Source organism: Helianthus annuus, chromosome 15 (assembly GCF_002127325.2).
Source record: "Helianthus annuus cultivar XRQ/B chromosome 15, HanXRQr2.0-SUNRISE, whole genome shotgun sequence".
NCBI classification, from domain to species: domain Eukaryota; kingdom Viridiplantae; phylum Streptophyta; class Magnoliopsida; order Asterales; family Asteraceae; genus Helianthus; species Helianthus annuus.
Window position 1 is genome coordinate 130,425,666 of NC_035447.2, and position 72,089 is coordinate 130,497,754.

General features: G+C 36.3%; 3 protein-coding genes and 1 long non-coding RNA gene across 27 annotated transcripts; 2 read left to right on the forward strand and 2 right to left on the reverse strand.

Moving 5' to 3' along the window:
* The first annotated feature begins 8,837 nt into the window (after positions 1-8,837).
* On the forward strand, positions 8,838-9,811 carry LOC110912429. Its single transcript, XR_002577929.2, has 4 exons — positions 8,838-9,060; positions 9,146-9,211; positions 9,362-9,408; positions 9,556-9,811. It is a non-coding gene; the product is annotated as an uncharacterized LOC110912429 (long non-coding RNA).
* Positions 9,812-22,590: 12,779 nt separating this feature from the next.
* Positions 22,591-25,495, reverse strand: LOC110912430 (glycosyltransferase BC10). Of its 2 annotated transcripts, none has more exons than XM_022157117.2 (2): positions 24,211-25,495; positions 22,591-22,976 (listed from the first exon to the last, which is right to left on the reverse strand). In XM_022157117.2, the coding sequence occupies exon 1, from the start codon at positions 25,359-25,361 to the stop codon at positions 24,222-24,224; it is 1,140 nt and encodes a 379-aa protein (XP_022012809.1). In that variant the 5' UTR covers positions 25,362-25,495; the 3' UTR covers positions 22,591-22,976; positions 24,211-24,221. The 2 variants fall into 2 exon arrangements, with proteins under 2 accessions (XP_022012809.1, XP_022012810.1); XM_022157118.2 differs by having other exon boundaries at positions 22,591-22,960; positions 24,211-25,494.
* Positions 25,496-46,988: 21,493 nt separating this feature from the next.
* On the forward strand, positions 46,989-54,859 carry LOC110912431 (snRNA-activating protein complex subunit). Of its 21 annotated transcripts, none has more exons than XM_035984233.1 (13): positions 46,995-47,190; positions 47,411-47,560; positions 51,343-51,382; positions 51,452-51,641; positions 51,879-51,934; positions 52,321-52,428; positions 52,505-52,691; positions 52,765-52,856; positions 52,927-53,014; positions 53,106-53,210; positions 53,761-53,886; positions 53,971-54,231; positions 54,296-54,859. In XM_035984233.1, exons 4-13 carry the CDS (start codon positions 51,510-51,512, stop codon positions 54,575-54,577), a joined length of 1,437 nt encoding a protein of 478 aa, XP_035840126.1. In that variant the 5' UTR covers positions 46,995-47,190; positions 47,411-47,560; positions 51,343-51,382; positions 51,452-51,509; the 3' UTR covers positions 54,578-54,859. The 21 variants fall into 21 exon arrangements, with proteins under 21 accessions (XP_022012825.1, XP_035840126.1, XP_022012811.1 ...); XM_022157119.2 differs by having other exon boundaries at positions 46,997-47,190; positions 52,321-52,440; XM_035984234.1 differs by having other exon boundaries at positions 46,997-47,190; positions 53,109-53,210.
* A 1,098-nt stretch (positions 54,860-55,957) lies between these two features.
* Positions 55,958-60,151, reverse strand: LOC110912433 (L-ascorbate oxidase homolog). 3 transcript variants are annotated; one of them, XM_022157136.2, is made up of 8 exons: positions 59,859-59,994; positions 59,463-59,565; positions 59,101-59,267; positions 58,883-58,992; positions 57,705-57,975; positions 56,957-57,399; positions 56,490-56,855; positions 55,958-56,399 (listed from the first exon to the last, which is right to left on the reverse strand). In XM_022157136.2, the coding sequence occupies exons 3-8, from the start codon at positions 59,242-59,244 to the stop codon at positions 56,117-56,119; spliced, it is 1,617 nt and encodes a 538-aa protein (XP_022012828.1). In that variant the 5' UTR covers positions 59,245-59,267; positions 59,463-59,565; positions 59,859-59,994; the 3' UTR covers positions 55,958-56,116. The 3 variants fall into 3 exon arrangements, with proteins under 3 accessions (XP_022012828.1, XP_022012829.1, XP_022012827.1); XM_022157137.2 differs by having other exon boundaries at positions 59,463-59,542; positions 59,859-59,993; XM_022157135.2 differs by lacking the exon at positions 59,463-59,565 and having other exon boundaries at positions 59,859-60,151.
* Positions 60,152-72,089: the final 11,938 nt, after the last annotated feature.

Consider the following 72,089-nt stretch of genomic DNA (forward strand, 5'->3'; position numbering starts at 1 on the left):
GGCCTTGAGCGACTGGGCCTTGGAACGAATGACCCTTCGTGCGAATGGGGGAGTCCCTTCGCACGAAGAGGCTGGTTTAGTTGCTCGAAGATCCAAGTTTGCCGTTTTCACGTATTTTAGCTGGTTTTAAGTGTTTTAAGCGTACAAGTGCAATGTATAAGTATAATGTATAAATAAATGCATGTATGAACTAAGATTGTAAGTATATCAAGCATGAGTTTGCGTATAAGAGTTTGCATGTATAATGAGTATGTCACGAATGTATAACAAGTATGTATAAACAATGTATAAAAGATCGAATTTTATTATGATTCAAGTCTCGGGTTACAATGTTTGAAAATGAAAGACGAATACAAGAGAATTACAAGTTTCCATAAATAGAAATACAAACAAACTTTCTAAATAAGGAAAGTTCCAAAATGCGAAGCGTTACACAACCTTTGTTTTTAAGATGGTATACAATTACGTGACCTTTGCATATATGTCTTTTTATTTACTTCTATCATATTTTATTGAGTTAACTACACAGATAGTCCTTGTGGTTTATTGAAAGTAACGTCTTTGAATACTAACTTATTTTTTTTAACAAGTTCAGGTTCTATGGCTTCGATTTGTTAACACCTTTGAGTATTAAGGCTAACTTCTATTAGTTTTTCTGTTAAATAAGCATAAAATGACTGAAATACCCTTATATAACTTGCTGCTAGTACTCAAAGATGTTACTTTCAATAAACCACAAGGACTATCAGTATAAGTAACTCTAAAAAATATAAAAACTCATTATATTTGTATAAAAACATATTATAAAACATGCTACATAAAAATATTTAATAATTATATTCTTAAAATTAATATATATTATCAAATGTCTATTAGAATTATGTTGTCAAAAAATGACCCTTACTTCAAATATAATTTAATTGTATTTATGTTTAGATAAGTTATCCATGCTTTTGTAACTTCTTTATAAAAAAGTTTTTCCAATTTTGTAATTATTCTATGCAAAATAGATTTATATTTATCAAATAATGTTGCGTTTAGTTTATGTTACAACAGGTTATAAACTATAGTTTGTAACCGTTTACGTAAAAAGAATATGTTTAACATACATTTGACATTAAATATAAAAGTTACTTTTTAATGATTAAATTAATAATGTTTAACATAGGATACACAAACTTATTTAACCATTATTTAAAAAGTAATGTTTTTCAAATATTAGTGACTATTCATTTGTAACTTTTTATGTAAAAAAATGTTTATACGATTAAAGTTATTCAATAATATTTAACATTTATTACACAAACTGTTTAATCAAAAAATAAACGTCAATATTTTTTAATATCAATTACTTATTCATTAATTTTTCCAAAAAAATAATTTTGTTTTTGATCTTATTTATTTATGTCAAATTATCATTAAACTCGTTTATGTTTCAACGTTTCTGCAGACCCTTTAACTTTGAAAAGTACAATTGTTGTCCTTTACGTTTGCACATAATTACAGCCGGTGTCCCTTTGACCTAACCCAGTTAAATTTTATTATTTAAAGACTATTTTGCCCTCATGTGAGTGGCACATGACTGCATTTAACAAGAAAATTTAACTGGTTTAGGTCAACAGGACACCGGCTGTAATCATGTGCAAACGTAAAGGACAACCATTGTACTATTTAAAGTTAAAGGACAGCGTCTGCAGAAACGTTAAAACATAAAGGACGTAAAGTGAAATTTTCTCCAAATAATAATATTAAATAATAACTTAACTAAATCTATTTATATTTCACAGATGATTTACATAATGTTTATCTTCATTGTTTAAAAAGTGTTTACAATGTATTTATTAGACATTTACAGTCTCGAACACATAAAATTTTTACGGTATGTATGTAACTAAAATAGGATTCCAATACGTCTTATTCATTTCCTATTTTAATCAAGGTTGTATTATTAATTTTGTGATTAAAATAGGATTCTAATACGTCTTAATCCTCTTATATTTTAATGAATAAATAGTACATCAAAATTATTTTTTTAAACGTCTTAACAATTATATATGTTAACCGATTACATTATATTTTATTCAACATGTGTATTACACAGGTTTATTCAACCCGTGTAATACACAGTTTTTCTAAGATATAACTTTTCTTATTTAGTATATAAAACTATATTTATTCAACCCGTGTGCTACACGGGGTTCTAAACTAGCGTAAACATATAAGAAAGATTCTTAAAGAGTGAATTTCAAGTTTTGTCCTTTATCTTTATAGTGATTTCAGGCGGTGTCTTTTATCTTTCAAATTGACGAGTCTTGTAGTTAATGTTTTAAATCTTGCACGTTATGTTCTTTAGCCCTAACCCAGTTAGATTTTTTTGTTAATAAAATCACACAAGGGTAATTTAGTCTTTTTACCATATATATAAATAAATATTTTAAATAACAATAAAACAAAAATAAATTTAACAAATTAATATTATATTACATATATAAATACAAATAATATATGTATATGTAGATTACACAAATAGATGAAATCACTTTACCTCTCTCTCTCTCTCTCTCTCTCTCTCTCTCTCTAGCTTTATCCACCAGACCATCACCACCAACAGACCCCAACCACCACACGCTCTCTTAGACATAGCATTCATCCACCGGAGCTCCCAACCCTACCACCGTAGCCAGTAGAGCTGATTCTGGGGCCGTCATGTTGCTGTTGTTGCTGCCATCACGTCACCGGAGCCATCACGACGCTGCTACTGTACAACGAAGATTTGGGATTTGGGGATTTTGTATGGATTTGGGGTTAAAGGATTTAGGGTAAAAGGTGGTAGCAACATGTGGATTTGGGGGAAAAAGGTTGATTGTGGTTACGAGATGGATGTACGATGGTGCAGCCATGGTTTTAGAGATTGAAGGTGGAGAGGGGTTGTGGTGGGTTTCAGATCGGGGGTGACAGTGGTTTTCGGTTTCAGTATGTATGATTTTTGTTACATTATAACACTAGAGTTAAGCTAAACATCTATTTTATTTATGGAGTATTAAAATTTGTACAGTTTTTAGTCTTACAGATTTTATCATTTATGCATACTCAGGGTTCTTTTCTTTCTTGAATATATCACATCATGTAGATGGAGGTGAGTGTTGGTTTTTCAGTATTATGGATGAGAGAGAGAAAGCAGATAGTTGAGTTAATGGTGGATTTTGGTTTTTTGGGTTTTTGTGTGATGAGAGATAGGTGGTGGGTGGTGGTAGTGATGGCAGCAGATGATGTGAGGTAGATGGTGGTGGTGATGGTAGAGGGTGGATGTTGGTGGTAAATGGGAGAGAGAGGTGAGAGATATATCTAAATTTTTATTTTTAATTTTTTTAATGGTTAGGTATTTAATTTATTTACACAACTAGACCTTGAAAAGTGAAATGACAATAATACCTTCATGTGCAAGTCACATGACTAGATTTAATAAAAAAACTAACTAGGTTAGGGCTAAAGGACATAACGTGCAAGATTTTAAAACATTAAGTACAAGACTCGTCAATTTGAAAGATAAAGGACACCGCCTGAAATCCACTATAAAGATAAAGGAAAAAACTTGAAATTCACTCGATTCTTAAATTTTAAATTATACTTTTTTTATTTTTTTAATCCTACATAATTTTGTTCCAAAAACCAAAATAACCGAAAAACGAACCAGTGTAAAAACCGAAAACCGACATTTCGGTTTCGGTTTTGCTCAAAAACCGAAACAAACTGTGCACGCCCCTACTTTGTATCGCACTTGAATTAATGATTACACCGCATGAAAATCTCACACATTCTCTTGATAATAATGACTTCACCCAAAATTTGCTCCAACTATATGCGATGTTGAAAAAACGAAAGATAACAATACGAGAAACAACTAATAATATGGGTTAACCAGGTTAACCTGATTATCCCTAAAGCTACCTGATTACCGATCCATAAACTATATTTAGGTTCAAGTTATTTTAGTTCGGGTTCCTTGTAACCAGGTTCCGGTTCCAGGTATAAATCCCACCCCTAACTTTGGGTGTGAGTTAAACGGGTTCAGGTACACAATTAAAATAGTGTCTGAACGGGTTCAACCCGCCTAACCCGTTTTTGACACAAATAAACTTGTTTAAGTGAGTTAACAAGTACAAGACACGTTTATGACCTGTTTATTATAACTATATAATTATTTTTTGATTTGTTTTTTAGGTATCTTACATATTGTAATTTAAGAATTTATGGGTTTTTTTAAATATGTTAAGAATTGTTCTTTTAAGTGTATAATGAATATGAATTGTAATTTTTTGGAGACTTCTATTTTCTCTTGTTATTTGTTAACCGTGTCGGGTTCGTGACATTTGTGTTGCTAAATAGGTTATATATAACCGAGTTTAATGGTCGTGTCGTGTAATCCGTTTATTAAACATGTCCGTGTTTGTGTTTGCTAGACGTGTTAATCATGCCTTTTTGTCTGACTCATCTCTTACCTGTTTAACACAATCGTGTAAGATTAAATATATTTATTTTATATTTAATCTGGTAGCCATTATAATCATTTACATTATATGGATCAAAATATATAACAATCCTATTAAATAATTAGTTGGTAATTGTTGATGGGCCTAATTACCCTTGTTAACTAATTAGGGTTTCCTCCTGGGTGCATATATAAGGAGAATAATGTGGACGTTAAAGGGTTAGACAATTACACAAACCCTAATAACTCATAACATCAATTCGCCTCCATCTCCATAGCCGATTACCCTTTATCGGTTTCTTATCATCACCATCATTAGATTGCACCCTAAGGAGGAACCAGATAAAGCTGACAATCATGCCAAACACTGCTGCTGCGACTCCATCTGGATTCTCTGCTGACCTGTGCTGATGCAATCAAAGGTATATTTTCATGTTTTCCATTATGCCTAAAACAGAACTGACCAACAGGTGGTATCAGAGCATATGTTGATTAGTCAGTTCTGTTTTCGTATCCATCAATTCTGGGATAGAAATCTGGAAAACGGATTTTTTTTTTGTAACTTTAAAACTGTAACAGCCGGTTTCGAGTCTTGAAGATCGACTCGAGATCTCTGTTTTCGGGAAAAGGATTAATTATATGTTCATTCAAAATCAACTGGATTATGTTTATGACCGAAATCTGTTTTTAAAACCTTAAAAAAATTCAGGTTTCGGGTTCCAGAATTATTATTTTATTTATTAGGGTTCTTCATGTTCTTAGTGAAATTCGAATAAATTCCCTTATTTTGGAATGAATTAAGGATTAGAAGGTGTTTTTCCTGTATTTGATTAATTTTTATCCCTCAAGATTTCGAAAAATCTGTTAATGTTATTAGATATAATTTTCGAAATTATTGGATAAATATAAAAATCTTTTAAAACAGGAAATAATATATACCAAATCCCTTAAAATTCGAATTTCAAACTTATCACACTAACCGCTGTAACAGAAGTTTCGAGATAAGTTTTAACCACCCGAGACCACAAGAACTCGACTTGAAATCATAAGTGTTCTCAAATGTTTATAACTCGAGACAACGATTTCGACTCGAGATCATAAGGTCTCGACTCGAGACCACTGAGGTTTCGACTAAGGGCTTCAGTCTTTACAACTCGAGACCATAAGGTTGCGACTCGAGACCATAAAGCTACAACTCGAGACCACAAGGTCACAACTCGAGACCATGGTTCCGACTCGAGACCTCATAAGGAGTTGAGATCTCATAATTCACAACAGTCGAGACCATAATTACGACTCGAGACACTGAGGTTGCGACTCGAGACCTTAATGAGTCGAGACCTCATAATGATAAGTCGAGACTTGACTCGAGAACTCACTCGAGATCTCATAACTGAGTCGAGATCTCACTCGAAACCTCATTATTTTAGGTTGTTTAATGTGATCTAAGATTTAGCTCGGGGCTCTGCCCCAAACCCCGTGCGGGGCACGCTGTCCCCCTGCACCCCCCAGCGAACTCACCGCGGAGTTCGATCCGCGCTAACAGGTGGTTTGCTATTAAACGATTGGTTTTTGTAATTACTTAGTTAATTAATGAGGATCAAATAATGTTTTACAAAACCAAAATGGCTTAACTTGAATGAGCTTCTGATGTATCACTTCTGGCCAAAGCTGATTTGATGCATCTACTTATCGTTCAAGTATTACGAAAGCTATATTAAGTGTGCATCATAAACATGAATGTCTTAATATCTGGCCAAAGCTGATTTAATTCCTTCATAGATGGCATACTTAACAAGTGCATAACTAAAGCGATTGTCTCAATTTCTGGCCAAAGCTGATTTGTTACAACCACTTTGCACACATGCTTAAATGATTACACTTCTAGCCAAAGCTGTTTTGTCTTCGTTTAAGTAGAACTTTAAGTAGTCTATTATTTTGATGTTAGTAATAGACATATCACAACCTCTTCACATAATGATCCTTATAATAATGATCCTCAATTAATTTTTGTGATCATTTTGTCTGCGTTATTCTTAGTACCCATAATTTTTTGCTCACTATATTTTTCTTCTATAAGTCTATATCTCATCCACTCTAATTCCTAAGCCTAAAATGTTTTGCTTTATTTAAAGTTTCTATAAGAATTAGCTCTTAAATTAAATTCTTGATTATCTCTTAAGACACGATAACCCTATTGCTCTCTTCTGATAAGGCACTACAGAAGAAAAGTAGAGCATGATGATTAGGATAAATCGAACATGATATCTCTTATGATAATCAAGAACTATCTAACATAATTGTTATCACTAAAGTTATTCCAGATTAAGTTTTTCCTAAGACTAATCTATAATCACTACAAAAAAAGTGACCATTAGAGACTAAATTATCAGGGACTAATGTATCAGTCTCAAATACATAACATCTAGGACTGATTTATCAGTTACTAATAATATTGGGGACTGATTTCTATGCGACATATTTTAGTGACTGATAATTAGTCGCTAATATATTGACACCTTATTTGAGACTAAATTCTAGTTGCGAATGTGTTTGTGCCACATGGCTTTTTGGAAGGAACCTTATTGGCTACTGAATTTTAGTCTTAAATATGTTCTTCCTATAATGAAAAATGTCATAAATGTGTTGGAGACTAATCTTCTGTCTCTAATATAGCGGGGGTATATTAGGGACTGAATATCAGTTCATAATATTTTCAAGACAAACAGAACTCAGGACTGATATTCAGTTTTGAACGCCTTTTAATATAAAAAATAATCCGCGACTAACTTTCATTGTCCAAATATGTTACACAAATTCTACTATTTGATAGTATCAAGGGATGAAAATCAGTCTTAAAAATCCTTTCAAAATCTTATTAGGAACATATATCTAGTCTCCAAAGTGTTTTGCATACGAAAGAACTAGAGACATAATTTTTAGTCTCAAATAATCGATACAAATTCTAGTATTTATAAGAAAGATGTTATGACCGAATTAGTCCTCACTATCATTGTAATAGACTTCATTGGGAATTGATATTTAGTTTCAGTTTTTTTATAAACCAATTCATGCCCGAGTTTCACTTATCGCGCTCTAACCGAATCACAAGGCTAGACAAGCCTATTATTTATATAACTGTTGTTTAATATATATATTAATAATTTATTATTTCTATATAAAATTTAATTAAAATAAATTATATACATGGTATGCCATATATAAATATTATAAGTTTAAAAACTATATGAAAATAGTTATAGATATAAATAAACTATTTATTAAAAATATTTAAATTAAGTCCTTTATTTGATATAAATAACAAATGAGCTGAGGCTGAGCTTGAAAAATTACTCATGTCGAGCTTGAGATTTAGAAATAAGATTGTAAATGACCTGAGCTCTCTCAAAGTTACACGGTCCTAGCTCAAGCCTTTACGAGCTCGGGTTTCAACCGACTCGTTTTGGACATTGGCATGGTTGATCAAATATGAACATAATATTGTAATAAAAATTTTACAAAAAGTTTTATAATATTAAATTAGAAGTATTTATTATTTTGTATATTTTACAACTTAGTATTTATACTTTTTAAAAACTTACGGGGTGTTTGGTTCGCGTAATGATTTAGAATTGGAATTGAAATTTGAATAGGGATTAGATCAAAACGGTTTGCGTCGAAATGGTTGGATCGAAAGGTCCGCCTCGAAATGGTTCGATTTGAAACGGTTTGGGTCGAAACGGTTCGCGTCGAAATGGTTCGGGTCGACGCGGTTCGATTCAAAACGGTATTGGTCGAAACAGGACATGTCAAAACGGTTCGCGTCGAAACGGTTCGCCTCGAAACGGTTTGGGTCGAAACGGTACAGGTCGAAACGATACAGGTCGAAACGGTTCAGGTCGACGCAGTTCGATTCGAAACGGTATTGGTCGAAACAGGACAGGTCAAAACGGTTCGCGTCGAAATGGTTCGGATCGAAACGGTTTGATTCGAAACGGTTTGGGTCGGAACGATACAGGTAGAAACGGTACGCGTCGAAACGGTTCGATTCGAAACGGTTTGGGTCGAAACAGTACAGGTCGAAATGGTACGCGATGAAACGGTTCGATTCGAAACGGTAACTGTCGAAATGGTTCGCGTCGATAAACATGAAGATTGGAATTGAGATTCCAATTCTTTTTATCAACCAAACACATGAAGATTGGAATTGGGATTCCAATTCCATCAAGTTATGTGAACCAAACATTTAAATGATGAAATTCAAATTCCAATTTCCCTTAAATTTCTTTAATTTTTTGCGAACCGAACCCTTAAAATTTTTAAGAAATCTTTAAGTTCCGTTCCGTTCCGTTCCCGCTCCTTATGAAATTTTATCCCTTTCATCATTCCCACCCACCCCCAAATTAATGCACCTTAACCCTAAATCTACGCCTTATTTCACCCCACCCAACCCAATTGTCTGTCTTCCTCGCCTTATTTCTTCCAAATCACAATCTTTTTGTTCAGGCTGTCTAGATCGTTGACCCACTACTACCAGATCCCTCAATGGCGACTTCTTGACATTTGTAGAAGTGATTTCTCTTTTTTCTAGTTTTTTTTGATAACACATACTAGTTTCTCTCCCATTTTCTAATTTAAGGTTTTGATTTACAGCAGATTCGATTTGGTCTTGTGGAAGGATTGTAATTTGGGAGGTTATAGTTGCATCTGCACGTCATTTTAGTATATCACAATTCACAATTTTTAGTTGTCTTTTTTTTTAATTGTTTATTATAAGATGATGGATAATATCATTATTATTATTTATATGCATAGATGGTTTTTACTTTATGATATTTCTTAATGCTCTGCTTCTTTCTGTTCATTGCATAGGTTGTTTCTGAAATAATAGTTCTAGTTGTTGCTCTTGATCTGAGGAGGTATGAAGTTAAATAAACTTATTTTATATATTATTTTTGTTGTTACTTCCTGCATCAAGAGATTTTAACAGGGGATTGCTTTTGTGGACATTGTGGCTACAACAAGTCTATGTGTCAAAATTTGACGATTCACATATGGTTTTGTAGATCATATTCTGGTTCTACGATCGATGCTTGGATGGTGTGTTAAAATGATTGGTTTTTTCATGTCAACATTTTTGGGCCAAAAGTTGGAACTCTTAGATTTCATCACAACAACCACAAACTTGCAACATGGTTCAAGATACAGCTCTAGCTTTATTAAGAAATGAATTCAAGATGTTAAAGTTTTACACATTTATTCCTTTATAATTGTAGAACTTGTTTATACTTTAAAGAAATATATACCTTTGTGTTTGTAAAATTTGTTGGTTTTATTTGTGTTTGAAAATTGTTTTAGAAATATATTAAGGATTGAAAATACACATTTTAGGAACTGAATTGTGATGGTATTAAACATTATTTTTAGTCTCCAAAACTAAAACATGATATCGGAGGCTACTTTTTACTCACAGAAAAACATATTAGGGACTAGTATTTTAGTCACTAAAGAAATGTATTAGGTATTTGTTTTTCAGTCCCTAATAATATCAAACCTAATAATACCTATTGGAGACAAAATAAACATGGTTTAAGGATTGATTTTCAGTCCTTAATGAATGCATTCGAGATTGAATAATCATAGTATTAGAGACTGATTTCCAGTCATTAAAGAGATGTATCAGGGACCGAAATGACGTGGTACCGAGAGACAAATTGAGGACTGAATTTTTATGCATCAAGGACTGACTGTTAGTCCTTGTTGGTGTCATACAATCGGGACTAATTTTTAGTTACTAAAACCACTATCTAGTACTAGGTATCCGAGACTAGCTGGGGACTGGCAAATTAGTCCTTGATAAGCATTGGGGACTGATTTTAATGTATTAAATACTGTTTTTTCAGTTACTAATACTCGTTTTTTTTTGTAGTGAATTGTGGAATAATCACAAAAACTCCTATGGCGCATGTCTTCATTTAAAATTATAAATTATAAGGTTAAGTGGTATATGTCAATACATAATGATGTACAATGCCATGACCCATAAATTAAGGGCTTATGCATGGAAATAAGTACATTTTCCAGTACATTACATACTAAGTTTTCATTTGTATAATTTGATGCATTATAAATCAGCTATAACACTCAAAAGTACCAAAGTATAACGAGTGTGTTGATAAGCAACATATGTACATAGAAATAAATGTTTGAAGCTGGAAAATAAGATGTTATTCACCTTACAACCACTAATAGTTTAAAAGAGGATTGTTCTAAGGACCATAGACAAATTACAAGTGCTAATCCCAACGTTAAGGTTCTTCAAGGGAAAATCTCACTACATAATTATGTCATTAGACTAGGCATAAGCAACGAGACTATCCATTATTCTAAAGAACAGTTGGATAAATTAATTAGATAGTAACTTCCTGATGATATTTAAGTCTGATAATTTTTTAATATTCCAATTAACACATGGTTAGTTGACTCTAGTTCCATACGTTTCCTTACCAGAACTCGACAAATAACTAACACGAGAGTTAATGACAAAAATTAAATGTTAAGGCTATAAGAGCCATAATAAGCAGTCTTCAAACAACGCTTTTCGATACCTTATATATTCTGATTAATCAGAATATAGTATCATAATTAAGCAAAGATATGAAGATTGTGAGGTTTGCATAGTCAACATAAAGTCACACTTACCGTAAACTCTCATTTTATTTGTTCTAAATATCTGGATAGAAACATTACTAAGATGAAACTAGATGATACCTTACTTTTCACAACTTTTGTCATCATGCAAATGAGAATTTGACAAAAGGAAAATGAGACTTATAAATTTCATCCATTAGAACCAAAATTCATGAGAAATCATAACATGGTTAATGAGGATGATTTTTTTCATCTAATCTCATTTTAAGTGATTTTAAATCATGACGTTAAAGCCCTAAAATATGACTTGGCTTAAGGAATAAGCATGGGTCCATCATAAGTCATTCATTGACATTCATGGAACTTATTCCAAATGGAATATTCAGACATAATTCATTTATCATTTGAAAGACTATCAACTTGTATCTAAATTTTGTCGCATATGGCCCACGGTCTTAGAAGAACTCTATTCATATATGTAGTTAATCAGATTTCTATTAAATATGTCCCTAAAGTTTCTTATGATATCTGGACATTAAAGAAATCAAATAAAGTCTAACGTATATGTGATAGGTTCCCACGTCACGTAGCTCATTGAAACTTCTCTTGTAGCATTCTAGAGATATTAAAGATCAGTGGGAGCATTAAGTGTCTTAATAATAACTTTCAATAGTTGCAAGAGGTGGGGGAGTGAAAATTTTAAATTTACACCTCTTGTACAAGACATCGCTCCATCACGACACTGTTCTGTCAAACCTTATCTCCTTAAATCTAATGCTACTCTTACAAAAGTTTCATTGTTGCCTAATTGTGGGCACACTTAGATTTCTTACCTAAACTAACATAATCCTCAACAAGAGAAACTACAACGACTAACATCATTAACTTGTTTCTCTATTAGAATTTGTTGGTCGTTACACATTGACCCTACGCATGCTGAGTTCCTAAAGATTTCTAAGGTCAGTAGGAGCAGTCAAAGTCCTTATCATGGCTTGCAAGGAATACAAGAGGCGGGGGGAAGAGTGTCATTAAATTTCACTCCGAATTTAACTCCGAGTACACCTCTTGTACACCATACTGCACCAACCCTTACAAACTTAGAACGAAAATGATAGCAACCTAACCAAGAGCTAATCCATAAAACTGAAACTTCTAATGAACCCAATAATCAACTCAGGAGGTCATCTAGGTTTAAAAGCCTACTAACTTTGATGATTACATAACCTCCCTAGTGAAGTTGAAATGGATTTTTGGAAATGTTTAATGATCCTATCTCTTAAAATAAAAACATTATCATAAATCAATCATCTGAATGGAATAAAACAGCTTTCTAGTAAAACTGATTTTATGTGTTCGTGTAACGTTTGGGATTTGATTGAATTACCTAAGAGTGTTCATAACTAAACCAAATCCTGATATAAGCGTTAAGACACTAAGAAGCATGATTGATTGTCAAAGGTTATACTTAGGAAGAGATAAATTATCAAAGATTTCTTTGAGGATCATCACTGTTCTAGTAGCTTATAATGGTTTAAAGCTACATTAGATGAACACTAAAAACAATTTTCCCTAACAAATGGCTGACACATTTACATGTTCACTAGATAACAACCTAAAGTTTCAAACTGAAGGTTAAAGAACACTTTATTTGTAAGCCAATAATATCCATGTATGGGTTAATGCAAACATCATAATGTGATGAAAAGCTAACGTAATTATTTTCATCAAGAATCAAGTGGATTAATGAACCTACCTCAAAATGAGTGGGAGCAACTAAGATAAACTTGTCTATATAGATGATATTCTTTTGACAAGTATATGTTACATAAGTCAAAGCATTGTTAACACAAACTTTGATATGATAGATCTCAGAGATGTCTCTTATGTAATAGATATCATAACGTACCGAGATAGACCCAATGGGACAATAGTTTCGTTCTATAAGTCTAACGTTAAATGGGTCCTTACATATGTAACAAAATACTGCTCTCCTTTAGAGGATAATAGGATAAATGAGATTATTTCCTTATGCTTCATTAATTAGAAGCCTTATGTAAGTTTAAGTCTATACTCGTTTAGATATTACTCACATTGCAACACACTAGATATGTCTAGATTAATGTGTAGCATCTAATGGAGTATTATAATATCTTTAAAAGAAACGAGAGACTACAATTTAAAGAAGAAGTGAGAATTAAAACCGGTTTATTACTCTAACTTTGTGATATTCAAAGATTATAAAATGTAATTTCGGGTATATCTTTATGTCAGCAGACAAAACCTGTTTCATGGAGGAGTCATAATGCACTGATATAAACAACCTAAGTTATAACGACATAATATAGTCACTAAATGTTGTTGGAAATTTATCAGTGGACTCATAAGTTTATTAACTCCATATAATTAATGTTTTGAAGAATTAGTGTGATAAAGTCAGCTACCATAACTCCTTGAACAGTAACAGTTCAAGAGGTGCTGCATTAAGTTTCGATACGTAATTAATTATTCGTTTATGAACGAATTGAGGAAACTAAGTTTTGTATCGAATACATTCATGATATGCTTAAGGATCCTATAACTGAAGGGCTATTACCCATAAGTCTTATTAAGAGAGCTCATAGACGGGTATTAATTAATAGTCGTGCGCAATTGCATATCGTACTATGAATGACTAAGTATTAGTTAATTTTCCTCATCAGTTTGATTTTGTATGTCTCTAAGAATATGTCAAGCTAGCATAATGGCATATAGACAAATATAGTTACAAATCAAACAAAGGGCTTACGCGTATTTTGATCATAATGATTAGGTTTTAAATTAAGGCTATAGTATGATTAATGGGGGTCCTGAGTCGCATAATGATTCAACGGCTGTATTTTTCTGCTATAGTACTTGTTTAAGGCTAAAATGAGTGTTAACTCCTGATCAGGCTTATCTAATACTCATAGTAAATGATTACTCGGCTAAGTGGGAGAATGTAAGATTAAATATATTTATTTTATATTTAATCTGGTAGCCATTATAATCATTTACATTATATGGATCAAAATATATAACAATCCTATTAAATAATTAGTTGGTAATTGTTGATGGGCCTAATTACCCTTATTAACTAATTAGGGTTTCCTCCTGGGTGCATATATAAGGAGAATAATGTGGAGGTTAAAGGGTTAGACAATTACACAAACCCTAATAACTCATAACATAAATTCGCCTCCATCTCCATAGCCGATTACCCTTTATCGGTTTCTTATCATCACCATCATTAGATTGCACCCTAAGGAGGAACCAGATAAAGCTGACAATCATGTCAAACACTGTTGCTGCGACTCCATCTGGATTCTCTGCTGACCTGTGCTGATGCAATCAAAGGTATGTTTTCATGTTTTCCATTATGCCTAAAACAGAACTGACCAACAAATCGTTGATACCTTTTATAGACGTCACTCGTCTCAGTTGTAACCCGTTGATACCTTCGTAATACAACCGTTACAAGATTCTTTTATAGTTAAAGGTGTTTGCACGTTGATATCTTCCTAATACAACCGTTTGCAAGATTCTTTTATAGTTAAAGGTGTTTGTATTCTTGAGTTTTTATTGATCCTAGACATTGTTTTATAATTAAACGTGTTTGTATTCTTGGGTTTTCATCAATGTTGTAAAAATCGCGACTAGGCGGCGACTAGTCAGCGATTAATCGGTAGTCGGCCAGTAACTGAGTAAATTTTCATTAATCAGTTCATTAATCGCTAGTCGGGCCTAGTCGGCTAGCCAAAAATCGGCGATTCCGGCCAAATTCCGGCAAAAAACCTGTATATTCCGGCCAAAACCTCTAAATTCCGGCCAGTTTCCAACCAAACCATGTGAATTACAACAATTATTCTTGTATACTTAAAAAATGAGTTGAGTAAGAGTTAAAACCTAGCTACTTAAAATATATACCTATAAAAATGTGTATAGAGTAAACTGCTAAAATCATCCCTGAGGTTTGACTCAAATTGCTAGATTAGTCCAAAATCAACTTTTTTTGCTAAAACAGTCCCTGAGCCTAGTTTCTGTTGCTATTTCAGTCCAGTAAATTAACACCGTTAGAACCTCCGTTAATGAATGGGTAAAACTGCTAAATTCGTCCCTGAGGTTTGATTCAAGTTGCTAGATCAGTCCAAAATCAAGTTTTTTTGAATTTGTTAATTATAAACTTATTTACGTATATAATTTTTCTAGACTTGCATTAATTTTTTTAATTTGTTAATTATAAACTTATGTAGATTATAAACTTATTTAGGTATATAATTTTTCTAGACTTCCATTAATTTTTTGAATTTGTTAATTATAAACTTATGTAGATTATAAACTTATTTAAGTATATAAATCATTAATATCACAAGATTATAAATTTATTTAAGGCGGGTCCAGTTATAGTTATAGTTATATTTATGTTCGTTGAATAAATCATTAATATCACAAAAGAAAAAATGGTAAATGACAGGTTCTTAATGCATCAATACTTGTACCAAATGCATTATATATTTTCTTAAATGTCTTAAAATTTAAGATAAATTACAAGTCTACCCTAAATATATAATTTAAATTTGTGTTTAGTTATAAAAATATAAACAGAATGTAGCTCTTTTGGAGAGCGCAATTTTATTTGACATGTCTTAAACACTGGTTTGACCCGAACCCGTTTTGACTCAAACCAAAATAATCCTTTTTATGAGACTTGTTCTGGCACGACATGTTGTCCGACCTCACCTGAATGATAAGTATTATTAAATAAGAAACCACTTAATTAAGTAGAAAAAATGAATAAAAGAACTTTATAATACAAATATTAAATTAAAATAATTGATAAATATTAAACATTAAATATTACGATTTAAATAAAAACAAATAAAAATTATGTTAATTTCTTAATATTTAAATTTACATATAATGTTTGTATTTTTCATAACTAAATATTGTTTAAATTAACTGTTGTCTTATTTAAATCCTTAAATAAATACTAAATATTTACATGGTAACAACAACAACATCAAAATAAAATCAGTATTTAAGGCTGGGCCGGTTAAATTACGCTCTTCAAAGAAGCTACATTTATATTTTTAAAACTAATTTTATTTAAATTAAATTAAGTATTATCTTATTTAAATACTTAAGTATATAATTAGTAAACATTTAATAATAATAATAATAATAATAATAATAATAATCAAAATAACTAACAAATAATTTTTCAAAATAACTAACAAAAGGATTTTTTTTCTCTTGTGATATTAATGATTTATATACCTAAATAAGTTTATAATCTAAATAAGTTTATAATTAACAAATTCAAAAAATTAATGCAAGTCTAGAAAAATTATATACCTAAATAAGTTTATAATCTAAATAAGTTTATAATTAACAAATTCAAAAATTTAATGCAAGTCTAGAAAAATTATATACCTAAATAAGTTTATAATTAACAAATTCAAAAACTTGATTTTGGACTGATCTAGCAACTTGAATCAAACCTCAGGGACGAATTTAGCAGTTTTACCCATTCATTAACGGAGGTTCTAACGGTGTTAATTTATTGGACTGAAATAGCAACAGAAACTAGGCTCAGGGACTGTTTTAGCAAAAAAAATTGATTTTGGACTGATCTAGCAATTTGAGTCAAACCACAGGGACCATTTTAGCAGTTTACTCAATGTGTATATGTATACATAAAACTGAAAATTACATATAAAAAACACGATCCGGTTAATCCCAAATAATCCCGAGTAGTCGCTAGTCCCCACCTCACCGGCCGAATAGCAACTAGCGAATTCTCCAACCTTGGTTTTTATTGATTCTAGGAACACAGAAAAATACTCAAAAACTATAAAAGGTATCAAAGTAAAGTAATACAATATGCCTTTCATGTTTAGGTTTAGCATATATACGTAGCAACATGGCATCCAAAACAATTTTAAGAACCAGTTAAGTCGTAAAGCCATGAGCTGACTTGAGTTGTAAACATATCAAGTACGAGCTTAAGTTTCTGTTCAGTTGACAAATTCTGAGTCAAGATCCAAAATATTTATAAAAACAAGTTAACTCATAAAGCCGTGAGCTGACTCTTGTCGCTAGTTGTAAACATATCAAGTACGACCTTAAGTTTCTGTTCAGCGGACAGATTTTAAGTCAAAATCTAATAAGAACTAAACACGAGTTAACTTGTAAAGCCATTAGCTGACTCGAGTTGTAAACTCGCTCAGCGCGTTGGTTTCTCGCACACCGACGTGTGCACACGCCCCAGCGGCCTGTCCACTCGTACAACGACTCGGGATTTCATGCCCAACGACTCGTGAACGTGCCCCAACGACTAGCAAACCTCGAAAATTATGATTCCACGAAAAATTAATGTTCGTTCCTGTCACTTTACTTATTGTGCAAAATGTATATAGAGCTTTTGCACATTTTCGTTAATCCATGAACAGGATCTGTACATCTCGATCGGAAAAGAATCAAGAGAAAAAGAAAGAATCAGAATTGATCGAAATTGTTTGATTTTCCACATTTTTTTCCAACTCTTTGAATAGGAATCCATTTTCACAAAGATCCTGACTTTCGTGTTTCTTGAATGTTCGGGTCTTCAAAAATTCTCACCAAGAGACGAAGCTTGAAAGTATAAATATTTTTCTTGTTGTTTTCATGAAAGAACCAAGAAATAAAGAGAGGCTGCTTCATACAACAATTGTATGGAAATGACTTAATGAAAACATATGTTGAAAAAGGTGGGAAATACATATTATGATAATTCTGGACAAGTTTCAGCTGAACTTGATGATAAGTAGTTTGTTAATCTTGATGAAATGATTGATAGTTATGATGGATGATCAAGAAGTTCCAAATACAAGTTTTAAGTGATCATGGAGAAGGTGGCATGGTTCCCTAGAAGACCATCAAGGAAGAAGGTGACAACCTAACCTTGATCACTATTTTTGCAATATTCTTCAAATCTCACGTTATCTCCTTGCATTTACTAGTATATACCACACATATTTATTACTAGCAAATCTAATTCTGCTCCTAAATATTCATCATTATCCATCACGAGACTCGAACCCTCAACCTCATGGATAGAGACACCATTTGACACACATGGGTATCGCTAGGCCAAAAGCACTTTGGTATATACGTACTTCACATACGTACCTCACATTTGGAGCTGAAGAATTGGACTTGTAATTCAGCCATAACCAAGTCATTTGTTTATCTATTTTATTAACAATTCAGTTTTCGGTTAATCGATTCAGTTTATTTAGTTAGTTTGTTGGTTTTCGTTTTAGTTCGATTCTGTTCATAATCAAACTAAACTTGGGCTAAAATTTTTACTTAGAAATAAATGGAATTGAAGAATAAATATATGAATACATAAAAAATGAGGTATAACTACATGAGTTGGATGTATAAATATATGAAACAGATGCATGCTACTATTGTTCTGATATGTTTTAGATTTCGTTTATGCCATGTGGATTCGTTTAACTGTTTTTATACTTATGATAGTAAATCAAACTTGTACTTCGCCAACACTTTATGTGTTGACATGTACTTTAATATGTATTGCACGAACTTGATGATGAGACATTGAAAGAAATCTAGTAGAATAACTAGAAACACACTTTAATTTAGTACTTGTTTTGTTTTTTGTTCCCTTGTTGCAATATATTGTACTTTGTTTCCAAACAATGTATTTTTCCATTTTAGAAATGAAATGAAATTTTGATTATTAAATACTTGTCGCAAATAGTTGTTATGAAGTCTCTTGTAATATCGTTTTCGTCTTACTCCGATGTTTTCACCATCGATTGGGGTGTGACACCTTACTTTAAAGTTAAACTCTGATAATCATTATACTTATTTTACCTTATTTCATCAGCATTCAAAACATTTTAATACATGTTAATTTATAAAAGGAACGAAAAAGAATACTGTGTCATTTACTATCTTGCGTAAAGGTAATCTACAAAGTCTTCTAAATCTAGGAAATGTACAAATTCATATTTGATCGCAAAATATCACACAAGACCGTAAAATATAACACAATGCCAAGGAAAAAAAAACACAATGAATCCCAAAAAAGGCACAATGACGAAAAAAGAAACACAATGCCAAATGAAAAAAAAAAAAACATAATGATCTAAACAAAAATTTTAAAATATTTTACAAGCTAAAAATTCAAAAGCGAAAACCTAAAATCTAAGATCGTAGAGTTTAACAAGACCATTCCAATACCGATAAAACGAGTTTACTCAAAGCCCGTTTGACACCCTTTCTACAACTTCCATTTTTAGGAGACTAACTATTTTATTCAAGAGTTAACTGCCATTTTCGTCCCTGTGGTTTGGTCACTTTGGCCATTTCAGTCCATTTTTAAAAAATGCGCCATTTTCGTCCCCCACGTTCTGGAAAGGTGCCATTTCAGTCCAAAAATCATAACCCAGTTAAGTTAGTTAGTAAATAAGGACTGATTGTGTAAATTTGCAACATAAAGGACCATTTAAGTAAATATTAAACACCACCACCACTAGCCCAGCCACCACTACCACTCCGCTGCCACCACCACCACCACCGCCACCACCGCCACCACAGCCCTGCCACCACCACCATTCCGCTGCCACCACAACCACCACCACCACCACCGCCACCACAGCCCTGCCACCACCACCACAGCCCTGCCACCAGAGCCCTGCCACCACCACCACAGCCCTGCCACCACCGCCACCACAGCCCTGCCACCACCACCACTCCGCTGCCACCACCACTCTCACAGATCGTAAACAACTCCCCACGCTATGTAATTGTTCAATAAGCATGCCCGACACCACGTGAAATCGGAGTTTTTATAAAAAATTCAAAGTGGAATTAATCCACAGAAGTTTGTCGATTAAGTGTCAAATTGTTGTGTTATTTAGAGTCCCTGAACCCATACGAAACTCTCACACCCTTCAAAATCCTTTACCCCTTCGAAAATACCCTCTGTTCATCGTCTTCAAGTCTCGCCGGAATACCCGTCGCCGGAGACTGTCGCCACGCCGTTGCACGCGATACCGGATCGGTTTTAATCACCCAATCGGTATGTTTATACTTGTACAATGTTTCTGCAAGTTTAATTTGAATATTATCCGGTATTGATCGAGAATTAGGCCGTTTGACTTCTGTTGACCGTTTTGGGGAAGACGATGAACAGTAGCATGGTCACCACCGCCGCCGCCGAAACCACCACCATCAACGTCATCATCGTCATCATCTGGGGAAGGTAGCCCCACCGTCGCCGGTTCTCTCTCCCGCCTCGTTATCTCTCTCTCTCTCTCCGACTTTCTCCCTCTCTCGTCTGATATGATGATGAACCGGCTGTGGTGGCGGTGGTGGCAGGGCTGTGGTGGTGGTGGCAGGGTTGTGGTGGCGGTGGTGGTGGTGGTGGCAGCGGAGTGGTGGTGGTGGCAGGGATGTGGTGGCGGTGGTGGTGGCAGCGGAGTGGTGGTGGTGGCAGGGCTAGTGGTGGTGGTGTTTAATATTTACTTAAATGGTCCTTTATGTTACAAATTTACACAATCAGTCCTTATTTACTAACTGACTTAACTGGGTTATGATTTTTGGACTGAAATGGCACCTTTCCAGAACGTGGGGGACGAAAATGCCGCATTTTTGAAAAACGGACTGAAATGGCCAAAGTGACCAAACCACAGGGACGAAAATGGCAGTTAACTCTTTATTCAACCTTATTATTACTTTCTCATGGCTTGTACGCGTTGTTTAGTAATGATTTTTGTTGACTTTCAGCTAGTTTTACATTATTGTTGACTACTTCTGTTTGGTTGACTTTCAGCTCTGATGTTGATTTTTTATGACCCCTTTTTTTAGTTTTGATTCTTCATTTACATATTTTGTGTTTAAATTTATGGTTACTTTTTTGCAATATCAAGAAATAAATATTAATTTTTTGAAAAATAAAATTAAATACTGTTAAAAAACGAAGTTCATGCTGTTGTACCATAAACAATGGAATATATAAGTTATTTTACTCTTGAAAATACATGATGTGCAACTGCTTTCTACAAGTAATTAACTAATTGGGGTGTTGTTTTGATCAGCAAAATGCAACTAATTGGAGTATATAAGAAAGTCTTTTTTTTGTGCTAGGGTTAGTGTTGGGTAATTCCTGCTCAGAACTCGAAAATTGTGTAAGACACATGAATCCTAACGTAACATGATTTTTGACGGATTTTTGACGGATTGATACGAACACAACTCGTTGAACTTAATTTTATTCTTCTTTTACATATTCATACTCTAAAATTACAAATTTACAACCAAGATACTAGAAACGTGTATATATAAATTATGTTTAAACTATAAAACTTGAAACTTGATGTACATTTCTCTTATATATTTTAGATTATGATATAAAGTACCCAGTCTGTTTAAGTTATGAGTTTTGACACATTTAAAAAAAAAGTATAAAATTAAATGGTTAAATTGTCAACTAGCGAACCCGTTGACCAACCTATTTAGTTAAACATGTTTGTGGGTTCTACTCAAAATTGACCCAAACCTGCGATGAATTTTTTGTTAGGTCATTTGTACATTCGTGTAAACTCACACCCCTACCCCCACCTGTGATGAAAAGCCTAAGACTATGGGGTGTAGAGGGGCTTAAGTTAGGGGCATTGCTCAACACGTGACGAGGGTGGGATCCACAAGCTAATACTCAAAAACTAGGGGTGTGGTGGGGCGTCGCTTAGCTGAGCGTGGCCAGCCATGTGGAATTTTTTAAAAAAACCACAAAGAAAATTAAAAAAAACACCTACATTGAACCAGCCAACCACAGCCCGCCATGTCACACCCCCCCCCCCCAACCACGCCAGACAGAATCTCCATGCCAAGCGGGCAACGCCAACCCGGGGTATAGCACCCGACGTTAAAGGGCCAAAACGCCCACACCCACCGGTCTAAGATAACAAACTTTAATTTGTTTATTAAAAATACATACATCATGCATAATTCAGAAGCTTTAATCTTGTTATTCAAACCGTTTAGTAACATCATGCATACACACCCATGTATTGTTTATTTGTAGTATTAAAATGAGACAGATAAGCAGTCTTAATAAAGAATCTCAAACATCCCTTTTGTCAACTAGGTTGATGTATATTAGATAGAGATTGTTCATATAATATAAGATAAAAATAGAACAATATGTTGAATGAGCAATCTATTAGTCTCTTAAGCGATCCTTTTTTTGGTTTTAGGCCTCAACCAAAACCGAAATGTTCGGCTATTAGTCTCTTAACCAATCGTTTTTTGCTTATAGATTGGTTAACCATTTTTATTGTATGCATTGGAGTAGTGAAAATCAATTCAAAGGCAGTTTCTGTATGCATCCACACTAGTTTTCAAGTATGATATATGTTTAATTTGGTTAAAAGAAAGTCCATCTATAGTGGAACTAATGATAAGTAACAAGACAACTTAAGTCATTATCCATTTTGTAGCATAATATACAGAGAACAAATTGGCAACTTTACCTCAAAATTTTGTCAAAGAAATGCAATACAGAACAACAACTTACATATGAACCATAGATACACCAACCAATATGCAAGTGAGTGGTGGTAGTGGAGCATGTATTACACCCTCCAAAATCCCAACCGAATCGTGTTCTGTCACCGCCTCTTCTTGTTCTTCCCAACATTTGTACTGATTTCCGACATTTGAGCTTCTTTTGGCATAAATTCCGCCTACACACCAACTTAATAGCCTTCCAGCAGCACTCAGGCCAGATTACTGGACACGCGTGAGACTGTGAGTACAAGAGGATATAGTTGGCATCTCGATTGTAACATAAATAGGTGGGAAATAATGAATTAAACTACTTTTGGATAAAAAGTATGTTAAATGTTTCATGGAAACTATCATGCATCTAAATGAAAAACTGGCGATATGAAATATATAACAACGCCCTTTAAACAACATAAGCACTAAATGATATATTTAACATCCAGTTTTTTTACTACAACTAATTATCTTAATCTGATTAATTAATATCGCCTAACCACTTTCAAAGTGCATAACCAAACATCCGCTAACCACCAATCCATTGTTGGAGAGACAATATTAATTTTTAAGAACTTTTTTTCAAATTGCATAAGCATAACCAATTGTTCATAGTTTCTGTCAAGACTCGGTTCTGAATGAAAAACAACCATTGAATATGTGTTCTAAACGGCAGACTGAATGACAGCCCCCTACCCTTTTTACCCTTTGTCTGATTCATCATGATCAAGATCATCAGTTTATCATTAGTAATATTCCAAGATAGATACTTAAGCAAACGCAGACTTACACACGGATACTTTTATTTGTTAACGGGGACCAACAGTTGGCCTTTCTAATTGACCCGTCATTTTTAAAATTCGTATTAACCGATATAATTTATGATAGTCAATGACTAAAACCTAACAGTGATACTAAACAAAAACAAGAAGACAAATGAGTCATACGATAGGTTATGGAACAAACACATACAACAAGCACACACCTAAAAATGTCACTTTCTGTCACCAAAGATACCAAGGTAAACAATAAAACATAACACAACCTACATGTTTGATCACCTACCTCACATAAAATCTACACTTGTAGAGTCTAATCTCAAACTTCAAAGTTTTTAACCACGGCAATATAAAAAGTCGTACATACAAACATACGCAGTGAAATCGCACTCATAGCAAGCTATTGATAGGGTTCGTGGAGGGTACAATTGCCATTATCCCAGAAGATAGAGAGACTGCTCCCACTGAGAACCCCCCCCCCCCCAATTCGTGGAGGGTACAATTGCCATTATCCCAGAAGATAGAGAGACTGCTCCCACTGAGAACCCCCCCCCCCCCCCAGCATAGTATCCGGATAACATAAAGTACGGCACAAGGAATCAAAACATAATTTACTATAAATGATAGCAGTAAACTACTGATAACACAAAACGGTTAACCATAGCAGTAAGATATAAGGCTTAATTGAGAGCAACTGATTACCCGAAAACTCATCAGTCCCGAAAAATGACCTCATCAGCCATGTCCATCAACGGCTGCAAACAATCTGGAGAAAACTTCCTCCCAAACATATACTCCATCGTGTGATTCGACCGCCTAAGCTCATAAATCAACTCCTTCGACACCTCATTCGGATAATAAGTATGCGGGTGCCCATCAACACTATCTGTCCAATTCACCCGAGTCAATGTAAACCCACTACACCCATCCGGATCCCCCATCGACAACAACGTAGGAAAATAATGCTCCTCCGGATAACACGAATTCGGCTTCAAACAATCCAACCTAAACTTCTTCCACAACCTCCTATCCTTAACCACCAAAACCGCGTGCTTCCTAGTCAACGTAAAGAACTGCGAACCCATTCGAAACCGATCAAACGGAACCTCCGGAACCATCACATTCTTCCCCCTAGCATTATACCTATCCCAAATGTACGGATCATCCTTAACAATTTGAATAAAACTTTTATACTTCAAACCCCTCAATTCCGCAACTTGGTGTTGCTTAACTTCGAAAAGGGTATCATAAAAATAACTAAAAGAGTGTAAAGGAACACAATGCTGAGAGATCAGAGTAAAAAACTGGTTCGCCGGATCATCAAGAATCGCGGTGGCGAGGAGACGGCGGGCGGCGGCGATGAGGGTGGCAGTGCCGCGGTGGGTTTTCTTGGCGGTGGTGATGAACCGATCATCGGAAAAGACGCCGCCGGGGGCGGTGATTTTAGGGTTTACGGTGGGGTCAGCGTGAACGTAAATAGTGTAAAGATGACGACTTGATCTGTTATTGGGGTTAAAGAATCGTTCCCACAAAGGGTAAAAGTGTAAATTGGAGTTGGTTAAGAAGAGGAAGGCGATTTTGGGTTTGGAGTTGGTGGATCCGAGGCGGGATTTGGATGGGTTGCGGTGGGTTTCGGCGGCGGTGGCTCGCCGGAAAAGGGAGAGGTCTTGGAGTTCGTCCGGGAAGGAGATGGGGGGAGGGGGTGGGGGTGGGAGGATGTGTGGGGCCAAGTAGAAGAGAGTGGGTAGACAAAGTAAGAGAAGGATGGTTGTTGGGATTAATGGCGATGGTGGTGGTGGTGGTGGTGGGTGTGATGAAGAAGAAGATGATGATGAAGATGATGACGTCATCATGTTTGGATGAGAAGATTGAAGCGGAAGGAATGGTGATATGGTTTTTGTTCAATGGGGTGGGGATTTGGGCATAGTGGTGAAGGGGAGATGAGATGATAGGGATGAGATGAGATCGGTTGTGAAACACCATCAATGTGATGGTAGCCTTGAGATATATTGTAATATAAAAATGAAAAACAATAATATAATGTATATTAATTTTCTTTCTTCTTTTGAAAAAGTATTAATTTTCTTTCTTTCTTTTGAAAAAGTTAAAAAATCTAATACACTTGGAGAGTATTAAATGAGAATTGGGCTAGGTCAAAGTTTTATGTCTTGTTCATAAGGTTGTATGGTGTGGGTTTACCACATCACCCATATCACCCCATTATAGTGCTTTCAACACCAATTCTAGGAGGTTGACACCTACTGAATAACTAGCTTTGTCACGAGCGTGACTTGATGTATCAAAATATCCTATTATCAATAATATAATTTTTTTCTCAATTAAATTTATATGTAATAAACCAAACGTATAATATTTTTTGTCAACAAACTGTATAATATTTTAAGTATGAGATGGCCAAGCCTAAATTTTGTGTTGGAGGCGTGTCTGTGAAATACTTTTCGCCGCTATGAACTGTGGTGAATATTGTACACCCGACTCATTCTCCAGCAAATAGACGACAATGCGAACAAAAATCTCCAACTTTAATAACATTGTCAACCGCCTTTTCGAACAATCGTGTATGAACTAGTGGTTCAAATGATGTGGACGTCATGACCATGGCCGATAGTGAATATAGGATCCATCACGGCTCAAGCTTTACAGTGATGCCTGGTTAGGAGCTTCTTCAAAAATCTCCAAAATGTTATCATGTACTACCATTTAAGCCAAAAAGTTCGAGTCGATCGTCTACACGGTAGAAGACAATATCTGGCACACCTGAATCGACCTCGTCTCAAGGTGCGTCAAATGCTTATTCCTATTAAAACCTAAAGACGACACCGATGACTTTGGTTTTGAAGAACCAAAAGACTTGCCACAACCGCCCGACAGAGATGGAAGCAAGGCAACAGCAAAGGCACGAGCAACCTCCTTGCAACGATAACTAATCTAGAGGGCCCATCGAAGTTGGACGATTTGGACGGAAAAATATGGCGATTGCTCTCGATCAAGGAACAAGAGCACCAATTGCAAATGCAAAGGCAAATGGAAAAAGATTTCAAGTTTCTTGAGAAAGACTTTTCGCGTTCCTCGCCTTAGGACCAGGTGGTTTTCTCGAAGCTTAGAAAGAACAAATCCGAGCTAAATACATGAACATGTACTAGTGGTTTTTTTGTTTGTTTATTTTGATAGTTTTTTTAAGTTGGTTTGTATATTTTTTAAAAGCTCTTGTGTCCTTGGACGACCTCGGTATCTTGCCATCACTATACTACGTCCGTGATGGGTATACTTGCCCTAGTGTGTGTGTAAAGTGATAGTATAATATCGTGTTTTATAAATTTAAAACTTGAAATCGGCGAGTAAAAAGAGCTAAAAATATAATTAGAAGTATATACACCCACACGCACGTCAATAACACATGCAATTAACCTCATTCTTAGGGATGGCAATGAAACCCGATACATATTGGACGGGTGTGGGGTCGAGTAATTGGGTATCTGGCCAGGTATGAGATTTGTTTTGAGATATTGGGATTGGTCTGGGTTTTAAAAAGCGCGCCTAGGCGCAAGGTGCACTGAGGCGCAGACCTCAGCGCCTCAGGTCACCTGAGGCGCGATTTTTCCAAAAAGCGCAAGAAGAGCGCATTTTTTGGGTTTTTTGGGGGTCTAAGGCGCGCGCTTTATGTAATTTGGGTATTTTTATGTGGGTTTTATGCATTAAAGTGTTGTACAATAGGTTTTTCTGGCTTGTACATGTAGGTAAAATCATACATAAACGTTATTTATAACTATATTTTGGATAAGAGATACTAAAAACCTATAGGATATATAAAAAAATTTATATAATCTCCTAGCGCCTTGGGTACGAAAAGCCCACTGCTTTTGCGCTTTGCGCCTCATTTTTAGACCTCGTCGCTTTTGTGCGCCTCTCACTAACCAAGGGACTGGTATAGGATTTGACGTTATACCCGTTTACCCGCCCCGAGTACCCGATTATATATGCTCGTTTACCCGCTCTGGTTACCCGATTATATATGTCCATCTACAAACCGAACCGAACCGAATCGAGCGTTTTTTCAACCGTGCAAAATTCGAACGAGCGCCTTTCGATCCGAGTATTTTTCGAACGAACGTCGCGCGTCACATAACATATAGAAAAGTGACGACGGGGTTGTTAGTTTTTAGAGTAAAGGTTTCGTCCAATTAGAGCACAATTATAAATATATGAAATAACAAGGAATAGAAAAAACACTCAACTGGTTTCTACCGAGATCATCTGAGCGGAAAGATGAATCGTTGGTCGATTGAAGCCGACCTTTGATCTATGAGAAGTTTGAAATCGAATGAACCGATTAGAGCAAAACCTTAGGGTGTTGGCGTCTTGGAGACGGAGAATTTGAATAATGATGGTTGATGTGGGGTTTAATTAGGATTATGTACTTTTAAACTGAATGGCGGGTTGACACTTGAATATCGATCGACCCTTAACATTTCGGTATTTTGACATTTGACTCAATTACTCTGGATTATTAGACAATGGACTATTGGTATCAGCCTTCAATTCTATAATTAAATGGGCTATAGTTGGATCTTGGACCAAACATTGTTAATATACTCCTCTAGTTATTTTATTATTACATACATATGTATATATATTAAAAAGTAATTCGAGCCAACCGAATCAAACCGAACTGAGCGGACCTTTGCTCATGATCGGTTCGTTTCAAACCGAACCGAACGCCTTTTTCAATCGAGCATAATCGAACGAGCAAATTCCGAACATTTTTCGATCGAGCATCAAACGAGTCTCGAGCGTCGAGCAATTTGAACAACCCTACCATGCACCCCGTCAACAGCCGCAAGTTATCCTAGTGAATTATTTATTTAGGTCAAACAAAAAGAGCGTATATTGTGATTTTATTTATATATCTACTAGGTTAGAACCCCGTGTATTACACGGGTTGAATGAATATAACTTTATAAAAAAAATCACATCTTTAAAAATGTGTACTGCATGGGTTAAATAAACACGTGTATTACACGGGTTGATTAAATATAATATAATTTTTTAACACATATGGTCGTCAAGATATGTTTTTGAAAAAAAATAAACTTTGATGTATTGTAACATTTTACTTTGTTTTTTATTTATTTATTGTTAGGTTAGAAACTTGTGTATTACACAAGTTAACAATTTTACTTTATTTTTTATTTATTTATTAATAGGTTAGAAACTTAAGTATTACGCATGGTTAAATCGATTTAATTTTCAATTAAATAGTTATTAATAAGCAGAAAAAGTAAAAGAAAACGTTAAAAGAAAAAAATGTTATTTTATTTTAATTATCATGTATGATGTTATAGTTTTACTTTCATATATGATTAGATTAGTATAATAGTAGCAGAGGAATTAACAACGAATATTTTTTTTGCTCCTTTTGAACTACTTGTGATTGATTAGAAGATAACCCTAATATGATGTTATAGTTTTACTTTCATATTTGACTAGAGAGCGCCTAGTGACTTTTACAACCATGACCGTCGACGAAGAAAGTTACCTAAAAAGATTGGTTATACCTCTTCACTAAATCACCGATTTGATCGCCGCCGATGTGATTTCCTGCAAAATTAGCCATATTAAAACATATAATCGATCATGAAATACTACAATTAGATAGTACCGTAGATGATCTGACTTCAAATCCGATGAGTCTTGAACAAAATTATTGGATCGATTATAGTTCCTGTGTTTGCCGTTTCGTTCAGAGAAGAAAAATGAGAGAGAGTTTGATTTAGGGTTTTGAGAGGAGAGAGATTGTGAGGAGCGTAAATGAGAAACACTCCTTCATTCCTCAACTATGAGGTGTGCCACATAGATGCTGACATGTCTGCTTAGTTGGCTTGCACCATTGGGTGACATGTGTCCCCCAATGGTTTGCTTTATTAGATATATAGATTAGGTTAGTATAGTAGTAGGAGAGGAATTAACAACAAATATTTTTTTGCTCCTTTTGAACTACTTGTGATTGATTAGAATTTGGAAATAATTCTTAAATGAGTCTGGTTCGTCATTAGTTTCATTACCCATTGGTTATTAGATAGTAAATAAAGATTATAATTAACTTTTATATAAACAATTAAAACTATCTTTATCTTATAAATAATAAAAACGTTAATATATAGTTTTTAATTTTATTAATTAATATATGGTTATCATTTATCCTTATTATTATCATCAAAATCTTTTAATTTTAATAATTAATATATGGTTATCAGTTATCTTTATCATCAAAATCTCTTCTATAAATTTTAATTGAGAACACCTCATAAAGCGACATGTGTCCCTAAAGTGGTTTCTTTTGCGGCGGGGGAATTCATTAGTTATATATCATGTTATGTTAGACGAAAGGCAAATGTTTCTCACATGATCACGAGTCTGTGTGTAAAACCGAGAAAAAAATAACTAAGTCGATCTCTGACTCGCACGTTGCGACAAACCTATCAAACGGGGAAAATAGACGCGCTGCGACGGACATTTCAAACAGGGAAAAAACAGATCAAACAGTTGAACCTCACACGCACGTTGCGGCGTGTTAACTCAGAAATTTAGAGCGACACGTTAAACAGAGAACTTATGAATGATGAAAAGTATATAAGAGACTAAAGTTGAAAGCAAAAAAATGTTGAGATTAAATTGCAAAAGATGAAAAGCTTTGGGTTGAAAGTAAAAAAAAATTAAAGGTGTTAAATTGCAAAAGATGAAAACTTTTGAAATTAGAAGTGAAAAACCAAATTAATCAAAGGGGTTAGAATACCAAAGATTGAAACTTTAGATTTAAGTTTGCAAAGATTGAAACTTTAGAATTAAAAAAAAAAATCAATTTCAAATTATGAAAACAAAAGAGATAAATAGATTTAGTTAAATTGATGTTTAATATTATTATTATTATTATTATTATTTTATAAAAGAGATAAATAAAAATTAAAATGTGAGAAATTACCAGAGAATGACACGTGTACAAAAAAAATTTTTGTTTATTAGTATAGAAAGATTTGAATAACGAATCTCTACTTATTGGGTTGAGTTTTTGTTATTCCAATAAAACATGTAAAGAGATGTAAGTATTGGTATTATACTTAAATGTAGAAAATGTAAGTTTTTTAATATAGTTTCAAACTTATGGCAATTATTGTTTAACTTTTTCTTATGTAAGTCTTCTATTAGTTATTTAAAATTTAAAATGAGTTGTAGCTGCTGATGGTCAAGGTGGGTTTTTTTTTTTTTTTTTTTTTTTTTTTTTTTTTTTTTTTTTTGTGATATGCTCCCTGGTGAAAGTAAAAAAGTAAAATAGTGAAAGTGAAATAGTGGATCAAGGATTGACATATTTTTCTTGAATATATATTAGTTTTTTATTAGAAACTTAGAGAATATATATTAGTTTTTTATTATAAATTTAGAATGTTTTGATTCTTTTCAATATGTGTTGGTTTAAGACTAAGCGGTATGGGGGCCGGCTTAGGCCCGGCGAGGCCCGGCGCCGGTCCTCCACACCGCCCCCTCTTCCCGTTCCGGTGAGTTCGGCTCCCCACAGACGATTGTGACGGGCCTCCTTTCTCCTCTTGCCTCTCACATATACTTATACATACATACATATATATATACATAAAGGGGTTCATCCCCCACCCCTTAGGTCCATCCCCTCCAAGTCACTCCTACGTGGCGCTGACGTGGCGGCTCATCCTCTTGAGGATGGGGCTCTCCATACCCTCTAGTCTAAGTATTTTATTAGGGTGGGGGTATGGTTAATCATTCTAGGGTGATTGAGTGATTTTCTACCCAATAATATTATACCATGTCAACTCCTCATTCCACTCCTCATTTTGCACTCAATCAGTGGGTATGGTTAATCACTCTAGGGTGTTTGAGTTATATATTTTTTATTGGTTCTTCTCTCTCTCTCTCTCTCTCTCTCTCTCTCTCTCTCTCTCTCTCCTCCATCACCCTTCTCCACCTTCGGTGACTTTACACCGATTTCTCACCCTCTCTCCTACTCAAACACCCTAACTCAATCATGGGGGTATGGTCACCGATCGGTGACACCCACTCAAACACCCACTCCCCGCACATCATACCCCCCACCCTTAGCTTCTTTTGAATATGTATTGGTTTTAGTGTTGACTAGCCTACTAATTTTATTACATTTCGGTCTTTTGTATTGGCTTCAGCCTACTAATTTTATCACATTTCCGGTAATACCCGATGTTTATGCCCGAAACTCATGAGCATACCCGAAACCCACGTGTATGCCTAATACCCGATGGGTTTTAGGAGAAGTTTTTGCAACCGAGTATGGGGTTGAGATTAGCCATACCCGTCTCATACCCGACTCATTGTCATCCCTACTCATTCTAATAACTCAAATTTAGTTACCTATTTTAATAAACCCGAAAAGGAAAATTAATTAAACCTATCGAAAATAAAAATTAGAGTAAATTATTGTTTTGGACCATGTGATTTAGCAAGTTTAACTCTTTCAGGTCAAAAATGAAATTTTTAACATATCAGATCCTGAGGTTGCATTTTATAATGGTTTTGGCCACTGACACTAACTTTGTTACTTTTTTACAGTTAAGTGTAAGGGTAATTATATACCTTAGGGGTTGTTTTTGATAATTAGAAAATTCTTTTAATATTTAAAAGATTATTAATGCAATTACTCAAGTTTGTTTTTTAATTCGTTATTTTCACGATTATTATTTAACAAAATATGTTTTATACATACAAATAAATATGTATTTTCATTAAGCGTTTATTTTTTATAAACGTCATCTTTAAAATCATTTGTTTTTTAACATTTTTTTAAAACCATCTGTCGTTTTTAAAACTATTCATTTTTAAACCGTTTGTTTATTAAAATCGTTCTTTTTAAAGTTGTTTGTCTTTTAAAGTTTGTTTATAACGATTCGTTTTTTACTGTTCTTTTTAAAATCATTTTTTAAACTTTTTCAAACAATTCGTTTTTTTAAGTCGTTAATTTTTAAAAATGTTTCTTTTTTAAATTGTTCCTTTTAAACGATACTTTAAACAAAATGTAAATGGTTAATGAAAATACATATTTATTTGTATATTTAAAACGTATTTTATTAAATAATACTCGTGAAAATAACAAAATAAAAAAAAAACTTGAGTAATTGCATTAATAGACTCTTAAATATTAAAAGAAATTTGTAATTATCAAAAATAACCCCTAAGGCATATAAGGACCTAATTACCCTTACACTTAATTGCAAAAAAGTAACAAAGTTAGTGTCAGGGGACAAAACCGTTATAAAATGCAACCTTGGGGTCTTATATATTAAAAGATTCATTTTTAGGCTGGAATAGTTAAACCGGCTAACCAACATTGTAACACCCCGTGTGTTCGAATGTCAAAGTCAAAGTCCAAGTCAACTTTGACTTCTTGATTGTAACTAGTCGATTTTATGTTTAGTTGTATTCTGTGAAGTAAGTGTTGTAATCAGAAAGAATCGAAGTAATCGAATGATTAATCAATGCGACCGATTTACGACTGTGAATAGTAGGAAGTAACAATGCGATAAAGTTAATCAATCAATACTCAAGTTAATCGATTCATCAATCGAACTCGAGGTTCGAATTATGCGAATTTTGGTATGGATATACGTGTGTGTGTGCCTTATGTGTTACTTGTGCGTGTTTACTTTATGTTTGGTGTGGTACTCAAGCGAATCAATCGAAAATCGAATCGAAACTCGAAAGGCAATCGAACTCAATCGAAACCGACATCGAAACGTGACTTATAGAAGATTGTATGTTAGATATAGTAGTTGGGACTGAAAGTAATTTGACTAGGAACACTATCGTATTCATATCATCGTCCATCGAAGCCGAAACATCGAAAATCGTCACAAAATACTCAAAAGGGGGTCGCGGATCGAACAGGAGGCATCCTGATCGAACAGGCCAGCCGATCGGCTAGCATGTTCCTAGCCGATCGAGCAGACCATTCGATCGGAACTCCTGGCCGATCGGCTGACACTTTCCTCTTTTGGAGCCTATAAACAGCCCTGTCATTTTCACCCTTACTATTTTTTGAAAACTCTGACCGAACCAGCCTTGTTCTTCACCTTTTCTCAGATTTCTCTCAACTCCGGTAAGTTTTCACTCTAATTATTGTACGTTTTTTATCATTACATGATTCTACACCTTTCTATCTTTCAAAACTTGATTTCTAACCGTGAAATCACCAAGATCTAAGTGTTCTTGGGTGATGTCATCATGGTGCTCTTGAAGAACATCATGCTTTGGCCTCATTCAACCATGAATAGCTTAGATCTGACCGATTCCCACATAAACAAACTAAGGGTTGTAAGAATCTTAACATATTCATGGATAGATTTCCAACTTTTCTTCAAGATTTTACACTCAAAACCTTAAAACCGATAGAAACGGAGCTCGAACCAACTAACTAATCATTCTAACAGTTAAAAGGTTCAAGATTCGGTTACTATCTACATGGTTCACCGATTTCGGGGTAAACATCAAACTACCGTTCCGAACAGTTCACCAGCCGGACTTGGGTGATTCCTGTCCGAACCGGTGAAGCAAGTAAGGACCCACGTTATAATGGTTTAACTCGCTGTCGAAACACCTTAAAATCATGACAAATAACCAAACAGCCAAGTGTTAGACGAAAGGCCGACTAGGTCAGAACTGTTGGCCGAACGGCTAGGCTGTTTGAACAAACAGCCCAGTCGATCGAACATACCAGCCGATCGGCCGGGCCAGCCGATCGGCTAGCACATGGTTCACTTTTCAAAATTTCATGAAGTATGCTATTGACGAAGTGATGTTCGATCGAATACGTCACTCGATTGGTAAACATTACTCTTCGGATCATGAGATACTATGCTTCAACACTTAATCGATTTTGCAACTCGTTCGTAGTATGGAATGCCAGCCGATCGAACAGGCTGTTCGATTGAGTGACATCCTGCTGAGAACTACTGCTGAAGTTCCTAACCGATCGGTTAAGTCAGCCGATCGAACAGACCGTTCGATCGATCGACCTGAAAGGTAAGAAAACTTCAGTGTTCTCAAATGCTACAACAAAAACTTCAAAGGTTCAAACCATCATACACAAACACATCTAAGGAAGAAACAATCCACTCGAATGGACCAGCCGATCGAGCCTACCGGCCGATCGAAAAGGACTGTTCAAACGGACTTTCAAGCCGAACGAACAGCCCGTTCGATCGAACCTGCTGTTCGATCGACCAGGCTATTCGATCCATTTACACTTGTTTGCATTTCCGCGTTACTCATTGTTGCGTCATCGAACTATTCAGGCTAACCCTACTCTCAGCGCTCCCTTCAATCCATAACCAATCACTGTGAGTATACTCGAACCTTTTGTGCTTTAGCACTTTTGGGTGTTACATACGTTACCTATCAAAATCACAATCGAACACACTATTCAAACTATTTGGACGCTAACCTATTGCATGTATTACGTGACTAAATGTATGCTTGTTGTTATGTTTACACGTGGAATGCTGGCTACCTGCCTTAGCAACGTAGTACTATAGTTTGGACTCAGCACCCGTTCACACGGGGGTTGTTAAGGACAATTACTTGCATGGATTACGGTGGTAATCATGTATTGCGAACTGTCTCGGACAGTCAACCCACAGTCGTTGGTATCGATAGGTCCATGTCGATAATTAACATGCATCATTTCCCTCTGTTACGTGCTGGTTATGCGTAACTATCCGAACTCTATATGCTATTATCAAACTTGTATGCTCACCTTTACATTTTATGTATTGACTTTATTTTAACGTATGTGACAGGTGTTTAGGATATTTGCTTGCTAGGGAAGTGAAGCTAGAATAAGTTTCTAGAAGCCCCCAACCAATAGTTGTCTGCCAAGAACAAGCGTCTGGGGCATAGTTGTCTGTAGATCTTGTCCTCTGGCAATACAGCCAGAAAGTCAACAGAATAGGGGTCTAGAAGCAGATAAACAATTGCTGTATTTATATTTGAATCTGAGTTGTCGGAACAGGATTAATTGTTTGGATGTTATCTGTAATAACTTGTTATTTATTCGGGATACGGTATGGGACGTATCACTTTAAACTGAATTTGTATTAATAGTTGTTGTGGAAACTTCTGGACAATCTGTTTCGCTCAGTGCCATGCCCCGATGATTCCGCCATCGGTTAGGGTGTGACAGATTGGTATCAGAGCCATAACTATAGGGAATTAGGTAAGACACGACCTAGTCCGGGTTGCTGTCATATAGACCTAGACTATAGTTAGGAACCATCAGACCAAGTTTATGTGCTTTATCCTACAATCCTTCGCTACCACCGCACTCGAATTTTCAATGAAAGTTAAGCAATTTGGTCAGGAATAGGCGTGAAAACCGTAAACTCCCGACTAAATTGTCTGACTTATGATGATTTCATCCATTTACTCATGCTCATTCTGATATTTTCGATAACCTACGAGGAGAATTATACCAAATCAGGAGTGGAATCCCTATTTTGATGAATAATCTCCTCTATTTTATTAAAGATCAGGAACAAAGGTCGTTAAGTCAGGGGTGAAATCCTAACCTTGACAATTTGTTCTGAACTTCATTGTATCTCACCAACGCTTCGACGGACTCCAACGACCTGAACTCACAAGTACGACCTAAAGGATGCGTGTGGAATGCCCGAGAATCGAGGCAGAAACACGGCCCTTAAAGTCGAAAGTGACGACAAGTCTAATGTGAATAGTCGAATCGCTTTGGGTAGTCGATGTCTAGTAGCCGCAGACGATCCAATTTCCGATTTTTGATATTTTGACTCGTTGATTTTATGTGTTTCTGTGTGCTTTACCTGTTTACGTGCTTATATTTTCGATATTATTCGATTTTGCTACCATTTCAATCAACTCACACGACTCGCATTGCTATTCTATCTCACTTCGATACCCAATTACGATCTAGACGGTGTTATGCTATGTTATGACTAAGGTAGGCTATATTCTACGATGCTATCCAGTATGCTATACGCGATCACTACGTCCGAACGACTCGCGAGCTTTGAATGATAGGTTTCTATATTCTGACTGCATCTGTGATTGAATGTCTATGTGCTTTATGTGCTTCTGTGTTGTGTGTTTCTATGTCCTGATTGCTTATGTGCCTCTGTGTTTACGTGTACCTGTGGTTATATGCTTATGTGTTTATGTGATACGTGTTTCGACGTGTTCCTAAGCTTTAGTAAGTAGTAGACGTGTGAGGTGAGATTCGATTTTGAGGTGTCTGAGACCTACGACGATGTCTATTGCAGACCATGTCGTCATCCGGACACCGAACCCCACTTACTCGCCAAGAAAAGAGAGACAGACGTCTTGCTGCTATCATCGCCAAACAAGTAGCTAAAGCCGTGAGCGATGTTTACGAAAACGTCAGCAAATCATCTGAGGAGTCGAGAACTGAAGCTCCCAAAGATGCTGCCAAGACTGTTTTCAGCTTCAAACAGTTCAAGGCATGCGGGCCAAAGGAATTCACCGGAGAAGATGGCCCTACCGCTATGTTTCAATGGTTTGATTCCATCGAAGTCACCCTGCGCCAAAGCGGCTGTCCTGAGAATCTCCGCACACTCAATGCTACTGGCGTCTTCCAGTCCCGTGCTCTAGACTGGTGGACGGCCGAATGAAACAAGCGCGGAAATGATGCAGCTTACGAGCTGACATGGAAAGAGCTGAAGGCCATTATGATGGACGAATTCTGTCCTCCCCATGAATGCCAAAAGCTGGAGGACGAGTTTTGGAGCATTAAGCAGAAGGGTGGAGACAACGCTGCCCTGACTGCTCGCTTTAAACAGCTCAGCATCATCTGTCCCGATCAGGTAAAGATCCCAGATCAAACATCAAGAAGTACATTCGAGCCCTGCCCGACTGTGTAGCCGACTTTGTTCACGCCGCCAAGCCAGCAACGATTGAAGAGACTTACCTACTCGCCGCTGAGATCAATGACAAGCGAGTGAAGTCTGGTTTTTGGGATAAGCAAACCAAGTCTCTGCACCAAGCCACCACCGACTCATCTGCTCAATCCTCCAAGTCTTCAAGAAGAAGGAAGAAGAACAACAACAACAACTCCAGCAACAAGAGTTGTGCTGCCGCAACAACTGCTGCTCCTCTACAAGCTGTACCAGCTCAGCAGCAACAGCACCACCGCTCAGCTCCAGTGATCAATGCACCGCCAGCGAAGCGTGCATACACAGGCCCTCACCCGCTCTGCCCGACATGCTTGTATCATCATCCAGTGGGTCTAGCTTGTCGTTTTTGCGCTCACTGCAACCTTTACGGTCATTTCACTGCGAATTGTCGCTATGGTCCCCGTTAAGCCCTGGTTCAAGCTACTGTCAATCAAGCTCTACTCCCCGCTCCTCAAGGCCAACAAACAGCTCAAGCACCTGCAGTCAATGCTCGAGTCTGCTTTGCATGTGGTGACCCTAACCACTTTGCAAACAGGTGCCCAAACAGGGTGGTTAAGCAAGAGCCCCAACAGCAACAGCAGCAGCCCCGGCAACAGCCGCAAGCAGCCCATGCTCGAACCTTCAACATCAATGCCCGTCAGGCTCAGGCAGATAACAACGTGGTTAATGGTACGTTCCTTGTGAATGGTATTTATGCATCATGTTTGTTTGATACTGGAGCCGATAACTGCTTTGTGTCGTTTGAATTCGAGAAGCTCCTTAGTCGTAAGCGCTCTTATCTGTCCTCGTCATTCGAAGTCAAAGTCGCTACTGGAAGAACTGCCGCAGTTAACTCTGTTCTTCGTGATTGTACTCTAGAGCTCAACAATCACATCTTCCCAATTGACCTTATTCCGATGCAGCTCGGAAGTTTCGACATCATAGTAGGCATGGACTTTCTTCGCGAAAACCATGCTGAAGTTGTGTGCTTTGAAAAGATGATTCGATTCTCACTCGCAAATGGTGATCTTCTATGTGTATACGGTGAAACAGCGTCAAAGGGTCTCAAGTTTATGTCGTGTATTCAATCCAGCAAGTATCTCCGCAAGGAATACCGAGCCTTCTTAGCCAACATTGTAGTAGCGGAGAAGGAAAAGAAAAAGAAAGCTAAAGTCAAAGATGTTTCAGTGGTCCGTGAGTTTCCTCAGGTGTTCCCTGACGATCTCCCCGGATTACCGCCAAGTCGTGATATCGACTTTCGTATTGACCTCATTCCTGGAGCTAACCCCGTTGCCAAAGCTCCGTATCGACTCGCTCCATCCGAAATGCGGGAACTCTCGAACCAACTCCGGGAATTGCTCGAAAAAGGCTTTATTCGTCCAAGCACCTCTCCTTGGGGCGCGCCAGTCCTTTTCGTCAAAAAGGACGGGTCGTTCCGGATGTGCATCAATTATAGGGAATTGAATAAGCTAACCATTAAGAACCGATACCCCTTGCCCCGAATCGACGACTTAATTGACCAGCTGCAAGGTGCCAATGTTTCTCGAAGATCGATCTGCGTTCAGGCTATCATCAGTTGCGGATTCAAGAGGAAGACATCCCCAAAACCGCTTTTCGAACCCGATATGGCCACTACGAATTCGTTGTTATGCCTTTTGGTTTAACTAACGCACCCGCGGTTTTTATGGATCTGATGAATCGCGTGTGTAAGCCTTTCTTAGACCGTTTCGTCATCGTGTTCATTGACGATGTCTTGATCTATTCCAAATCGAAGGCCGAACACGCGCAGCATCTACGTTTCGTTCTCGAGTTACTTCAGGGGAACCAACTCTACGCCAAGTTCTCCAAGTGTGAATTCTGGTTAAAGGAGGTTCAGTTTCTGGGTCACATTGTGAATAGTCAGGGAATACACGTCGATCCCGCGAAGATTGAAGCCGTCAAAAGTTGGATTACGCCTAAGAACCCGTCTGAAGTTCGTTCTTTTCTCGGACTAGCGGGCTATTACCGACGATATATTGAAGGATTCTCCAAAATCGTTGTGCCGCTTACCGCTCTCACTCAGAAAGACAAGCCTTTTGTGTGGGGAACCGCACAAGAATCTGCCTTTCAAACCCTCAAGCATATGCTGTGCAACGCTCCGATTCTTACGCTGCCCGACAGATGCAACGATTTCATTGTCTACTGTGATGCTTCCAACCTTGGTCTTGGTTGTGTCCTCATGCAGCGAGACAAGGTTATAGCTTACGCATCTCGACAGCTCAAGATCCACGAGAAGAACTATACAACCCATGACCTCGAGCTAGGCGCGGTTTTCTTTGCATTAAAGATTTGGCGACACTACCTGTATGGCACTAAGTGTACAATCTACACTGATCACAGGAGTTTACAACATATCTTCAATCAAAGGGAACTTAATATGCGTCAACGCCGATGGGTGGAACTCCTCAACGATTACGACTGTGAGATTCGTTATCACCCAGGCAAAGCGAATGTAGTTGCCGACGCGCTCAGCAGAAAGAGTTACGTGCTCAGTATCCGAAACATTCAAGCCCAGCATAACCTCGAAGCTCTTATTCGCGAAGCTCAACATGCTTGCTTTAACGAGCGTACATTGAAGAGAGAGAGAATCTATCACGATGGAGCTCAGTTAGTAAGCAAAGCTGATGGGATATTCTACTATCTGGAGCGAATTTGGATCCCTAAACGGACCGATTTGCGAAAGATTATCATGAATGAAGCCCACAAATCTCGATACTCCATTCATCCCGGTGCTGGCAAGATGTACCAGGATCTTCGTTATAAGTACTGGTGGCCAGGTATGAAACGTGATATCGCTCTTTACGTTGGAAGTTGCTTAACTTGCGCAAGAGTCAAGGCCGAACATCAAAGACCTTCTGGCTTACTCGAACAACCGCCGATACCTATATGGAAGTGAGAGAGTATAGCTATAGATTTCATAATGAAACTCCCACCCACGCCATCAGGTCACGACAGTATTTGGGTTATAGTTGATCGTCTAACCAAATCAGCCCACTTTGTGCCAATACGAGAAGACTACAAGGTGGAACGACCAGCCCAAATCTACACCGACGAGATCATTTGTAATCATGGTATGCCTCGCGACATCATCTCTGACCGTGATGCTCGGTTTACTTCTCGGTTGTGGGAAACGTTTCAAGCGGCCCTTGGTATGTCGCTTAATCTAAGTATTGCATTCCATCCTCAAACCGACGGACAGACTGAAAGAACGATCTGTACTCTTAAAGACATGCTCCGAGCGTGTGTCATAGATTTTGGTGGTAGTTGGAACAAACACCTGCCATTGGTGGAATTCTCGTACAATAACAGCTATCATGCCAGCATTCAAATGGCACCTTTCGAGGCTTTATATGGTAGAAGATGTCGATCGCCTATTGTGTGGCACGAGATCGGTCACTCGCAACTAACCGGTCCCGAGATTCTACAAGAAACGACTGACAAAATCCACCAGATTCGAGACAACTTGGTGAAAGCTCGGAACAGACAGAAAAGTTACGCAGATAGAAGACGCAAGCCCCTTGAATTTGACGTTGGTGACTACGTACTCCTAAAGGTGTCTCCTTGGAAGGGTGTAGTCAGATTCAGCAAGAAAGGGAAACTAGCGCCTCGATATTGTTGGACCTTTTAGGATTCTGGAAAGGATCGGAAAAGTCGCCTACAGACTCGAACTACCGGAGGAACTCAGTAACGTCCACCCGACTTTCCATGTGTCTAACCTCCGAAAATGCCTTGCTAATCATGATCTAATCGTACCACTCGACGATCTTCAGGTCAACGAAACCTTACACTTCGTGGAAAAGCCAGTCGAAATCATGGGTCGCCAAACCAAGCAACTCAGGCGCTCGCGCATCCCTATCGTGAAAGTCCGATGGGAAGGTAAACGAGGCACGGAGTTCACTTGGGAACTCGAAAGCGACATGAAGGCCAAGTACCCGCAGTTGTTTAAATAGATCTGAAGCATCAAATTGGTAAAATGACTCACGGTGATGTGCAGCTTCGAGCCTAATTTCGGGACGAAATTCCCTAAACAAGGGGAGGCTGTAACACCCCGTGTTTTCGAATATCAAAGTCAAAGTCCAAGTCAACTTTGACTTCTTGACTGTAACTAGTCGATTTTATGTTTAGTTGTATTCTGTAAAGTAAGTGCTGTAATCAGAAAGAATCGAAGTAATCGAATGATTAATCAATGCGACCGATTTACGACTGTGAATAGTAGGAAGTAACAATGCGATAAAGTTAATCAATCAATAATCAAGTTAATCGATTCATCAATCGAACTCGAGACTCGAATTATGCGAATTTTGGTATGGATATACGTGTGTGTGTGCCTTATGTGTTACTTGTGCGTGTTTACTTTATGTTTGGTGTGGTACTCAAGCGAATCAATCGAAACTCGAAAGGCAATCGAACTCAATCGAAACCGACATCGAAACGTGACTTATAGAAGATTGTATGTTAGATATAGTAGTTGGGACCGAAAGTAATTTGACTAGGAACACTATCGTATTCGTATCATCGTCCATCGAAGCCGAAACATCGAAAATCGTCGTGAAATACTCAAAAGGGGGTCGCGGATCGAACATGAGGCATCCTGATCGAACAGGCCAGCCGATCGGCTAGCATGTTCCTAGCCGATCGAGCAGACCATTCGATCGGAACTCCTGGCCGATCGGCTGACACTTTCCTCTTTTGGAGCCTATAAACAACCCTGTCATTGTCACCCTTACTATTTTTTGAAAGCTCTGACCGAACCAGCCTTGTTCTTCACCTTTTCTCAGATTTCTCTCAACTCCGGTAAGTTTTCACTCTAATTCTTGTACGTTTTTTATCATTACATGATTCTACACCTTTCTATCTTTCAAAACTTGATTTCTAACCGTGAAATCACCAAGATCTAAGTGTTCTTGGGTGATGTCATCATGGTGCTCTTGAAGAACATCATGCTTTGGCCTCATTCAACAATGAATAGCTTAGATCTGACCGATTCCCACATAAACAAACTAAGGTTTGTAAGAATCTTAACATATTCATCCAGGCTATTCGATCCATTTACACTTGTTTGCATTTCCGCGTTACTCATTGTTGCGTCATCGAACTATTCAGGCTAACCCTACTCTCAGCGCTCCCTTCAATCCATAACCAATCACTGTGAGTATACTCGAACCCTTTTTGCTTTAGCACTTTTGGGTGTTACATACGTTACCTATCAAAATCACAATCGAACACACTATTCAAACTATTTGGACGCTAACCGATTGCATGTATTACGTGACTAAATGTATTCTTGTTGTTATGTTTACACGTGGAATGCTGTCTACCTGCCTTAGCAACGTAGTACTATAGTTTGGACTCAGCACCCGTTCACACGGGGGTTGTTAAGGACAATTACTTGCATGGATTACGGTGGTAATCATGTAATGCGAACTGTCTCGGACAGTCAACCCGCAGTCGTTGGTATCGATAGGTCCATGTCGATAATTAACATGCATCATTTCCCTCTGTGTACGTGCTGGTTATGCGTAACTATCCAAACTCTATATGCTATTATCAAACTTATATGCTCACCTTTACATTTTATGTATTGACTTTATTTTAACGTATGTGACAGGTGTTTAGGATATTTGCTTGCTAGGGAAGTGAAGCTAGAATAAGTTTCTAGAAGCCCCCAACCAATAGTTGTCTGCCAAGAACAAGCGTCTGGGGCATAGTTGTCTGTAGATCTTGTCGTCTGGCAATACAGCCAGAAAGTCAACAGAATAGGGGTCTAGAAGCAGATAAACAATTGCTGTATTTATATTTGAATCTGAGTTGTCGGAACAGGATTAATTGTTTGGATGTTATCTGTAATAACTTGTTATTTATTCGGGATACGGTATGGGATGTATCACTTTAAACTGAATTTGTATTAATAGTTGTTGTGGAAACTTCTGGACAATCTGTTTCGCTCAGTGCCATGCCCCGATGATTCCGCCATCGGTTGGGGTGTGACAAACATGGTCAAAACAGTAATTTACTCTAAAAATTAATTAAACCTAGAGTAAACTCCATTTTAGTCCCTGAGGTTTGGTCACTTTAGTCCAAAACTCAAACCATTTGAATCTGGGTCCCTGCGGTTTTAGTTTTATTGTCATTTTTGTCCAAAATTGAAATTAGCTCATATTTATCTAATAAAATCCTGGTATTTTGTCATTTTCCTCAGGGGTAAAATGGTCATTATAATTTTTATTATAACACATTATTATTTCATCAACTTCCACAATAACTACCAACGCCATTACCATTCTTCCTTCTTCTTGTTCTTCACCAACAAACCCATTTTCCACCATGGACTCCGGTCATCAGGCCGTTGTATAAGGCGGCGGCGGCAAATCTGGTGGGAAAATCTTGAAACAATGACCAATTGTTGCAAGAAACACTCCATATGATCGCCTCACTACGCCTCTGCAACCTGAAAACCCTAATTTGCTTAATGCATTTGTTTTTCTCGCCAAATTTGTTGTCGGTGGTGCTAGTAAACTTCTTTCGTCAGTTTGGAACCCTAAAAGTTGGGGCTCTTGTTCGTCTTCTTCTTCGGAGAGTGAATCTGATTCGGGTATTACATTTGGTTCAAAATTAGGGTTTGTTTGGTGTGAAAATTGTTGTGGGTTGGATTAAAGTTTTAATCTTTGTAATTTTTGGATTTTGATTTTGTGAGAGCTGTATGGATTAGGGTGTTATATTGATAACTTTTATTATTTTAATTAATAATGTGTTATAATAAAAATTTTAATGAGCATTTTGTCCTTAAGAAAAAGGATAAAATATCAGGATTTTATTACACAAATATGAGCTAATTTCACCTTTGGACTAAAATGACAATAAAACTGAAACCATAGAGACTAAGGTGCTGTTTGTTTTTTCGAAGGTAAAACGTCTGTAGTCTGCGGACCACATCTGCAAACATCTGTAGCAGAAGAGCTGGACCAAACCTCTGCAGTTTGCAAAGAGAAGACTGTTTGTTTTTACTTCTGCAAACTGAAATAAACAAAAATATAAATAAACTGATTAATCCATAACAAACACAACAACTCTGATCAAACAATCTATCAACATGAACAACGATTGTAATCAAACAAACAAAATCTTTATTCAAACAATTCATCAAGATGAACATCTATATTCCATAACAAACACAAAAAAATAACATAATCATAAACGAAATCAGAATATAAACACCAACAATTAACTTATGCACTAACATTAACCAAAATAACAATTCTGAACTAACATTAAACAATAAATGAGAATTGAACCAACAAAAAAGAACAATGCTTAAACAAAATCTAAACAATTAAAAGAACAATCATAATTTTTGCACAACAAACAAATGGGTATCTTGAATTTGAACTTACAGATCACAAATCTTGAAAAAAGCCCAAGATATCTGAGCAAATAACAGCTTTTTTTTTCAAGCATTTAACATAAAAAAAACAAACCATTAACAAAAATTAATATACCTGGTCGGAGGTGGAGGCAGTAGGTCAGAGGGGGAGGCAGCAGGTCGGAGGCAGCAGGTCGATGACGCAACAGATCAGATGCGGAGGTGGTGTCGGAGGCGGAGTAAGTGGAGGTGGTGGCGGAGATGTGGTGGTGCCGGAGGAGGTGAGGTGTGGCTAGGAGAAGTATGCTAGGGTTTGGAGAGGGTGTAACGGAGGGGAGGCAGAGGTGTGGCGGAGGTGGAGGGGGAAGCGAAGGAGGTGAGGTCTCGGCTGGAGAAGTGGAGATGGGGCTAGGGTTATGAGGTTTGAAGATGTGCAGGTTGAGAAGTGGAGAAGTGGAGCTTGAAGAGTTTTGAAGAGGCAAGACTACATCTGCGCACGGGGAAGACCTCTAGAAGATGTTTTTTTAGTGAAAGCTCTTCCAAAAAACAAACACGCTGCAGACTCAAACGTCTGCGCGTGGTCTGCATGGTGCAGACATAAGAGGTTGTGAAATACTTCTAATAAAAAACAAACACCACCTAAGATTCAAAAGGTTTAAGTTTTGAAATAAAGTGACAGAGAAAAATGCCCGGATAGTCCCTGTGGTTTCGCCTTTTTTCACCTATAGTCCCCAACTTTCTAAAACTACCTGAATAGTCCCCAAGTTTTCATTTTTTATTCCCGGATAGTCCCTGGGTCTAAGTTCAGTTACTTTTCTCTGTTAAAATGATGTGAAATGACAAAAATACCCTTATCTTAAAAGGCCAAACCACAGGGACTATCCGGGCATCTTCTTCATTTCTATTTATAAAACCCCACCACCACACTTTATCTTCAACCTCCACCCATATATGTTATCATCAGAATTTGTTGTCAAAATCCGCCATGGCTGCAATCACAGGCCGATACGGATCCGATATGTAAATTCCGATTTTGCTTAATATAATTTCCATCGTCAACATAGATCAGATCAAACAACCAATATTGTATATCTATCTATCTATCCAATATCCATTCATACTTCAAATTATAAACTTAATTATTAAACAAACACACATACATACATACCAGAAGGTAATATGGAGATGTTGGAAGAAGCAGGTGAGTGGACTTGAGGTTGATCAGCCCCAACTTTTTGAGGAATCTTTTTTTCTTCTACGCTCGAATCAAAACAAGAAAAACAACCCATGAATTGAATAATTTTATCTCTGTTTCTATCTTCAAAACCCCAGATTAATTAAAGATTATTAATTTGTAATCAAATGATTTCAAATCAACAGTTTTTTGGATTTCTGAATGCGCAAGAATCAATCTTGATTGAAACCCAGATGGAAAATCTGATCTTGAATCCAAGTGATGAGAATATTATCGATTGATTGAGAGTTGAGAGCAAGGGATTGAAAGAAGAGAAATCAAGAAACGAGTAGAGGGAGTGTATATGTTAAGATGCGTCTTTCATCAACGACACGTCGTCGTATCATTCACACTCCATTTTGACCAAATTAATGGAATACATATGCATATGCATACCTGAACCGGAATGGGATTAAAAAAACGAAATGTGCACATCGTCATAGCCTTTTCAAATGAAACAACAGTAGCAGCAGCATCAACATAACTAGAGAGAAGATGATGTCGGCGGCGATGGTGGAGGGTGGAGGAGGGTGATGGTGGGTGGAGGTTGAAGATGAAGTGTGGTGGGGGGTTTTATAAATAAAAATGAAGAAGATGCCCGAATAGTCCCTATGGTTTGGCCTTTTAAGGTAAGGGTAATTTTGTCATTTCACATCATTTTAACAGAGAAAAGTAACTGAAGTTAGACCCAGGGACTATCCGAGAACAAAAAATGAAAACTTGGGGACTATTCAGGTAGTTTTAGAAAGTTGGGGACTATAGATGAAAAAAGGCGAAACCACATGAACTATCCAGGCATTTTTCTCAAAGTGACAAAAGTGAACAAAATGGAGTTTACTGGTAAACCTATGTAAACAGGTCGTTTGTAACCCCCTTGGCCCCTTGACCCAAAATTCCCAAACCCCCAACCCCGTTGATCAGTGCAGACTGCAGAGACCAAAAAGGCAGAAACGCACCAGACCGCCGCCGCCGCCGCCGCCGCCACCACCGCCGACGTCGCCACCGGCACTCCGTCTCCGGCAGAATCCGTCGACTATTCGGACCAGGATTCCAGAAAAGTTAGTTTCTTTTTATTGTTTATTGTTCAACCTCAAAAATAAAAAAAAAATGTTGATAAAATTTGTTCATGTGAAACTTGATGTTGAATGAAACTTGTTTAGGGGCTAACCTACTACATACATGGATTTAGAATGAATCTAATAATAAAATTTCGAGTGAAATGAAAGGGTTCCGGTGGTTAGGGTACTAAAGTATTTTTCTTTTTAAAAAACAAATTAGGGTTTTTTCATCACGGGTAACATATCGACGCTGCTTTGCAGCCACTCGTCAGTCAGTCGACACGACCACAGACCACCGCTGCAGCACCGCCCCCACCTTCTATTCTTCATTTTAGTTGCCGATTTCTTGATCACTCCAATTTCTTGGGAGGTAAATTGTTATATATTTGAATTATAGAATTAGTTTGATTCTATCTGTTAATGAACCCTGATGAAATTGCTATAGAGATGGGGGCCTGGGACTAAGTTTTAATGGACCTAATTTTGAATTAGGCATACTAAGGGAGTCAAAACTAAATGGTTATCATTTTTTGTTTTTGAACAGCAAACAACATATCATTCATCACCAAAATGTTTAGGACGAGTAAGACACTAGACCGAAACATTACATATTATCACCCAAAAAACATCGCCAAAAAACTATACTCACACCAACCTACTCACTGATGTTAAAATTCACCCAACTTTGCCAATTTATGCTAATTCGCTTCGCCCGGTTCTTCACCCATAGGAAAGACAAAGCCTGAATTTTGTCTTGCTATAGTGCTACTTTCTTAGGTACCTCTAGTATAAAATCAAAAAGCCGATTAAGTCATACTGTCATGGTTCCATGAGGAATATCCTAAAGTTATATGACATAGGTTAGGATTGTTTGCAATAAGGTTGGAATCAGTGAATCACACGTTGAATGAAATATAACTTAATGCCATTAATATTAAGTTTAAAAGAGCCTTGGTTCACCTGGTTTGGCACCACAAATTACTGTTATTAGACTCATGCTATAGTTTATATTTATGTGAAGACATCTCAAACATAATTGTCAATACTGGTGGCAAAATAAACCCATTAACTAAATTTTTGGTCAAGATGGGCATTTAAAATAACAGTTTGGGTTATCTTGGGCCATAAGTAAATTGTTAGTAGGTCTAGATAGGCCGAAGTACATTAAAAATATCGGGTCAGGATGGGTAAGACTTTATCACTGAGCAGGTCAGGATGGGTAACGCACAGTTAGGGTTTCTGTCTCGCTACTTCAGTTAGGGTTCGAACCCTTTTTCTCCTTAAATCTCACTCGAATTTCCAGCTGGCATTCTCTGATCTCATCAATTTCTCATCTTGGTCTGCTTCCATTACTGATTTCATCAAGATTATCGTGATTTTAAGGTACCCTTTTGATTTCAACCGCTTGTTTCTGTAATTAACGATTTGGGGTTTCTAAAATTGTGTTTTGTTAAATGGGTATCAAAGATTTTGAATTATTCGTGGAGTTTTTGTTGAGAATTTTGTGGATTCTGCATATTCTGTTCTTGATTCTTGCTTTTCTTTAAGCGATTTTTTTTCTTTTCAAATTTGTTATGTGGCTATGTGCTATTGAGTTGATCTTCCAGTCTGAATTTTGTTATAGTTTTTACTGTTAATTCAGTTATTGGGTAAGGTTTTGAAGCCATTCCTTTTTCCCTAATTTAATTTATCATAATTATGTATTAATATGTATTTATTTGATTAAGAGTGTGGTAAACATGTAGAATGATTCAATGTAGAATGATCCAATGGCTTCATTGCTTTCGAGATCGATCAAGTTTGCCCTTCTCCAAAGTATAAAGCCAAGAATACTATGACAAATTACCTATTCAATTCACCACAGTTAGATGCCATAAGGTTTGATTAAAGCATATACTATGACAAATTACCTCCTTTATTGGTGAAGATCTGTTAGGTGGGTCAAATGAGACTAGCGGTGTTCATAAACCGCCAAAACCGACCGAACATCAAAATATGAAAAAAGGCTGGTTTGGATGGTATGAAATAAGTACAGTCCAGTTCACGGTTCGGTTTACGGTTGAAACTTGGAACCAGCCGTTAGACATTTGTTCTTTAATTTTTTTTAGGAATATAAAATTATGTATATTTAATAATTTATGCTTTGTTTTTGAATAATTTTCTTGTCTAAAACCGCAAAACTGGCAATACTGAACCGTCAAACCTTGAAAACCAGCCAGTTCGGTTTGTATTTTCCCAAAACTAGCTGAACTAGACCGCGAGCACCCCTAAATGAGATCATGCAGCTCCACGGCCAAGCTACTGAGATAATAAACGTAGCAGCGTCTTGTTTACAAGTCCAAAATGCCCCCGTCGGGATTTTGTATGAGGATGAAACTTGGAGGACCTGTTTGCAATCATTCCATCCTGCCTGGCTGCTTGTTTACAAATTGGTTCCATTTGGTGTAATGCTGGCATTTCTAATTGCTAATCTGATTGTTTATGGAGCTAACTCTCTTTTCTTTTACACCTAGTAAGTGATTTTAACTTCTGAGCCCTTTATGTTTCATTATTCACACAAAGCCTAAAAAGTGGCTGTATGATGTTGCTTGTGATGAACAGGTGGACATTTGCTTTGGTCACTTTCTATTTTGCGGTACGGAACGTTGCTGGTTATATGTACACGTTCTAGACGTCTATTTTGCGGTACAGAACACTTGAAAGACAGCAAGCAAGAAGACAGCATACTTTTTTTTAAAAAAATTCGTTTTTTTTTATTTTTTCCTTTTTTTTTTATTTTTTTATTTTTTTTCATTTTTTCTTATTATTGATTTATTCTCAACCCATCCTGACCCAAACTCATTCGAACCCAAACCCATCCTAACCTTCTTTCTTTTACCCATCTTGACCCAAACCCATTCTAACCCAAACCCATCCTGACCCAACAACCAATCCAATCCAACCCATCCATTTTGCCACTTCTAGTCAATAGCGATCGCTATAGCGCGCTACGTAGCGTATATGTCTAGTGTCGCTATTAGGGTTGTAGCGATGGATAGTGAGAATAGCGACATTTTTTTTAATATAAATAGCAATTAAATGTAGCTATAGATAGCTGGATTTTTAGTTTTTTGTTGAATATAAATGTAAAATAGCATATATACACCAGGGTATTTTGATATAATACACATATAATTTTTTTTTTAAATATTCTAGTGTATCGCTATTTATAAAAATGAGATTAGTTTTGTTTTAGTGAAGTTGAAAAAGAGTTCTTCCAACAAGTTTTGGTCGAAGATGTAATGCAACGATTTCAAAAGTTGAGAACTCGTAGGGAACAACTATAGGTTGTTTCTTTAATTTCGTAAAGACCATCATATTTATACTATGTGTTTTTTAATTTCTAATGACGGTGTTTTTTTTAGTATTGTATTGTATTTTTATTATTTGATGAATCATGAACCTTACCCGATCCTAACCGTTGAACCGAACCGGAAGATTTTATGTTCAGTTCTATGAAATTTGAGCATCTAAAAACAGTGAACCCACTGGAAAAAAATCTTGGATCCGCCACTGGACCTGATTAAATTTTGAAACTTGATTGTAGTTATTGATTTTAGTTGAAATTTAGTGATTATAGACTTATAGTTATTGATTTTAGTGATATTGGCTAAATATACTGATTATAGACTTACAATAATTGATTTTAGTGATTTTGGTTGAAATATAGTGATTATAGAATTCTAGTTATTGATTAGAGGGATTTTGGTTATTGAAACTTTAGTGAAACTTGAAACTCTAGTGATTTTAGTTAATTTTTGCTATTCTTGTTAGAAACTTGAAGTTTAGGGATCTGACACGAACCAGACCTGAAAATTCTGACAGTGGGATTGTAGAAATCCAATCACTGAAAAATTATTGATTTTTTATGTAGATGGGGTTAGGGTTTCCTCCATGGTTGTGATAAGGGCTGTAAAATAGCTTCTTATTTCATATTATATGATCTTAAACTTGATAATGGAACATACGTATAAGATAAGCATGCTTTTGTTGCTTATATGAATCATGCATATTCATATGGTTGTACGATTGTGGTTTATTTCAATGCAAATAATAATCAAATACACCCCTTTAACCTAAGTTACACAGCTTTTACCCATTATTTTTAAACAGATGCAAATGATTCGAGGCTCTTCAATTTGGGATAAACTAGGTAAAGGGTTTGTTCATACATGTTTAACTACTTGTTATAGTTAGTGACTTATTGCTTAATTACTGACAGTTTGGACAGTGTGTTTCTCGAAGCTGGTGTTTGAAATATCTTTGTGTATAGGAAAGCAATGGAGGATTCTTCTGCTTTTGAAGATGTCTATGTTTCAATTCCTTGTGGCGGTCCGGTATACGTCCCGGACATGGTTGGTCCACTCACTAGCGTTTCTGAATTCCGGTCATGTGTTGAAGATGAACTCAAGGTAACAAACACTATCCATCTTGGTGATTTTAGTTTTAGATCATAATCATCATCTTGGAACACTAACTTTGTTGTGTATCTTTTGTTATTTCCGTGTGATCGATATCTATGTAAAACTACTATAAATATGACATTTTGAAGTGCTTTCATTTCATTTGTCAGAAATTGTAATTCCACATACAAATTTTCTTTTGAATCTTGTTTGTTTTTTTTGACAATCTTTATTGGTCCAATGCAGGATCTCAGAAAGGAGTTGTGCTTGGATTTGACTGAAGAACGTCATCATGAAATTTCGTAAGTCACATCGATTCACTTAATTTTGAGTATATCCTATGTTCGGTTTCTTTAGCAGCATTTATAGCTTTTGTTTACCAATATCTCTTATGTCAAAGGAGCATATTAACAAAAAGAGCACACGCTCTTTAGTAAATGTTAAGGGTTATATTATTACAGTAACATATAAACTTGTTGAATGTGCAAGACTTTAGGGTACTTTTCTTCTAAATTTTTCATACCCGTCCCTTATTTTTTGAGATGTTTGTGATTAACTTATAGATAATTGGTTCTTAACTACTATTGCCCCTTTGTAGTAATTTGAAGTATTATACAAGTATCCGTACGTCTAAGTTGTAATTAACAATATTTAATTCTCCACGCATTTATTGTGACGCCTTCTACAGGGTTGATGAACTTAAAATCCTCAGCGAGGAGGAGCTGGTAGAAAAAGCATTTCAAGCAACACTCAATGGTGGTAACTTCACAAGAGATTCTTCACTATCTTTAGAAGAGTGCTCTGAAGGGTAACTACCTTAGTAATTTTGTAATATTGAAAGATATCGAGTTAATTGTTTTATTCTCTTTTAGGGCAACAAATTCTAGCAGCACCGTTGATGCCGATGTTGCATGTTTGGTAAAATCAGGAACAGACGAGGATTATGTACTGTCAAACAGTCTTCCAAAGAGATCTAGGAGTACCCGCAATAACGGGAAGTTGAATCGCAATGTTACTAAGAAGAGCAAAAGAGTGACACAGAAGGATACAGCTGACGCAGTAAGGCTCGTGTTTACTTTATTCTTTCATTTTTCACAGCATCTTAGTCACGTTATTTGTTATGCATTTTCAGGAAGAAGATTATATGGTAGAGGTGGAGAAAGTAGCTGAAATTAAACAAAAACAAGAAGAAGATAAAAAAACCGCAAGATTGCATTCTTTTAGGTACGTGTTTGTGTTCTCACACTTTGTGCTAAAAAGAGTTCGTAATCTTCTATACGTTGATTTGATCCAGTGGTGCGTCTGGGCCCGTTTCATGTATGACTTCTTCAGAGAAGAAGGAACAGATGTCATCCTTTAATTTTACAAATTCTTCAACCCAGGTTAGTTTTCTTTCATGTTACAACTTATATATTATACGATTATATTGTTATTACCATCTTTTTATAATGTAACATGTTTTATCCCGCTTAGCAGGTGAAATCATCAAGTACTGGTGAACACATACCACTACACAGTAGTGATATTCTTCTTTGCATAGAAGTTTATTATATTAACCGACATTCAGTACGGGTTAAGGTAAACCTTTTTTTAGAACCCAACATTTCATCTTTATATGTTTTGTTAAAAAAATACAAGAGTAAATTGCCATTTTCGTCCTTGAGGTTTGGCTACTTTTGCGACTTTCGTCCAAAGGTTTGTTTTTCAGCATCTAGATCCTAAAGGTTTGAAATCTTGCCATTTTCATCCAACTTGTTAACTCCATCCATTTTTTAACGTTAAGTCGGGGGTATTTTCGTCTTTTTAGACATATTTATGGGATAATTAAAGGGTTTCGGTGGGGAGAAAGTCAACAGAGGTGGATATTTCTTATAGCGTTTTTTATTTTAATAAAAAAAGTCTTAAAAGATGGAAATGCTCCTCATTAGACGGAGAAAATGGATGGAGTTAACGAGTTGGATGAAAATGTCAAAGATTTCAAACCTTTTGGATCCAGATGCAGAAAAACAAACCTTTGGACGAAACTCGCAAAAGTGGCCAAACATCAGGGACGAAAATGGCATTTTACTCAAAAATATAATTTTAATAACTCATCTAGTAGCTCATTTTCTTCTGGGCTTTTTTGTAGACTCAAGAAATCTTGGTTCTCGGACAGCAATTATTAACTGCACTACGAGACAAATTATATTGTTTGACCGACGAAATCATGAAGCTATCGAAAAAGCACGATCCGTCTGGATATTTTCTTATCGAAGTAATTTGCTAGATCTTTGCTGTGCTGTTCAGATATTGTTTTCTTTTAGTTTCTAACCTGTGTATCAAACTTATGTTTGTGCAGGATATATTTTACAATGATTTGAGGGAAGCCGATGCTACAGACTACAGTAAACCCATACTTAAATGGCTTACAGAATCGAAAGAAACCGCACTGGAAAAGTGGGAATGTATTTTATCCGGTGAACTGCAGCAGAAACAGAAAAAGTTATTAGGCAGTGGAAGCGGACCGAAATTACCGCAACTTAGAGCCCGTCCGATGCAGACCACGCGTTTTTGTGACTTGAGTTTTCGACTTGGGGCAGGGTATCTTTACTGTCATCAGGTAAAGCTCTTATTATTACGTTTTGTACATCAGCAGCTAATTTGATATCTTGTTGTTGACGTAGGGTGATTGCAAGCATATAATGGTGATTAGAGACATGAGATTAGTTCATTCAGAGGATGTACAGAATCGAGCTGCTTATCCCTTAATTGTGTTCCAGTCGAAACTGCGTTTCCAGAAGTGCTCGTGCTGTAAGATTTTTAAAGCGGTAAAGGTGACGGTGGATGACAAATGGGCTCCGGAGAATCCTTGCTATTTCTGTGGCATTTGTTATTACATGCTTCATTATTCGGACAATAAACTCATATACGATGAATTCAAGGTTTTCGATTATATTCATGATTAGTTTTTAAGAGGATGGAAGATTCATTTTGGAACAAGAGGATCATGATGATGATGAAGAGGATGAGCTTGTAGAGAATGATGCTTGGGTGGCTTGCCAAATTTTGTAAAAACTTAAGGTTTTTTCTATGCGGTGTTTAAATATCTGTTATAAGATCATTTATTTCAACTGGACGGGCTCATTTCATACACAAAACACACACACATCGTGAGAAACAGTAGATCAACATAATTATTTGTATATATTATCGTTGTTGTGATATCTGTAAACACATAACATTGGTCGCGTGAACTGTTAGGCGGGCTGCCTCATAACCAGCCAATTGGGACTCGGTTTCTTGTGGACAGTGGATGCGTTCCTGGGTGAACCGAATTGATGAATCAAAACAATGAAGCACCCAGTTTCATCTTCAATCGGAAATTACTTCTCAGAAGCTCAGTTCTCAGTTCATTCAACTGGGAAATCACTTCTGTTGGCCATTTGAAAAAAATGCTTTGGAATTTCATTTCGCTTTAGGCTCCGCACAATAGTTAACGATGCCTTGATGTGCATATTTATATATAATGTTGTTTATGAAATAATTGTGAAACCGTATGACTTTACATTCATACACATGCGATTACCAACTACGAGTAATGTCACAAGAAAGTCTTACTATTACTTTGCTAACAAATGAGATTAGATAAACGCGCTTGCGTTCTCCAGAAGATAAGCTAGGAGGGGATATGAAGTCAAATGAGGCAACTCGACTTGGCTTATTTATCTTAACAAGCTGAAAATGAGCTCAGTTGTTACATATTAAGTGCCACATAAGCATTTGGTACCGGGTATCGGTACCGAACCGTACCGAGTATATTCGGTTCCGGTACTCACTTTCCCCGTTTTTAGGTACCGGTACCGGTATTTACAGGTAAAACACCGGTACCAAACCGGTGTATTCGGTACCGGTACCCACTTTTCTTGTTTTTCGGTACCGAACGGGTACCGTGCTCATCTCTAGTGCCATGTACTCAAAGTTCTAGGGAGATGTATGAAATTCTCTTTAATAAATTAGATAAAAGTACTAAAATATATTTTTATAAACCTTAAAAAAATGTTTTTAATATTAGAAGTTTATAAACAATTTCTATGTTTTGTAAGTGTAAGTAAAGAAAGTAGATAAATTTGTAAAAATAATAAAACTATTTTTATCAAATAAAATCTCACCATAAATGACTTGTTTGTCATTGATGATATCAGTTTTGTCTATAAAGATCTCAATGCGATGCTCTACATGCATAACAAGATGTGTTAAATGTGCACTTAAATAAGGAAATCGAGAGAATGTAACCTATTTTCAGCAATTCATGGTTTATTTATTTATATAATAATAAAATAAATAAATGATAAAAAGAATAATAACTAATAATTAGGCTTCAAAAAAGAAGTTCTTCTAATATTGGTGTACATATTTAAAAAAAATGAAAGATGAAACTCTAAGGTAGAGTTGTCGACCCTTCGAGATGGATGGATGACCTTCAAGGAAGTCAATGACGATATTCTTTATATGTGTCGCCCTGCGGCTCTACCACAAAGAAGAACATTGGAAGGAATGTCATATTCATTTGCAAGACTTTTAACGGGATTATAAACTCTAAGGTAGAACTGTTGACCGAGGTATTGTCGTTCCCACATCGCAGACCTTAGGTTCCACATGCCTTGGTTGTCCAACGACACGTAAATCACACTCCACGACTTCGGGTACACCTGCACCGTGTGTCTTGTAAGAGCATCGACCAAATTGTAGCTCTTTCTACTTGCTTCGGACCATTGCCCCGATCCAAACCTACATTTGTTTCCATGACCAAAATTTAGAATTTCGTAAATCACAATGTCAACGGTTTATCTATTAGTGATTCTATCTATGCAAACTTACCCGACGGGCCAGAAATCATAGCCGTCAAGATGCCAAGACTGAACGGTGTCCTCGTTGTTTTGGAAAACGATTTCAAGGAAGTCATGAAGCGAGGCTTCCATAACGGATGTAGCCAGACGTGGGGCAGCACCGTTTGGAGAGGCTTGAATGGTGTTTGTGGAATAAACACCGGGGATGTTAAAATAATCGGCCAACTTCAATGGAGTGTCTGCGTTAATGTACGACACCCCGTTCACCGTGTACCGCTTCTTCCCGTTAATTACGTTTGCCGAGTTACTCAATACCATTGTCTTTGTGGGTGTGATCGTTCCGTAATGGAATGAGCCTTGCGGGTTGGGCCTTGCTGCATTTGATGTCAAGTTCCATCTAAAAACAAGAAAAAGAAATAATCAATCACAAGCTCACAACTCAAGTTTTAAAGCTAGTACGGGCCTGACGCCCAGCCCAATATGTTTATACTGTTATACCTGAATGTTCTGGCTTGTTGCATAGACCAGTCAACTTGGTCTGTCGGGCCAGCAGGGATCGGGACGGAGACTGGTGTTTGGGAACCGGTGTAGTGTAATACCGAAACGGATGTAAGGATTTTTGGTGTAAACCGTGTCGATGCAACAATGTAATAGTCTTTTGGAGCTTGATCCAGCGTAACAAGGACAGAAACCGATTGACCAACATGCACGTCTAGTGAATCGTATAAGTTCTGAACCACATTCGACCCTTCACACTCGACTAACTTCATTTTGTGTCCCTGAATCCTAAAGTTGAAGGATGTCAACAAACCCACGTTTGACACTCTGAACATGTATGTTTTACCTTGATCGCCAGTGAAGGTGTTTCCCGTTTGTCCATTTACAAGAATACCGTCTGGGAAAGTAAGTGATTTTCCCGAATCGAGATACTGCTGCAAGCCCTGGAAACAATAAAAGGCGTTTTTATCGTTAAAAATGCATACAATCAAGGATGAAATCATTCAGATTAAGACACTGACAAAGATCTCAAAATTTTAATCATGTTTGACTTTCAAGAGTCAAAACTATTGGTTTTTATCCTTAAAATCAATAAGACTTGCAAACGAATATTCAAAACCTCAACAACATTCAGCAAAACAAAAACATTTACCAACTTTTGAGCTAAAAATCTAAAAACAATGACTTCAAAGTATTATATGAAGACTCGGAGATTTAATTTGACTCTGACTTTTAACATGATTCTCACCTTATGGTTGGACTTGTACCAGTCACCGATAAGTAAACTAAAATCGGCTGCAGGAGTTGCATATGGGACGGGGATACGGGGTCTGGCATATACATTAATAGCTCCAAAACCACCAGCAGCCTTATGCATTGCGGTTGATGGGAAGTACGTGTAACCTCCAATTTGATCTTTTGGTTGGAATTTGTATGTAAAGTTGGAGTTTGGAGGAATCGGGCAGTTTGTGCCCAAAACCCCGTCTTGCCAGGAGTTCTTTCGTTGTTTAATCCCGTTCCTAGAAACGCGACATTCACGAATATCAGGTTAAACTTGCATTACTTTAAACTCAAAAGTTACACATGAATTACAAAAATGATGACAAGATCAAAACCTTCCACATGAAATGTTAACAATATTGAATTTGACAAAGATATTGGTTACAAGTACATCTAGAATAAAAGATCAAACACTGGTTATTATTGGGAAAATTGCGAGAATAAACATTTAACCAAATGTATTTACCAAAATAGCCATCGACCTTTTCTTTTTAAAATAATCGATCTCTTACGCAAATTTCAATGATAAGATTTGCGTTAGAAGGCACAAAACTTTACAAGATTTGCACCAAGTGGCTAAGTTATGCGGCAATTAAATTATGACACATGTCAATATGTTATTGAGCAGGGGTCTCACTGGAAGCAGCCTCTCTATTCCTACGGAGTAGAGGTAAGGCTGTCTACATCTTACCCTCCTCAGACCCTACCTTACCTTTGCTATTGGTGGGACTTACTGAGTATGATGATGATGATGATGATGATAAGTCTAACAGGCACAAAAGGGGTAGTACTTTTGTGCCAATGTCTAATCGGCGCAAAAAACATACACATGCCTTAGTATTGACCGGGATCCTTTTATTATAAGATTTTGTGACACTAACGCTGATAAACTTAAAAAAAAATATCTATGGCTACTTTAATAATGTATTTAGTCAACACTCAACATGGCTATTCTAGTGATTTTCCTACTTTTTTTTAGCACCCTCAATGTAGAGGGTTGACTTCATAAACTAAAATCTAATATCCACATAAACCCTTTATCCAAAAAAAAAAAAATATGCACATAAGCAAACAATGTACTAAATCCATTATGTTACTATACTACTTCACATTTAATAGTCGAGTTGAATCGACCAGACGACTCACCATGTCAAGAGGAAGGGCTGGTCAAGTTTATTGATGAGGTTGAGGATAATATTGTCATTTGTGACCACATCAAGCCTAGGACCAGGAAACTGACCATTGATTAAGATCACCTGCAAAAAGCCGATCACCCAGTTAACAAAACCAACTTCAAATTCCACTAAACTAAAACCAAAAATCACAACCATGAAACACAATTAAAAGATTTAATAATCAAGAACCTGTTGAGGAACACCAAGAGGAGAAGCACTTCCATAGGTAACAGTCCAAGTATAAAACTTATAAGGGTCCTCTGCTTTCACCACAGAGAAACTCAATGCACCCAAAATAAAAATCATCAAAATTGGCAAGATTTTCTTCTCCATTTCACTAAATTTGAACTAAATCCCTGCAAAGGTTCAAGCTTTATTCATTAAAACTGTTTCTGCAATGTGGGTATCATCAATCTTGCAAATCTTGAAAAGAAAAATACATTTTTTATAACCAAATTACAGTTAACTATTATAAGAACACAAAAAGGTAACAACTAACAAGCACATTGTCTTTTTTTTTTTTAACTAAATAATTGTTTCATTCCAATCACCTGGGCAAATTACATAAGGATAGCAGGTAAGATGAGCAACAAACTGCGCCGCCATCCCCGGCAAATACCCTACAAATTGTCTTTTGAACCATATACAAATACCCTACAAATTACTCAACTTTACTCATTAACATGTAAACCACATTTGCAAAACACATGTTAAATAACAATACAAAAAACACAATATGTTGACAAAAACAGAGTGCTCTGCTTCACATAAAAACAAAAACCCTAAAATTCATCCCAAACCATTTCTTCCATCAAGAAAACAAAACCACAATCCAGAAACAAAATTTCAAGAAAACATAGATCCCAACACCAAATGAACAAAAACAGAGCAACCTACATTATACAAAATCTTGTAATAATATATATAAAGATGAAATGGGTACATACCAATTGAGAGAATTTGATCAATTTTCAATGGACAGAACACAATGTGAATTGTCTCTATTGAATCTATCTGTAAAGTGTGTCTATAAATAGATAAAATGATGGCGCATATTTTCAGTGGCAACTTGCAGGGGTTACTTTAATGGGGAAGATATTGAAGAGGGTAAACCCTAAAAAGAGAGGTGTGAGCTGTCCAAATTCGACTGATTTCACGCGGTTTTGAGTTATTATTGATTTTGTTTCATGATTAAACAGGGGATTCTTGTCTTTGTCTGTGCTTAACTGTAATCATGAATGGAAGTTGTTTAGATTGTGTTTAGTATATTAATCCCATGAGGGTTTTTTTTTTTTTTTTTTTTTCAAAATGTATCTCTCTTTGTTTTGATTTATACAATAGTACCCCTTTTATTCTTGCTACTATAATGTTACATATATTAGTTTCACTAAAAAATGTAAAAGTTTATGTTACACATAAACAATAGGACTTTAACTAAACTATATTTTGATAAAAATGTAGCGGTTAAACTAGTTAATTAAATAAAATATAAATGAATATGTAAACGTGATTAGTGGAAGGGGGTGGAGAAGGAGCTTAACGCTCGTTAAGGGCATAATGAGGCGTGAGCCCCTTGGCGCTACACTATAGTGCTTTGACGCCTACTACAGGTAGCCTAATGCTTTGGTTGTCATCAAAGGTAAAAGAAATAAGCTTCTTCCATCGACAATTTAACATAAAAATTTACTTTTTCTGTTAAGTATAATCGAAACATGTCATAACTTGAACATATTGAGTATTTTATGATAAAATTTAAAATATAAATGTAAAATTGATACTAAGGGTGAACGGGAACACCACCGCCGTCCATGCGGGGACCCGAATCGGTGAGGGTAATCGGTGTGGAGTCACCGCGTTGAATGGCACGAGATTCAAGAGAGGACCGTTGGCAACGGTCAAATTTAAAAAAAAATCAATTTTTTAACAATATAAATATAACCAACCTAATCAATTTTTTTACCACACCCACCACTCTCAAACTCACAAATCTATCAAATACAACACAAAATGGATTCCAAGTTTCCGTTTTTTTCTCCCCTACCCGACCTTCCCAACGATGAAGATGCATCGTCAAGCGATGGTAGCTTAATTTTCTTCCAAAATCTCATCCAACAAGCGGAGCTACTAGACACGGCATTGTCTAGTAAAAAAAAATAGTCCTTCGAGATCGTGAGGGAGGCCATGAGACATTCATGACCGATTATTTTGTTGAAAATCCAAAATTTAATGCCGATACTTTTCGTTAGAGATTTCGTATGTCCAAGTCTTTGTTCCTAAAAATTGTTAGTGACGTGGAAGCGTATGACGAGTGGTTTCAAGAGGGCTTAGACGGGAGAATGAAGAAAAGTTTCTCCATTATTGTGGCCCGGCGGGTTCACAAAACGACATCAACGTGCTGCAACAATCTCCATTATTTCTTGCTCAACGAAACGGAACGGCGCCAAATTGTCCATTTCAAGTGAACAACCACTTATACAAACGCGGGTATTATCTTACTGATGGGATCTACCCTACCTGGTCCGTGTTTGTGAAGTCTTTTCCATATCCTCACATCCCGAATGAAAAAAAGTTCAAAAGGCAACACGAGGCCGCAAGAAAAGATGTGGAACGGGCGTTTGGTGTGTTAAAGGCGAAGTGGGGAATACTAAATCGTCCAATGCGTTCGAAAACGGTGAAAAAGATAAGGTCCATCGTGTATACGTGCCTTATTTTACATAACATGATTATAAAAGACGACGGAAGGGCGATAACACCGGTACATATTCAAGATCCTCCAGTCGAACCCGTCTTCGATGATACAGCTTATAGCGAGCTCATTGACGAAGACACGCAATGGAGACTAAAACACGATCTCGTTGAGCATCTCGGAAGTTTAGATCTACCTCACCTTGAAGTGAGTTCTGACGACGAGTAGTTTGTTTTTATATTTTTTTTAGTTTGAATGTAATTTTTATTTTTCTAGTTTGAATGTAATTTTTATTTTTCTAGGTTGTTTTTTTTAATTTAATGAAATGTCTTTTATTTAATTTTTATTTTTATTAATATTTTTTTAATTTATAAACATGCATAATTTTACAACAAATAAAAAAAAACCCAAGACCCCTAAGAGGGGAGTGCCGCCATCAAAATGGGATGTTAGGGGAGTTTAAGAGAGGAGTTGACGTGGCACTAGCTGATTGGTGGTGCGTAAGAGAGGGGACTCCCCTCTTAGGGGAGTGCCCCTTACACCCTAAGTGCTATTTTATATAATTGATTGTTTAATATACAATTGCATTTTTATTGTAAATTTGTAATTTTAAGGTTAAATGAGTCGTGTTCTTGTTAATTTATAGAAATTTGTGTCATATTTAGGTTTACGTGTCTGATAAAATTTTGGGTATTAGGGTTTGTGTCAAATTTTGAGGCTTACTGGTGGGTTCGACCAACCACCATGGTCCATTTAACACCCTTAACATGCTTGTATGGTAAATTCCACTATTAGATTCGCCTAAGAAACACAAATATTTATCATCTTGATTATTATATTGATTCGGTACAAAAGTGGTAATCAAAGGCATGATATCTGCTATTTTCGGTAGTCACCACCAACGCTGCGGACAAGTGGGAGTGGTCTTTGGCTGGTAACGGATTGTTCTCAGTTAGTAGGTTGAGGAGACAAATAGTGCTGAATCATGAGTCGAGTTCAGTTTCCTCTTTTTCATGGAACCGGTGGACACCGTTAAAGGTAAATTTTCTTATGTGGAGACTGAATTTGGATAAGTTGCCAACTAGGATGTCTTTGGTCAGAAGAGGTGTAAATGTGGTATCAACACTATGTGAATTTTGCCAAGAGGAGGAGGAGACAACTGAGCATGTTTTCTGTTCGTGTCGGTTCACACAAAAGGTCTGGGAAGGTGTCTCCAGGTGGTGTAAATTACCAGCCATTTACTTCTTTGGTCTAGAGGATCTGGCTAAATACCATGTGAATATGAGGGGGTCAAGAATATGGCAACAGTTGATATATGCAATCTTCCAAACAACAGTGTGGTGCATATGGGCAGCTAGAAACAAATCAGTTTTCGAACGAAGTAAGTGTTCACCGGAAAGAGTTATTGAGGAAGCAAAAGTTTTGGGGTTTTTGTGGGTGAAACATCGGGCCAAGGCATCGGAGTTGTCTTGGGCTTGCTGGAACGATTTTAATGTTTTTTGCCTTGGTGTGTAATGTCCTGATGTTGTTTTTTCTTTTGGTGTATGGACTATGGTTTAGATAACAGTTGTTATCTATGATTATAAATAAAAATTTTAGTTGGCCGTTCAAAAAAAAAAAAAAAAAAAGGCATGATATGCGTTGTATGGAAAAGAACAAGGATGGTTTGTTGAAATTCTTTGTAACTAAATTTTCGCCTAGTCCTACTACTATGTACACCGATTAAATTCCTAATACACCCTTTAATGTGACTTTTTATTTCTTTTACACTATTTTAATGTTAAATTAGATTTCTATATTTTCTTGTAACTTTAATTGTCAAAAAGATGATATCACGAGTGTAGTCGATAATAACCCAAACCAAACGATTTTATTACCCAAAAAACAACTAAAGACTACAAGAAACTATACAAATCAGATGATCTAACACTCAACAACTCTCACTCTCAACTACAGGTGATTATCAACACGATAATCACTAAAACAAATACTAGATCTCACCACAATATCACTGGTTCAAGTAAAATCAGTAATGAAACCCTAAGTACTTTCTAGATAAAGAAATCAGAGAGAGAATTGAAAATATCTCTGAATGAATGAGTTTGATAGGTAAGACTTTGTTTATAAAGAGGATCATACCGGGGTTGTTAGACGGTTGTAACAACCCGGTCTTAAGCACGTTCATCTCTTCTATCCTGAGCCAACTAGTCCAAACACTCTTCCAGCCCAACAGCAACCTTGAAGCCTAACAATTCCAATCACATGTAACAAGACCAAAAGAAAACCAAACGTTACATTATTAAACTGAATACTAGAATAACTAATTTAATAGTTATTATTGTTAGTTATTTTCAACATTAATACATAAAAACAACAATCCTACATTCCTACACAGCACAACTACAATCTCATATACAACAAAGTTGTTAGTTCAAGAAAATTGAAAGAGTGAATTGCAAGGATTGTCCTTTATCTTTATACTCATTTGCAAGCAGTGACGGACCCAGGATTTTATTTCAATGGGGTCCATTTTCGGGTCGGTCCTCGTTCGGGTCGAGTTAAAGTGAGGTTTGAACTAGATTTCAAAAAAAATAAGAAAAATGGGCTTATCAAGGATTGAACCCATGACCTCTTGGTGGAAAAGAGGGAGATTTACCACTACACCAGCTTTCTTTTTATTTCTATGGTGTCCACCTAATTGTATTTATGGGGTCCATATACAATTTAATATACCGAATCTACTATTTTTTTAAAAGATTGGGGTCCGGGGACCCCGGTAGCACTAATGTGGGTCCGCCCCTGTTTGCAAGCGCTGTCCTTTATGTTTAAAATTGACGAGTTTTGTCCTTTATGTTTTCAAATCATACACGTTTTGTCCTTTATCCCTAACCTAGTTAGATTTCTCTGTCAAATCTGGTCATATACAATGCACATGAGGGTAAAATTGTCTTTTAACCCTATTCTTTAAAAATACATAAAGGATACAAAACCCCTGCATTATTTATCAAAATCCCAACATCTAACCCACCAATTGCCTCACTAATCCTCTTGATCCCTTCATTTAACGAAAAAAAACTAACTGGGTTAGGCCCAAAGGGTAAAACATGCTTGATTTTGAAACATAAAGGACAAAACTCGTCAATTTTAAACATAAAGGACACCGCCTACAAAGAGGCATAAAGATAAAGGATAATTCTTGCAATTCACTCAAATTAAAATATAGGCAAGCTTTACATTTATCTTTAATAATAACAGCTACTTCCAGTTAAACGTTTATACCTCTAGTTCCTTGTCACGTTAATATAAAACTAAACTATAGTAATTATGTATTTAAATTTACATGTTATAAATTTAAGATCTAGATCATGTAAAAAAGATAAAATTTGTGAGAAGGATAAAAAAGAACATGATAGAACACATGTCATTATTTAATTTATTACTATAAGGACAATTAAGAAATTTAATGAAAAAACCTAATTAAAGATATAATTCAAAACTCTCATGCAATGCACATGCAAGTCCCCCTCATCTTTTTTAAACGTCGATAATTTTTTAGACGTATTTTTCTTTAAAAATTACACCATAATAACGAGTGTTTTTTATCTTTTATATGAGTACCATATTGCTATAATTATAGAGAGGGAAAAAATTGCGTTTTGATCAGATGTTTTAGTCCATGGTGTTTTGTCTATGTTCTTTTAATTGCATAGTGGTTTAATGCGTTGTGTTTTACAGTAAAACACCATGAACGTATATAAGACACCATAACATTGCAAATACTATTTACATTCAATCTTGTTTCTATGGTGTTTTATTTTAGAAATTCAAAACAGATTATCGTGTCTTGTAAAAGGAAAAAGATAGCTCGTTGAATTTAATGATATTTTTTATTGCTAACGGAATTGTGTCTTTGTATACTTGTATGGTGTCTTATTTTCTATGGTGTTTTATTTTAGTTTCATGGCATTTCTGTATAAGAAAATGGTAGTTTGCTGACTTCAATGGTATTTGCAATGTTATGGCATCTTATACACGTTCATGGTGTTTTACTGTAAAACACAACATCTTGAACCACTATACAATTAAAAAAACATAGACAAAACACCACGGACTAAAACATCCGATCGAAACGTAATTTTTTTCTCTATATAAGTATAGCAATATGGTACTTATATTAAAGATAAAAAACATTCGTTATTATGGTGTAATTTGTTTTTAAAAAATTACGTATAAAAAGTTATTTATAATTTACCTTTATACCCTTAATATAGAAAATTAATTGTTTTAATGGTAAACACTTTTTATAATTTTTCTATTATAATCTTAACCATTAGATTATAGATCAAAGAATCTAGATCCCTTCCTACACTTCCCATAAAACACACCTTTTTTACAATAGTCCTACCCATGAATTTAATTTAATATATAAAATATATGTAAATTCATATACTAGTTACTATATTTGCATATATTTTCGATATATGAACTTTACTAGGTTATCACCCGTGAATACTCACGGGTTGTGAATCTTTTTATCTAAAAAATAAATATACATATATATTAATAAATGAAAATTGCATGATGAATAAGGCAGATTAATAAATGATAACGTCTGTAAAATTAAACAGTTATAAAATGTAATACTGACAAAAACAAAGTTGTTCTATATTCGTTGTATATCATAGCTAAAAGAATAGTAAATAATTTAAGCGGAAACTTCTTCATTAACTTCTTCCTTAACACGTGCAAGACATTGTTCAGGAATACGGACCAAAGCTTATATGCCTTTAAAAAGCATCATATCAAATTTTGACTCGGAAATCATGTTGAAGACAATAAAGTGTTCATCTTGAATTTTCATGTCTTCTTTAATGTGATTCCATCCGGTAGTCATATAAATAATGAAAAGTGCGTGACTAATAAAGTATATTAATTAAACGTTAAAATCTTCAAAATTAAAAGTAATTTTCAAATGGTTTATTAGATTTTATCACCCCTAACTATTGGTTATGTAGGACCGGTTTTGCGACCGTTCGATTGCGTAACGAACGTTTCACGTGCGGAATCCGTGAACGAACGTGACCGAACACACGATAACGTACTACTAACGAGAATCCATTACAAGAATATACGTGTACGGTACAAGAATCTCGTTTACACTACTTTCTCTCTCTACTTTCTCTCTCTAGAATCTTCTCCTCCAAGTCTTCTCCAAAGTCTAACTCAAGATCTCTAAAAAACTTACTAACTCATGACATAATCCCCTATTTATATGGTCAAGGCAACTTTAATGATATTTCTCATTAATTACAAGTTTGCCACCTTGCCATTTCTAACTAAATAAGACATTACGCGCTTGATTCCTTCCGGCTTTTCACTACGACACGGATTGACGAAGGCGATAGACATTACGTGCATCAACAATCTCCCCCTTGGATATTGCCGTAGTCAATCTCGTAGCGAAACTCATAGCGACTTGACTTTCTATTTGAGAGACTCGAACGAAGATGTAGTCGACAGACAACTGCACTAACAAACTCCCCCTTGGATGTTGACGGAATCTTTAGTGAGAGTCTTCAAATACTCTTGTTCGAACAGAATCCCAGAGGATCTGTATTTTCTTCAGAGTCTTCAGGCTCCCCCTTTCGTCAAGCTTCCGTGTTTTTGGGATCGACACCTGGCTTTCCAGATACAAGCTCCTTTAGCGTTGAGCTCGTCTTCAGACTCCCCCTTAGACTCGGCTATCGGGATCATAGTCTGGCTTTTCTTTCTCTTTATCAACATCTGCCACAACTTCTGTCCCTGTTTCAAACACATCTGTATCAAGCATAAAATCTTCACCAGTAGACACTTCTTGTTCCTTTTCCACATCATCAGTAGGAATATCATCTTCAGGTTCATCAACCAATATAGTTTGAATCTTTTTCTTTTGTTTCTTCTTTGGTTGAGACGATGAACCTACCCCTTCAGCTATTGGAGTCGCGAATCTACGTCTTCGTCCAGACTCTTTTACATACCATTCATTCTTCGTAGGTTTAAAACCTTGAATGATTTTCAATTCAACAGCATACATAGCTTCTTTCCTTTCTTCTTCATTTCTCCAGTCTTGATGATACACTGGATCAGGATCAACATAATTTGCATCTTTCAACAACCCAAAGTTCTCAATCACCAACTCCGGCTCTGGATGGTGAGGATGATACTTTATCAAGTTTTTCAATGAAATATTTGACATATGAGCTTGTTCTAGAAGATCATGCTGAATATGTCTATCAATATCTGGATAAGCTCGATCTATCATCATCTGAACGAAACGAGGATACCTCCAGACTCTAGCTTTTGAAGTTATATTTTCCACCATGTAATGAAATACGATGTGTGAAAAATTGAATTTTTTATTCAGCACCAAAGCAGTCAACATATTCATCTGGTAGTCTCTCATCTGATCATGACTTCCCTTTGTATGACTTAGGGAAATAAGAATACAATGTATCAAGAATTTGAATGACTTCTGGAACTTGGATTTCAGATAATTTCCAGTATTCAGTGTGCTTCTATAACCTAATCTCAGCATGCACCCCTTTACCATCTTCTCTGGAAATCTAGTTGGATAATCAGCTTCATCAGGAAAACTCATAACTTCTCTCACCAGTGCCTCTGTCACCAAAATAGTCTCTGTCTTCCCATTTACTTCCACTTCTGCAGAGATCACTTTGTTATCTTCATCATATAAAGCACTTTTCCAGAATCTTTCAATATGTGAACGATATAACGGCCTCTGTTCTGTCATAGCTTTCTTTACGGGAATGCGATCCATATAACCTAGAATGCTGCTAAATTCAGAAAGCAGTGGATATTTCTCCACATCCAAATTTACACAACTATTATGAGTTGGATCAAACAACACGTTCGTAGAAACCTGCACATACACAAACATCAACACTTAGAAAAATTTCAATTTTTAAATCTTGACCAGAAAGGCGGTCCAGAACAATGTCATAAAAGCGATCTAGTCAAATTAAGATCAGAAAAGCGATTCAAACCCTGTGATACCACAAAAGCGACTCAACATCTCATAGTCCTATAAGCGATCCACAACTTTTGACTAATAAGCGGTCCTAAACCTAAAAAAAACATAAAAAGCGATCCACTCCTAGCCATATGAGCGGTTTAACCTTGAGATGTTCTAAAAAGCGATTCAAGATTAGTACATATGAGCGGTTCAAAGAAATTACACATAGGCGGTCCACACTATGTACAAATGGGCGATTCACACATGTACAAATGGGCGATTCACACATGTACAAATGGGCGATTCACACATGTTCATATTGGCGATCCCCAAAATAAAATCCTATACAAACAACTGTAACCCTAAAATTGATCCTCTCATCAGATTCTACATGCAATTCCGATTCTAGGGACATCTTTTGATTTCTACCTATCTAACTAAAACACCCTAGATCTGAGTTCTAAACTATCAGAATACCGACACTACAACAAAATGACCAAATCAACACAATTAAATCATATCATCATGTTCATTAACATCAGTAAACTACAAACCCTCTATCAAATCACTCAAAAATGTTCTATAAAGACATCAAATCATGAATCGTTCACATGTAAATGCCGACCGACAATGTTTACCATCAAATAAACAGAAATCAAGAGTAACTTTACCTTGCCCATGATGCAATAGATGATAATCTATCAAAAACACAAGAAATCGGGGCTCAAATCAACTGAAAACTTTAAGAATACGAACATTTAGTATTGGATCGCCTCAGAGACACGAATGCAAGAGCGGTTCAAAAATGATAGAATAAGCGGTTCAAGAGCTTTTATATGAAGTGGGAACCGCTTTTCTGTCCAGCTCTTATAGGCGAACCTCAGACACAGTTTGACGAAAGAACGGTCCATGAACTTGTCATAAAAGCGGTTCACACTTAAATTTTTCAAGAAAGTTTATTTTTACCATTTTCAACAATTTCAATGGCCCATGTTTGCACCCAGTTGATCAGGTCCAAGTGAATGACCCTGTACAACTGATTTGACCTACCAAGTCCAAATTAATGTTTAAACAAAATAAGAAAATAAAACAAGTTGAAGTTGTTTAGGCTTTAACCACCAGGTCGATACTTCCGTATACGCAGAGGAGGTCCAAAGCTTAAACGAAACACCAAAGAAAATAAAGCAGAACGTTTAGGCAACAACATCCAGGTCGATACTCCCGTATACGCAGAGGATGTCCGATGCTTAAACAAAATAAAGAAATCAAACAAGTTTAAATCTTTGCAAAATGAAATGCACAATCACAGCGATTTTTCAGCAAAGTAGTGAAAGTTCACAAACTTAACCAGTTTTATGTCTTTCGACAATCAGCGATTACTGAGCAGGCACACAGTCAAGAAGGACAAAACTAAGTACTATGCTTTCAACCATGTTTCCCACTAGAACTAGGCTTTTTCATTTATATTTGTATCGTTATCGCAAATCTACTAGTCTAGCTGAGCCTATCGTCACATCTTTAGTGAGATCGTTTATCACATTTTAGACTTTACATATCTTTAGCATGCTGTGATAGTCCACTGATTTACTATCATTTCCTCTTTTTCACAACAAAACTCATTTTTAAATTTTTCAATGTTTTTGACATTTTCAAATTTTCTAATTTTTTAAAATTTTTCTCCCCCTAAAATCAAAATATGTTTCAATTTTGATTTTCTGAGAAAATTTGAAACAAACTATACAAACTTGACAACTTGATGAGAATCACTTCAATTCTCCATCCACTTGGCGTAAACAATCAGAACTCCCCCTCACAACAAACTATTTTCCCATTGTGATTTCAAAACACTTAAGTTTGTTTTAATCAAAATGGTTATTCCGAAAAATTAGTTTTGTGTGACAGTTCATAAACATGGGGTTTCATCACATTGTTTTTCAAATTACTACTTGTAGAAAAGATGAATCAAGTACAACTTAATGTCCCTGATTTATCTTTTGAAGACGAAAAATCACCAGAGTGAAATTTCTTCAAGAAATATGCCGATTCATGTTCCACGCTTACCAACCTGGGAACTCCGGCAAGTCAGGTTTTTAAGCAACGAATGTAGGCACCCAAGCCTGACCAGCCTTGGGTGTATTTGAGTTATTTTCACTCGGGGTTTGAACATTCCTTTTTGTTTCATAAAATTCTTTAACCCCTTTAACCTTTCCCTCAACCATCTTTCCAAAGATATTTTTCACTTTTCCATTAAAAGCCTTTTCGACATCAAATTCTTTCTTTTCAGAATAGAATTTATTCGAAATTTTCACTTTACCATCTTTTTGTTTAAAATTTTCAGTTCGCAATGGTGGAAAGTTTGTGTCATCCATTGGCGGAACTGAATTTTCACTTTTGAGCTCAACTTGTGGCTCCTCTGATTTTGACGAATCAGAATCATCGCCTGAAGGTGGCTTGTCTGACTTCGGCACGTCAGATTCATCGCCGACCTTTTCCTTCTTCTTTTCCTCTTTCGTCCTCAGATTTGCATCTGACGAATTCGGTTTACTTGACTTTGTTGTCGAGTGAATCGATTCATCAGCACTCTTATTCGATCTGTCGGGTGAACCCGAGGACAAAATCTTCTCCAGATATTCTCTGGCTTTCTTCCTCTTCTTTCGCAGTTTGTCTTTTTGCCCTTGAGAAAGTTTCACTTTCTTTTCTTGAACTTTAGGTTCTTGGACCTTCTGTTCTTTGACATTCTGTTCTGAAACTTTTAGTACTTTGGGCTTGACAGTGACTGGTTTCTTAGCCAACTTCTGAGAATTAACCCTCAATCTTTCACTTGATTTCCTTGGGCAATCCCTGGCAATGTGTCCTTGGATTTGGCAATTATAGCATCTTCTTGTCTCAAATCTCTGTTTCTGGCAGTTAACAGCAATGTGTCCTTGATATCCACATTTGTAGCACACTCTGTTATCATACCAATCACCATTGTCATACCAAACGCTTAGATCAAAGCATTGTCTAGCGTGGTGATACTCCTTCCTCCTCTTGATTGTTGGATTTGGCTTTTGAGCACTGTGGTCTGACCTGCACCACTTATTACCAACAATTTTTGAGTTTTCGGTTTTCAATTTTTTTGGTTTTTGATTTCGATTGGATGATCGATCTGATGAGCTTTTATTTTCTTTTTGAGCATTTTTCAAATTTTTAACTTTTTGTTTCTGTTCTACAATCTTCTTAACAGGTTTTTGCGTTGAGCATTCACCTGTTTCAGTAGATTGCAAAACAGTATTTTTGAATTTTTCTTTTAATTCTAAAAACAATTTTTGTTTTTCAATTTTTCCATTTTCATCATCAGATTTTTCATCGCAATCTTCAACTTTGACATTGTCAAAGTTTGTGACATCGTCACTTATTGGAACTTCATTTATTGGTTTTGGACAGGGAAATTTCAAATCATCAGATGAAATCACAAAACCTTTCAATTTCTTCTCGAGC

Bases quoted from the DNA above. Each gene is read 5' to 3' on its own strand.
- LOC110912430 (XM_022157117.2), bottom strand. From the start codon at position 25,361: ATGATGACGTCATCATCTTCATCATCATCTTCTTCTTCATCACACCCA.
- LOC110912431 (XM_022157133.2), top strand. From the start codon at position 51,510: ATGGAGGATTCTTCTGCTTTTGAAGATGTCTATGTTTCAATTCCTTGT. The intron at 53,211-53,760 runs GTAAACCTTTTT...GCTTTTTTGTAG, and splicing joins GACATTCAGTACGGGTTAAG to ACTCAAGAAATCTTGGTTCT. The intron at 54,232-54,295 runs GTAAAGCTCTTA...TTGTTGACGTAG, and splicing joins GGTATCTTTACTGTCATCAG to GGTGATTGCAAGCATATAAT.
- LOC110912433 (XM_022157135.2), bottom strand. From the start codon at position 59,244: ATGGAGAAGAAAATCTTGCCAATTTTGATGATTTTTATTTTGGGTGCA. The intron at 57,976-58,882 runs GTGAGTCGTCTG...TCGCGTTTCTAG, and splicing joins CAGCCCTTCCTCTTGACATG to GAACGGGATTAAACAACGAA. The intron at 57,400-57,704 runs GTGAGAATCATG...TATTGTTTCCAG, and splicing joins GGTACAAGTCCAACCATAAG to GGCTTGCAGCAGTATCTCGA.